The sequence below is a fragment of the Amblyomma maculatum genome, chromosome 4 (genome assembly GCF_055883805.1).
Source record: "Amblyomma maculatum isolate TAMU_Amacu chromosome 4, ASM5588380v1, whole genome shotgun sequence".
NCBI lineage: Eukaryota > Metazoa > Arthropoda > Arachnida > Ixodida > Ixodidae > Amblyomma > Amblyomma maculatum.
In genome coordinates this window covers 35,002,203-35,073,228 of record NC_139347.1, presented here as the reverse complement: position 1 = coordinate 35,073,228, position 71,026 = coordinate 35,002,203, and the positions used below count along the sequence as shown (strand labels likewise).

Sequence of the window (71,026 nt, the reverse complement as noted above, 5' to 3'; positions counted from 1 at the left end):
TGCAGTGCACATAATATGTCACCTAAATCCCAGACAATATCACGAATATCAAAACAAAAGCCCCACAAACAATAGCAAACAATGACCACAGCGTGCTAGCGCACATTATTCGCATTAGATTTGACTATGCAAATCGATTTCAACTTTTTGGTGCTAATCTAGCAATTTATCCGGTGATAGTAAAGGCGCAATTCTCTGCTTAATTCTCCTAGTCTGCACTCGGAAGATGCCCACACTTTCAATGACTAATGAAGCCACTAAACGCGAAGACTTCTCAGCCACTCCGGATACAAGATTATTTCTCTCCTTTCGCTTAGTCTCGAAAATGCAAATACAAGAATGATACTCATTGCTTTTTGTATGAAGGGTTCACCTCAGGGATGCGGGCAGACCTAACTGGCGTGTTGAATCATTGCGTCTCCAGTCGCAGTAAGGACTTGTTTATAGTGCAGGACCTTACTCCAACCCTTCTTTAGTAGTGAGCACCGCGCACTCAGCTAAACCTCGTAACGGAGGGCCATGTGGTGGCCATTTAAATGAGGCACATGGTTTCACTGCAGGACCTACGTCCCCATTTAGCTCGTAAGCAGATACGCTATAACATGAAAAGTGCCGTTCTCCGGAACATTAGGCGTCGGTGTGGGTGTTGGGGTCAGCCTTGCGAGCGAAAACTCGCGGGAGTGTCTCTTACAGGTGGTAATTGGCAGGTGGCATTAGAGGCAGCTCGTTGATGGGAAAGGCTGTGTGACGTCACGCCACCACATGACATTCTCTTTTGAGATGGAAATTGAACGTGCACTGTAACCCTTGGACTCATAGTGAGACACGGTACTCTTAATCCAAGAAAGCACAATAGTATACGGTTACGCTTATGTGATCGCTAATGAATGAATATGCGATATCAGAGGCCCGAATTACAGGATTACTCAATGAGCGTACAACAAAGTGCATGTGCTCGAAAAATAATCGACCGGCAAGCAGAGTCACAAAAGAGAGCCACGAACGCGGTCGCGACATGGTTTTAAAGGCGGAGCCTAAATAGCCCCAAATATTTTTTAGACAGACTTTCGAAAAACAAGTCTCATTTCAAGCAGACTTCAAGTACTGTTACGGTAATAGCTAACTACTCAGGCCCCGCTTCGATCCTCTCTGTTCCAGGTGGAGCAAGATGGAAGACCATGTGGGCCTCGCACTGGTGGTGCATTGGCCCTCGACTATACTGTGCTGGGGTGAAAAGCAAGGAGCCCATGTGCTGTGCGATTTCAGTGCACGTTCAAGAACCCCAGATGGTCGAAATTTCTGGAGCCCTCCACTACGGCGTCTCTCATAGCCTTAGTCGCTATGGGACGTTAAACCTCACAAATCATACCAAACCAATACTATCTGCCTCTGAACAGGTGCTGGTAAGTTCGCATGCTTGCATAGCTAATGGTGACTGGACATAAAACGCAATTGTGTAGATTCTGCGTTAGAGGCCGCGACATATTCTGCACAAGTTGCAAGCTATGTCTCGCACGCTTCTCGGCTTCCCACTCTAAGTCTGCCTACCAGACAAACGACCTCACACAACGCTGTGGTAAGAGGTAAAATTTCGAAACAAACAGATACGTGGATATCAGGTCAAGTTTCAGAGTGATATTCATCCTGAAAACGAAAGAAGAAAATGGACCAGGAATGGAAATTCTGTGCGGAAGATAATGGCTGTTCTAACAGTGCTACAGAATCGATTCGACTATTATGAGGGACAGTCAAGCTCTGCCTTCAAAAGTACGACGTGACAGCTTCGGTCTGTGCTTCCCTTGCGATTCTTCGCTCGCGTACATATAGTTAGTGTCTGCTCAGATGATTGTGAGTCCCTTAGTACCCAGAAATGCGACGCAACGTACACAAACACGTGAATAGAAACACAACACAGGTGCACACAACTGTATTATGAAAGTGAACACGCACTTCCTTTTCAACACTCAGCCACAACTTCTTCTTCTGCACTGTTACATCTCATTCGCACACCTCTTCTTTGCCAAGCATAATGTCAACAATAAATGTTAGATCTGTTACATCTCATTCGCACACCTCTTTTTTGCCAAGCATAATGTCTAGTCAACGATAAATGTTAGCAGCACAATAATCCCAATTCATCACCTACATTGCTCCTGCGTTGTGTTTATATTCACGTGTTTGCGTACGTGGCACCGCATTTCTGGGCACTATGCAGCACCAACTGGACCCTCAAGCTATTATTGTGGGTTCCTTAATTTGTGCCTCTAATATATTTCACATTCTTATTAGCATATGTACCACGTTATCTAGCTACAGGTCGTGAGCGCCAACCGGTCATTTATGCAAAGTCCCGTTTACACCAAGCCTTGCGAATGTGCCGACATGATCTAGAAGTAGCCTGCCTGACTCGGCATCCATCAGCACTGGACGAGTGATCCCATTTCACCCTCCAATCTGAAACGAGAAACCTGAGTTGGTAGCCCCTCCAACATTTGTGACAGCATAGAGTATGGTTACGTCACGCAACCCATCGATGAATCAGCAGTACTCGGTCACGGAAACTGCCAGCTATCGCCTGCCAGACATGCTAGTGATTTGCCGTTCATGACGCCGACGCCGCAGTTTCTGCAGAAAGGGGCCTGTAATGCTACCGCATAAAAAGGAAGAAAACAGTAGCCGGGAACAACTAAAAATCATATTCTCTCTCCATGCTCTCATTCATAAGGAAAGTTCAGGTTTGCGCGTTTTCTCGCATAGTTTGACAGCAAAGAGGCCTTTTTGCCTCGACTAATCCTATTGATTAGTCATAGGGACAAGAAGTAGAAGCCGTCACGGATCTTCTCTTCTTGGGCTCCAAAATTACCTCGGAAGGTGACTGCTGTCATGAAATTTGGAGACGCCTGCTTCTGGGAAAGAGAGCCATGGCTTTCCTCGACCACCTGGTAAAAACAGACATCACACTGCCAGCCAAGATCCGGATAGTCCGTGCTATAGTTTTTCCATGTTGTGATGTATGAATGCGAGAGTTGGACTGTGAAGAAGGCTGATCGTCGCAGACTTGACGCTTCTGAACTCTGGTGCTGGTGTAGACTGGAGAGTTTCTTGGATTTCTAGAATATCAAATCAGTCGTATACTGGTGACCATGAACCCTGACTGCTAATTGGAAAGTCAATTTTTAAAGTTACAGCTCAACTACTTTGGTCCCCTCATGTGAAGAGAGGAGTGACTGGAGAAAACCTTGATGCTGGGAAAGAATAAGGGACACAGGAGAAGGAGTAGGCAGCGAACGCGATGGTTAGATGACATCTTCGAGGCACGGCAGCTGAATCTCTGTCATATACAAAAGGTAGTGGGCGACCGTACAGCTCGGTGTGATATGGTGTTCAGGATCACGAAGAATCGGACACAATTAAACTACCTAAATCCTATTGATGGTGATGACGATGAAATAATGATTCTAACGAACGACAAGACAATCAAGGGCGAAACACGGGCTACAACTTACGTGCGTTTCAACATCATTTCACAGTCACACCTTGTCACAAATGAAGAAGCATGATGGGAAGCATGACGTTAACGACTATGTTTTCCAGCACCACTGCACCGCCCTGCGCATTCCTCAGCTGCCCGCACTCAGCCGCCAGTGAAAGGACATCCCCGCTGCATCTTAAACGCAGCAAATTTAGGTCTAGCTACAAAGCTGCTATATGTGATTCATTTGTTATATTTTAAACAATGCAGTCATTAGCAAATAAACATATCTCTCAGGAGATTAGTAAAAAAAACTTCATTAAATATCAGAAAGAAATTCAGCCCAGGACATACACTTGAGAGATACCTCAGTCCACTGGCACTTAGGAGTAGTTAGATTCATTAGCAAACCCAAATTGAACGAGGAACATAATGTTGGGTCTATATTTGTAAAGTCGGGACTATATTTTTCATGCTTCGTTTTATTAAAAACAGTTAATGACACACATTATCAAATACCTTAGCGAAACCAAGCAGATAAATGATAGGGGAAATTAGGGGCTCATTATGATACAATTATAAAAATAGCACAATAAATAAATGCACAGTCAGAGAACCTTAGTGCGGCTCAAGCTGGGATACGCACCCACTATTTGGGATGCAGGTCAACTCACCTTGATTAATTTATTAGAATCCGCTCACAATCGTGCAGCACGTTTAATTTTATTTAACTATTCCCGTCACGCCTGTGAAAAAATTTCTTGTCGCACAGAACTTTCTTGTCACCGCACGTGTTTTTCTTCGTGTCTTCTCCATGAAATTCACCACTATAAAGCTGCACTAAAAGACTTTGTTTCTCGCCAATCATATGTTTCATCCCGTTGCGATCATAATTTTTAAGTTGGCGTGCCATTCCCAGGAACTAAAATGTACAACGAATCTTTTATCCCTAAGAGAAGCACCTACTGGTGCAACCTTCCTCCCACGATCACTGCCATTATAGACCCTGAAAATTTCTATCAAACTTACCTACTGCCGCATTTTGAGTGTGTTACTTACTTGTGCACTGTTTTTCGTCAACTCGCCATTCGTTTCTGTAATGCCTCGCGGCCTGGAAAGTATCTGAAATAAATAGGTAAATAATTCAATTGAACTTCGCGTACCTCTCCTGCCGCGCACATACTCAAGAAAGGAAAGACCAAAAACTCGAAACGTGTCACAAGTATCCAAATTTAGACGCAGTCTTAAATTCGGCGCCACCCTCTTTTAAAGGGCAAATAAATCAAGAAGTACCACTGTTTCCCGAAATATGGGCCACGATAAGATACGTTAGTTTACCCATCGTAAACATGGTTCTCCGTTTTTCCTTCCCAAGGGATAACTCGCACCCATCGCGCTTAAGCGCGTTCGCTGATAAAAGAACAAAACCTAAAAGCACATCGCTGCATTCGTATTTACCGCGAAGCGTATAAGCGGGCAGGAGTTAGAGATTCGTGGTGCGCTTCCCACTAGTCACATTTATTTTTTTCCCCTCCTCTTTCTTTCGCTTAACCCCGTTCTGTAAACGCAGTGCCAGGACGTGACACGCGTAAAGAGTGGGCTCGCCCATGTGCCAGTCACTGTGTGATTCCTCAGCTCATCCATCACAAGAGGTCGCGCGCCTCGGTGGCTCCGGCCATCTTCCTCTCCTCTTCCGTGCGCCCTGGCCCGGACCCGCCTCTATAATTCTCAGATTCGCGCGTGCAAATAGAACACGCGCCAGCTCAGAATGTTCAAAAACGCCAGGCAATGCAGCTCTTCCAACTTCCCCTGAAGTTGTATAATTTTCAGCCGTGAGCGCTTAGTGCACAGTACGTTGCTGTAGGGGGCTGTTGCTGCGCACATGCAGCCATCGTATAAAACGTGCAGGATGCTTGCTGGCAAAGCTGGAGTGCGTTCTGTGCCATCTCATGCCAATGCGAGAGAGAAAAAGGGAGAAAGCGGAAGACGGGGCCTTGTGCTTGCTTTACGCCGCGAACGCGGAAAATGATTGTTCCGGCTTGCAGAACTGTCGGCGCGGACAAAGTGGGCACAATGGCTTGACATTTCCGCCACTCCGAAAAGTCATCAACCACTGGAGGATACAAAGAAGCAGGTGGAGAAAAATTGTGGACTTAAGTACCAGAGAAGACAAGCATGGTGAGCGGTTTTATTCGAGAAACTCAGCATGGTTACGTTTTTTTTTTTTTTTTTGTTGTTGTTGTTGTTGTTGTTGCTTCTTAGTATAACTCAGATGCATCTTCATTTTGTTTTTATTTTTTCGCATAGTTGTAAACTGCTCCCGATAATATTCAATTCCCAGTTTTTCTTAAAAGTTTATTGTTTCATTTCGAAGATTGTGGCTTTATACATGTTGCTGTTCTAGAGATGTTCTGTTTGCTTTCCGTTTTTGCTTATTCTGACAGCTATGGCAGTAGAGCTCTCTTTCTATATTTCTATATGGTAATTACGCTTTTTTACTAGATTCATATCTGATTGTTTGGTTCCTGGTGACTCGGTAGTCAACAGATGACTCGGCAGTCAACACTACCAATACTTTCCCATATGGCGCATCTACACCCCGAGTCTATAAAGTTTTTATGACTTCTGAAGTTTCGACTGAGTCAAATGCTTCGTCGTAATCTGCGACAACTATACACAGAGGGTGTTTATATTCTGAGCATTTTGGGTTCATTTGATTGATAGTGTGAATACGATAAATTTTTGAGTAGCCTTTGCGAAATCCTGCCAGGTTCCTTGTTTGATCGAATTCCAAGTCTTTCCTTATTCTATTAGCGATTACTTCAGTGAATACGTAGTACGTAAGGGATATAAAGCTGGTCATTCTGTATTTGTTCGGGTCTTCGACGCCCCTTCCTTATGGATCAAATAATTTTAGCGTTCTTCCAAGATTCTGGTACTCACGAGGTCGTAAGGCATTTCGTATACAGGCTGATCAGTATTTCTAGCATGATCTTTCCACCGTCCTTCCAAAAACCTGCATTTGCATGATCCTCGCCAGCTCCTTTTCACGCTTTAGTTGCTTCTAAAGTCTTCTTAACTTCGTCCTTCGTTGCCGGATAAATATCTGATCACTCTGCCCTACTTTCACTGTCATTATCGCCCTGACTACGTCGGTTGCCGTATAGAGTGTAAAATTACTTAGCTACATTAACTATCTCATCCACATTGGTAATGACGCTGCCTGTCTCTTGACGCATACATCTTGGTTCTTGCTTGTACTTATAGTTCCCTCTTGACCACGTTTTGAGCAACACCGTTCTTTAAAACCTGCTCAGTTTTCTAGTGTAATGCTTACTCCATTCTGTTACGGGGGGATAGCATATCCACCCTACCAACTGATATGTAAACCTTTCGAAAAAAAGCTAATGAAAGGTGCACCACAACACGTGCTAGCGTATTATGTAACCAATAAAATCAATGTTGAGCTCGGGACTGCCGAAGTAACATTTAGCTTTCTATGGTTGTGTTTGCTTCAAAAGAAGCTTGCATGGCTAAATGTTTGCTTCAAAAATTGAGATGCTCAAAAATTCTAAATACACAGACAAAGCAAGGTTTCTAGGCTGAAACCGTAGATGTGTATAGTTTATGGTTTTTTTACGCCAGCAGAGTTAGTCGTTGGGGTAGTTGGTATTCTTTATTTAAACCCACCGAGAATACCAACGTTTTGAGACGCTAAACCGTCTGTACCGTTTAACGCAAGACGACTCGGGTTGTGAGTGACGTTGTGGTAGAAAGCGTAGAGAACTGATCATGAAAGAACGTTGGTCTTTACAGAGACAACGTGTTAGCACAATTAGGCAAGTCACGAAGACGTTTTAGGCTTCTGAACCTTCGTCTAGATACCTCTGAAGTTTGAAAAGGCTATTGATTTACAAGCTGTAAGTGACGCTTATAAGCCATTAAGTATTTTCTCGATCTTTCTGTAGGCGAAAAAGGCTCTCAAGTGCCAGAGAACAGTTTCTTATGCGTAACTTCGTTTACTGCCGTTTTTTAAACACAAGAAGTGCATTTTCAATTTCCTGAACAAACCTGGTTGCCATCAACGTATTAGCACTAGACACTGTCAAAAGAAAACTGCAATCTAAAAGGCTTTAAGCAGTGAAAATGCAATGCGTTAATTAGAAAATTGATTTCTAAAAGGCTTTAAGCAGTGAAAATGCAACGCATTAATTAGACAATAGGTTAAATAAATGAGCGGCCTTTGTAAGCGCTCGTAGAACACAAAGAAGCAGCTATTATATCGGAGGTGAAGCCTAAACGTAATAGTAGGTCGTCAAAATACCACAGTGCCGTTGATCAATTTCAGACGAGCACATGTCATAAAAAAATTCACGCGGCCGTGAAATCTCTCGCTGAAATAAACACAAACCTTACCGGTAAAGTGTTCATTTTTACAAATATCTCTGGGAAGCTCTCGTGTGTTTTCAGTGTCTACCCTCTGCGACACAGCTTCGGCGCGGCTTCGCAGTAATGCGACTGGCCGAGGAGCCCACCGAGGAACAAGGCATCCTGGCCAGCATCTAAGGCGGTGCTCCCCACTGGCATCTTCGGCAGCAGGCCGAGGAAGTTGAAACGCGCACCTTTTCTCTTGGACAATAAGCGTTTGCTCTCTCCCTCTATTTCTCGAAAACGACTTACTAGACCACGGTCTTCATTGTTTCGACCATTCAAATCATCTATCATCAATGCTTCCCTTTCGCTGCCTTCAACAGTTGAAACGAGAAACATATTTTTCATTTTTCACACTCTCGCAAGGGGAGGCCGCTGCGTGTGTGTATATAGCGGAGCTAATATAGAGAGCGATCTCAAATGACTTGGTGGCAATATATGAGAGGTGCATTAGCCTATCTGCAATCAATTCTGCGGCAACTCTCCCGTCGCGAAGCCCCGCTGACGAAAAAGAGTCGCTTATTTGTCGCCTTTTGCTGCGCTGTCATTCGCGCGATATTGTCGCAACCTCACCCCTGTCCGATGTCCGGTCTACTCATACCGGTCCTTAGTGCGAGGGAAGCCCTAAAAAATAAAAACAAGCACCGCTTCTGCCTGTGCTATTCCGCCGTGGCGAGGTGGCCGTCGCTCTGTGCTGGGTCAATTCGAGGCTGCCGGTTCGAAGGACGAAGGGAGGCGGAGGAAAGAAAGAAAGAGAGCGAGGAGAAAAGAAAAAGAAAGCCTCGTAAAGCACTGAGCAATTTTCATCGCACGGGCCATTGGGCCTTTTGTGCCGGGGCGTTATTCGAAGGAAATGCGCTCGGCGAAGTTTTATCACGCCCTTCTCCGGCTTTCCCATACTGGAAGGAATCGAGAGTTACACCGAAAGCGGTGCCGCATGCGGGTGTTTTCTATCACTTTTTTTTTTCTGCGTGATTTCGTGCGTTCGGTCACTCTTGGCCGACCGCGCAGCGGCCTGTCCGGTTTGCGGGCGGCATATCGCCGCCCCGCTGTGCATTACAGGGCCTGTTGCTTTTCTGCGGCCATGCCAAAGCACTCGCTACGAACAAGGGAATGTCGAAGTGGCCGAGCGGTGTGGATGAATTCCCGCTAGCCTTGCTCACATCTCCCGTTCTGTCGTTGTGGTTGTGCGGGGCTAGCAAATAAGCAAGAATAAATGTATGTAGCAGCGAGGGACGATAATGAGAGAAACAAGAAGTGCGGGGAAATGTATATGTGGAGCTATTCCATTGGGTGGCAATTCGCTCTGTGCCGAGGCAGGTGTCCAATGGTCAATTGGTATGCCTCCACCCCTGCTGCCCTTGCCTTGCCTTAGGCTGCCTCATGTCCTGTTCTATTTGCCAAAGATCGAAGCTCGTTATCTTGCGACAGCGGTTGCATGCTTGTCACTGGGAATGAGAGACGAATGTATAGGCCAATTTGCCCTCCGGAGGGGCACCTCATGGCTTTTGAACAATTTTAGCGTTATCTTCCAATGCCTGTTTACCGGGTGCTGTGGGTTCCAGGAGGAAAAGAAAAAAAAAATGGCTATGGTCGGATCAGATTACTATGAGACGCCTCCTGTGTACGGCGAGTTAGCCAGGGGCATCTTGGATCTAGATGTGCCAATTAATGTTTATTGCGCGAGGTAGTGCGTTATGCATGTCTTTGGTAGGACTAAACAGAGTTAGCGATCCTGATAAACGCATTGGAGCGCCCCCAGTCGCCGAGGAAACCACCGCAAGTTTTTTCTGGTTACGATGAACTAAAAAGAAAAATACAGATAACTGGTCCTATCATTTCGCAACCACATGTGAATGTAGCAAGCTCCTACTGCCCCTAGGTTGCACCTTGGCAACTGTAGAATAACCAACGTACTGCGGAAGTTTGAAAAGTAAGTACGGTCGATAGACGTTACAGATAAGTGTAGTTAGGCTAGCAGTTACTATGGGACCAATTTTGATTACAAAAAAGGACTAAATGTTCACCGAAAAAATGTGTGAACTTGTGAAGCGAGGCAGACATCAGCGTGAAATGAGTCGTTTACACATTTCGAGAGTAATTATCCGGTTCTGTTCAACGCCTTATTCATCAAGACCCCGAGGTGCGCTAAGCAGACTCGGATGCATTACTGCGCACCTAACTGGAAATGATAGGTTAATTAATTAAAGAATTTGACAGCACGGCAGAACTTACTCTAGAGAAATGCAAAATTGTTACGTTGTTGTTGCTGTTGGGACACTTTACACGCAATTTTATATTTTTTCGTCTTTTAAATTTCTATTTGTTTCATTTCTTGTAATTTTTCTTTCACTCTTAATGATGTTCTTTTAAGTTTCTATTTGTTTATTTCGCTCATCGTCGTTCAGCGCCTGTACCCTACACAAGGAAAATTATAGACAAGCTTGCAAGAAGCCGGAATAGGACGCAAATGGCTTAAAGTGAATGCAAAGCACACCTTTTTTTAATTCCTTTTTTTTTTTTTCTTGCAGAGGAGGAGCCGGGTCTAAAAGCTGTGGTATCAGCTTGACTTGAATGCATTCCCGACTCCTTGAGGTAGTGGCAGTAGAGAAGGAAGGCGAAGTTTCACATCATTAGCCATGATTTAAAATGCAATCAATCGAGCACACAATGACAAACATACATTAAGCGCGATGTAGTGATAACTCCTCGGATACAATGGAACATAATATTTGAACGACTATTTAGGGGAATCCCCCAAGGTGAAGTAGGTTTGTATTAAGAGAGTAATTACTCATTGACATCCACCCAAGCGCAGCCATGCGGCTACAAAGGAAAGCAATACACCTTTCTCAGAAACTTCGTAGTTAAAGAAAAATTCGTCCTGGTTCAGGGAAGAGCTTCCGTTTGGACGGGTAGAGCTTTCCTGTGTAGCCATACGGCTGCGCTTGGGTGGATGACAATGAGTAATTACTCCCTTATTATAAAATTAAAAAAAAAATAAAGCAGAATTGATTGTACATCATGAAAACCATCACAAAAGTCATCATAATGACAACGAAGAGCACAAAACTAAAACTCATAACAAGACTCACATGGTGGAAAACGAATGGCATAGAGCATCTGTTTAAAATAAATGGTGTAAATATCACGAAATAATGAACACGGAATTTTATGTCTCGTGTAAAAGATTCCTTTTTTTTTTTTTTTTTAAGACAGAAATGGTCCCGGTAGTAAGCACGGATTCTGTGTTTTGAATTATGAGTTAAATCAAAATTGTCGCGTCTTCATTTGTCTAGCAAGGTGGGAAGGTTGTAGCTTAAGGTTTGATTCATAGAACAAGCTCTTGGTGTTGCGGTGATATAAGACGCCTGGCGTTTTGTCCAAGTACTATGAAAGGGGTATCACAGAATTGCGAATGGTACGTATTTATAACCTGATAACAACCTTCAAAGATAGAGTGCGAAGACTAGAAGAATATCATACTTTACAAAGATATTTCTTGCAGGGAATAGGAAAGTCACATGTGATATGGATCGGATATCTATTTTCTGTAGCCAATGCAATTTTCGAAGATTTATTATTCCCGTTGTGCCCCGAACTATGCCGCAGTATTTCATATGAGAGCAACACATTTATCCAAGGGCTGAAGAGAATTTAAACCTAACGTGTGCTATGTATGCATTCCAAGTTAAATTGTCTTAAAAGATGACTCGGTGTCTTTACACACGTCACAAGCTCCGTTAGTCAGCTATTACACTACTTTGATAGGTATAATTCTTGTTTTTATTGGATTTATACGCAGACAATTTGCTTCTTCCCATGAGGGCAGTTGACTTAGTGTATCGCTTGTTCCTCTTGCAACGTCAGCTTTCGAAGTACCTATGACAAAGAAGGCTGTGCTGTCCGCAAATGACACCACCTGAGCGTTACTCGTAGAGTAGATCATATCCTGTTGTGTTCGGTTTTATGGAATATGTGCCACCAAGGCAATAACGCGGTAATACACATTACACTTATTACTGCCTCATCATATTTGCGACTAAGGTTATCAAGTGTGCTAACTCCTGATACTCACCGCTCCCTTAAAGGATACTGATAATGGACAATGACTGCAAATACCTGTGACGTAGTACAGCCAGTGACGTAATACAGGGACGTAGTACAGCGAATGTAGCCCAGTCACTGTAACGTGGCAGCGAATATTTCTCAAATAATAAAGCTGTGAACGTGTTTGCGCAATAAACAAACACGGTCCTGCCAAAGTACCATGCTCATCTTTTCTTCCTAGCTGACAGATCAAAATTGTCCGGGAAAACGACTGCCAAGTTGGTTCGCAACCTTATCTGTTTTTTTCTTATTTCTCCCGTCAGGTTTGACGCCCATTGATCGCTGATGTGATTAGGATAGGCCTAGATTGCTGAAAAGGAACCTTGGTCAGAAATGTGAAGGGCTGCTGCCAAACAAAATGTCGTGCTCGCGTGATCAGCCGTATATTCATATTTTTAAGCTCGAGCGGGTAAATGCCATCGTTACAGCGTGCCGACATTAATAGCATGTCGTGGTCGCTGACAGTGTAGAGAAATACATATAAATCACGCCTATACCTGCTTCTTAATGCCGAGTTTGCCTTGAGAATGTTTCCATTAACTTTACAAGAACCGTCACTTCGAAAAAAAATATAGCGAAATCTGGCCAAGCTTTCTGAGAAAAAGGAAAAAGTACAGTTCCGTACTCAAACCTTGGGACAGTTTTATTCTTTAGCATTTCAAGTATAATTACAAACAGCTGGCCACGCCCTATTCACGAAAGAGCAGTGACAATGAAGTAAACGGCGAAAGAGCATTGCGACGTCACGCGTACGAGCCCACATGACAGCAGGGCACTGGTGCGCGCGTTTGTTGAGGGAATGCATGAGCCCTCGATTTAAAAAATGCAAACGACCTCCGGACCCTCCTCGAGCCTACGCAGCAAAGCGTGGACGCTTCGCATACACGAGAGCATATACATGCCCGAACACCAGCGGCGACCGTCGCGTCCGTGCGGCTTGTGCGCGACGCCCAGCCCGGCCCGCTCGTCCGTCAAGTGTCCGCTCTTGATTCACTTCAAACAACGCAGATGCTCTTTGCGCAACTGACATGAGGTGTGATAGCAAACAAGACTTCCCCGGTATGTTTTGTTTTCCATATTGCGTTAGAGTGCGGACCCAGCTAGCTCCCAGGAACCGATTCATACCTTCGCGGCACGAATTGTCCTTGAGCGAGACTTCCCAGCCGAGCTGGGTCATCCCCGTACGCAGACACGTGTCTTCTCGCCATAGTGTCGACACCTCGCTTCTTAGCCAGTGAACAGGGCTCGGGTCATTTGTACCACAGCTTACTGGAGCGCACGCTTTCCGTGTTCTCGACTTCAGGCAAGCACATCTGACGCTACCGCTCGGAGCGCGTTGTTGAAATGTGGGAAGCTTAGACGTGGCCTTCAAAGCGATAAGGTAGGCTAATCTACGGGATTCGCGGAGCTTGCAGATCGGCATTGTGACAACGTAACGAAGCATTAAAAACAAAATTAATCTGGCGTAACGCAGGCTACGAGGAAGCTACAGTCTTGCGGTCTCTAGAGCTCAGTAATGTACTAGAAGTGTAAAAACTATGCGGTGTTCAGGAAGTTGGCAGAACCCATTTTTACGAGTAGAAGGGTGACCGCCAGGAATAATGTTTCGTTACTGACTATGTCGACGCAGCCGCGTAGACAGCGGCACAGAAGTGTCATGAGGTTGAGTTGCAACGGTGCAACGGTAGCACAAATATGCACGCTAGGAAGAAGTTCAGTCATCAAATTAAAAAGATGCAAAGGGCTAGACCGGAGGAAGGGAATTTTATTGAAAATGCGAAGAATAAAAGCACCCATCGGGCGCGGTTCGATGAAGATGGGACACTGGTCTATTTACAAGGGACATGATGAATTGCAGCTGCGGGCAAGGAGGCTACGCCCGTTCACCGCGAATTCGTCGGGCGAGCTGGATGTCCTTGGGCATGATCGTGACGCGCTTGGCGTGGATGGCGCACAGATTGGAGTCTTCGAAAAGACCCACAAGATAAGCCTCGGAAGCTTCCTGGATAGCCTGCACGGCCGAGCTCTGAAACCGTAGGTCAGCTTTGAAGTCCTGGGCAATCTCGCGAACGAGACGCTGGAAGGGCAACTTCCGAATCAGCATCTCCGTAGACTTCTGGTAGCGCCGGATTTCCCTGAGAGCAACAGTACCTGCAGGAGAAAGGAAGCCGGAGAGCATTAAGAACAGAGGAGGGAACACGAGAACAGATCGTAGGTTAGATAGCGTCAGTGCTCTGACCAAAATTGAAGAGGAACACACGCGACGGCACAGTTAGCACCTAGCCACTGAACGCCGCAGAGACTGTCACTGCGCGACAGGAGAAGAATGCGGAGTTCGTTGTTGTAAATAATGAGGGTGCGCCTAGTACTAAGTACTAGTCGAGGCCAGAAGTTCGCCCACTATAATTAGGCCCCGAGAACGACACTGAGCTAAATTACGCATAGTAAACCGAGCGGCATTAACCACTTTGCAAGAAGAAGCCCCTTGCCCAACAGCAGAAAGAAAACCTGCGCCACCATTAGGCGGCTTGCAATTACAATAAATCAAAAGGACGTCGTAACGTACCTGCAGCAGTGTCTGCTCGTAATGAAACGATCCATGCGGCTCAAAAACAAGAAGAAAACAACTTACCAGGCCTGTATCGATGAGGTTTCTTGACTCCGCCGGTTGCCGGTGCACTCTTCCGCGCCGCCTTGGTAGCGAGTTGCTTACGCGGGGCCTTTCCACCGGTCGACTTGCGGGCGGTCTGCTTAGTGCGGGCCATGGTACTTTGAGGTGTCGTGCCGGAACGGAACCTGAAGATGAACTGACGAGGCGGTGATTCTTCCTGTCAGTTTTATAGCATCTGCATGGGCCATGCGCATGCGCTGGCAGGCGATCTGGATGCTGATCACAGCGAGCACGCGACATTTTGGTTATCCGCAGCACAGCACAGCGGCCTTCGGGGATACGGTAGTAAGTTGCGATAACAATGATATCTAGGATATAACGGTAATCAGCCAGGGACTAAGACTAACGAAAGCAGGAGCAAGGGTAGAAAGAGCATGAGGTGTTCAATTTTGCTTTCCGTCTGTGCGAGTATTTAACGAATTTCGTTCCTTGCCGTAAGGAGCTACCTTAACAAAATATCGTAAAAATATCGTATCTCGGCGCTTGTTTCGGTGGTATGACGTTTGTGAAGTTGCATAGTGCAAACGTCGGTCGTGCCTGAATCAAATCCTCCTTCGTGGAGCCTTTTGTAGAGCGATTAGACCACTTGGATAATTTTTTTTTTTTAGCTGTTTATAAATTTGTGTTTCAAAAACTACGAGAGACATGTCTCTGCGGTCTGAAGGTGAGCTTTTTAGCAAGTTGGACTTCATGCACCGGTGCGGACCAAAGCCAACGGACCACGCTATTTTCTTCTAAAATTTTTCATGCGTGGCATAATTGAAACTGTTTGTGCATGTGTGTGTTTTTTTTTCGCTAAGAATGCCGTCTGAAGCTGAGAACCATCTAGCCCGTCTAAAAGTTCTTTTAAACCAAATGAAACTCCAACCGGTATTAGACGCCAGTGCCCTTTCACTAGGACAAATATTGTTTTCTTATGCCCAGAACAGAAGGAGCGATTTTAATTTGAACGGAAAAGTGTGCTCCGTTTACTTATGTCTGCGCATGTACGTGATAGATATTGATTATTATACGACTGACTAAATAAAATTAACTAATTAAAATTTTATTCCGATTTTACGGGGTAATATTATTGCCAAACTATGGATATCGAAGGTGAGCGCCATTTTTAAATTTTCTTAGTCGGTGGGCGATTGCAAAACAGGCATCTGAAGGCTTCTTCTGTTGTACTTCTGGCATTGCACATTCAGAAAATGGCGTATATCGTATTATGCAATAGATATAGTCGCTGCTAGCGTGGTTGAAGACGTAAAGCAGTCAATATTGTTTCGGCGACATTAGCCCGCGTAACGACGATATTTTATAATAATTGGTGCGACAAAGGCAACTCAACGAGCTTTCAAATAAATATTTTTGGCATTGATCGTTTTCAAAACACACGGCCGATTACGAAAATTTAGAAATGGGACTCAGTTGAGATGTTGACGTCCTTGAGTTTTGCGATTTAATAAAACCTTTAAATGTAAATATACTGATTAGTTAATTTTATTTAATTAATTGTCTAATCATCTAACTCTCATATAAATCAAGCCCGCCTTGCTGCAAAATCAGCCAGCTCATTTTAGAAACGGGTAAATAATATCACTTTGCAGTTAGTATACTCGGTTAATCCATGTGCTGGGACTAGAAGCAAAATTAAGACCTCAGTAAGAACAAGAATAAGGCTGCGCAGAGCATAATCACAGAATTCAGAAACGCCGTTATTGCTCGTGCTCGGCATCTCTAACATCTTTACTGCCTCACGAAAGAACCCATCGTGCAGCAGGTGACACCTTATCATAGCGAGTGCTGGCTGGCATCTACATTAACCGGGGCTCGCCTTGTCCACTGCGCATTTTCATAAGCCGGAGAGTGTGTTTTGCTGCTGTCTTTCTGGGTATCGATATCACAGTTACCCGCTTCAGGTAGCCACAGCAAGGACACACTAACTGCGGCTCACGCCTTGGTGCCTGTCCACGTTCTTGTAAAGTGCTTTTCTCTGTTTCCTTTTTTCGGCGTCGGCCTCGCAACCAAAAGAGCGAAAGTTTCCTCAGCGAAGCTCCGCTGATATGGCACACGAAAAGAAGACTAAACACATTGAGCATTATTATATGGTCTCGGGCAGTTCTTTCCAAATAATGAGCGATCCAATCAGCAAGAGTGCTTCGGTCGTGCCTGCTGTGAAATGAGCCGTATTGATGGCCTAGGTGATGGAATGAATATTAACCATTCTCCTATGGCCTTTCAACTATCACGCTTATAGGTGATTCAAGTTTAACGTTGATCTGCCATGTTTATAGCTTTATCAGTCAATATCAATTTAAAGTTTTTAACAATGAACAATATTGAATCTGCCTATGCATCTAGAATTTTTCGACTCTCTGGTATGACCATTTATTGTGGTCCATTATTACTTGTTTCTGGTGCATTTGAGGTGACTAAGCTTCGTGCATATGAAGTGGCACCTTTTTGTATTAGCATTACTCAGTCGTCTTTCAGTCGGTCTCCAGTTACTTCATCTTCATTTGGGAGCCGTTTTTCTTTCTCTATATTACTTTTAAGACGGTCATTCATTACCGCTTTCGTGACCAACACAGTTTCCATTCCGGTGGCCCAAACTACACGGCACAAAACACTGTCAAACTTACTCTACTGTTCAACTCATTAAAAAAAAAAAAACATTTAGTGCTAACCTAGGAACCTTTTTCAAGGATACAGAAAGCGTTCAGCAAGTGCTGTTTATAGGCCACATCGCCCGCTCATAAAACACAAGTAAAAAAGAGAGAGAGAGAGAGAGAGAGAGAGAGAGAGAGAGAGAGAGAGAGAGAGAGAGAGAGAGAGAGAGAGAGAGAGAGAGAGAGAGAGAGAGAGAGGGGGGGGGATGGACAAACAGCACCTCCAAGCGCAGGTGCGGCTTGCACTAAAAGAAAAACAAGGCATTCAACGGATACTTTTTCTTTCTTTATCCTAAGCGCACAGGAAAGAACGAATAGTACAGCGGGCAGGCAAGAAAGCAACGTTAATAGGGGAATCCGATGTTCAATTGCTGCTCTCGCTTTCGCATATGGTCGGAGATTTGTATGGCACGCACCACCAATGCCCCACTTTTTTTATTTTTTATTTTGTTTGTTTGGTTGGTTTTAGTTTGTACCTACTGCAGTCTAGGCAAGGCTATCTTCACGAGTAAGGTGCAATACAAAGAAATGAAGAAAGCAGCGTACAGTGTAACAAGCTTGTAAGAATTTTGCTAATGGTAATAACAAAAGTTACCTGCTTAAGTAATTAAAGACTTCAATGGCTTGAGAGAAAATGCTGTACCTAGTTAAGTAAGTGCGGACATAAAAAATAGAAATGCTTAGGATGTGGTGCCTTCTTGTAGATGAAGGTTTGGAAGAAAAACAAGCTTAAAGGACTAACGACTGCATAAATTTGAAGCATTCAAGACTACAACGGGCGGAAAGAGCAGTGAGGATTTGTTGGTGAAGAAAAGTAGATAGCGAAAAATACATTTCGCATCTCCCGCAAACAAGACGTGGGACCTTATTATGCCCAGATTCCAGTTTACTGCTTGTATACGTATTCCAAACAACGCAACCGTATTCGAGGATGCTGCGAATGTGTGATTTCTATGCTAGTATCCTAGCCTTTAAAGGCGTTATCACGGAATGAAAGACGTGTCGATACACCTTTGGATTGAATCCTGTTGCGTCTTGAAATATAGATAACAGCAGTTCGATTTCAAAACTTTTTTTTTCTGTTCGAGCCACTTATAAATCAGCGTTCTTTTTTTTTTCTTTTTTTTTTTCACTGGCGTGCGATGGATATGCGGTTCGTAACGCTGGCATGCTTGTTCTTCGCAATCACTGGAAATATTCGGGAGAGGATTAACAAATGTGATATGCCCTGGTGAAAAATCATGGCCAGCCTTTCTAAAGTAGTGTCGCAAGATGTTTGGCGTTCGCATTAGATATCCTGGCTGCCAATGGTTGATTTCGCAAGAAATACAACTCACACAGTACCCCTCAGACAATTGATGTGGTAACTGCTAAGAACATTTGCCTAAATTTTGCTTTCTTGATCTCCTGGTTAAGGGCGGATACAAGGGGAAGAAATACGTTCGAATAAAACAAACTATTTCCACAATTTTGGTTAGCGGGGTTAATAAACGAATGTGTCATGCATCTTCCAAACTTGGTCATTATACGCACAGTAGTCTATACATATATGAACAAAGTTCTCTTCCGTGAATCTAGCGGTCGAGGTGCAGTGGACTGTGGCCGAAATAAATATTGGAAACGTTGTTCCAAACGGACAGAACAATGGCATGCAAGTGTATCTCAGTTTGTTGTGTTCTTTTGATCTGTCAGGCGTTTTCGTTTCATTTCGTTCGTTCCTTTGTGGAGTTTAATGTCCCAAAGCGACTCAGGCTATGAGAGACGCCGTAGTGGAGGACTCCGGAAATTTCGACCACCTTGGGTTCTTTAACGTGCACTGACACACCCTTTTTTAAACCTCGGTCGGTAGCATCACCGCCTTGACAGCGCCCGGTATTCTTACCTAGGCACAGTCTTCCGAAACATGCTCCTCGGGCGCATTGTAATCATAAAAGTAATTCACGTGTGCGATCCATGACCCTTGCCCGAAGAAGAAAAAAAGCGGGATAAAAGTAACGAAACCGGGGATCGACATAATTATAATTTTAAGACAAGGAGTTTCACATGTTCACGTTTTGCTTAACATGCACATTCAAGTTTAATTTGATCGATGACACGAAATGTCATCGATCAAATCTATTCTATCGACCTAATAGAGCGATAGGAATTCGCTCTATCTTGACTTTGAATTGGCTTTGAATTTTCTTTTTCATCTTCTTCTCAATTTCCTGCCATTCCATCGGTTGGGTTGTGCGCGTGCTTTTCGGAAGGAGTCTTCGTTGTTTTCTTCTGTTCAATAAACATTCAGTTGCTAGTCCAGCCTTGTCCTGTCCTCTTCTTCACTGTATCTCGTCCTTTGGCTGGTTAAATATGAATGAGGCATTTCGCTTCTGGTAAATTATCTCCGTTCATCCCTTCGACAGATCACAAGCGGACTGCACTTCAGTTTAGGATTTTTTTTTTCTTTTTCGCCAACCGCGAGGGGGGAGCATTTTTGCGCATGTCGGCACGAAACTATCGCAGCCCCTGGCCCAGCTTAGCAAAAATGGTGTCTTAGCGATTCCTAAAGTAGCAAGCATATACGCACTTATTTTGTAGGTTCAGCCTACAGCTTAGCGCAAAAAGATGAGTTTTCATTCGTGTTATCTTATCGCGGACAAAGGTGATTGCTTTGCCCTATCCGGACTATCGACAGGTGCCTGTCTGTAACTTCCGTTTCTGCTGTTTCTGAGTTGATCCACTGCTTTTCGGGCGACATTGAAGGCAGCGGGCATGTTCTGAACGATTACTGGCCACAAGCACTAAAGCAGCCAGTTTTCTGCAAGATACTCTGAGGACGATCTTGGCACTGCACTGCGGAGTATACTCGTATAGGTCAGAATGCTGTAAGGGGACAATTCTTTTTTTTTTTTTTTCATGCCTGGCTAGCACGAAGAGGTCTCTGTCATATATTACCCATTTTTAACATTCTAACGCATAAAACGAATATTCTGTTTTTTTTTTTTTCAATTCCCTCATTTTATAAATGGATATATTTAGTATTCTTGTAAACATTTGTAAACACTGCGTCTCTAATTCTCGCAAATATATTTCCCTTCGTATATCATTAAACAGACAATTTTATTATCCACGCTGGGATGTCGTACAGTAAAGAATTTATGATTGCACTAAAATTCTGCGCATTCCTTTCTGAAATTTTTGTGTCCCCTCGGTATAAGGAAAGAATTAAATTCCATTTTTTCTCGATATGGCTATTGTGTTTCAATTGTTTTTCGTTAGATTTTCCTCAATCCCTTTAAATATTACAACAAAAACATGTATACCTTCCTCAGTCATCTATAATGCCCGATTTATAACATGAATTCTCTTTTATGGGTATACACTCCACTAAGCTCGCATCAAAATCTCATGATTAGATATGCAGTGAATTTCGGCTTATAAATATCTTTCATCGTGTTTATATATTTTGTTTCCTTGTGCTATTAATACGAGTGGGTCTTGTTCATATTTGCGCCTAAAGACGTAGTCTATTACATTTTCCATTTTGTTTAATTCCCTATCATTTCATTGCATACCTAAGATTTCAATTATAGCGGTCTCACTCCAACGTGCTTGTCTTTTGCAGATGGACATTTAAATTATGCTACGATGTTGCAAATAAATAGCCTGCCGATTGCACCTTTTTATGTTTCTTGTTGTTCCCAATCTTGCATTGTACACACTAACCCTATCCATTTTGTGATATTCTCGCATTTAGGGGTAATAAACTAAATTCCCTTCTCCGGCTACGCGCATTTTTAGGGAATACAGGGGCAAAAAAAAAAAAGTTCAAATCGCGCTCTTCGCTGATTAGACAAGTTGCTGGTACCATGTTACAACGCCGGCAGTGGCGTTTCTTGCTCAGGTAAACAGAGTTCCACGTCATTTATGAAAAACCCCGAATAGTAAGCTTCTGCCCTACCGATAACAAGACGGCGCAGGAAAAACTGTCATTTCGTATACGCCTTAAGAGGAGGCGATAGTGCCTGTTTAATAGCCACTGGTCATTGATACAGATGTAATACTTTTCTGTTTTAGAGACAGTGCGAAGCTAAACATGAGTTGGCAGCTGCTGAAGGAGCAATCCGAGAGCCGACCTGTGCTTCTGTGAGTGTCTAGAACCTCATTTCCTCGCGCTCGCGCTCATTTGCTGAGCGGAAAGCAGATAATGAATGCAGTTGCAAAAGAGCCCCGCTGCGGACACAGTATTCTGACAAAAGATCGATGCTGGCAACAGCAGCCGCATTTCCCTCATACGCGTTTAACGCCGAAATCTCTATGACGCTTAGGCGAGTGGCCTGAATGACGAGCGCGATTCGGATCGGCGTCTGCCTCGGCCGATACACGGCGGCAGTAGCACCGTCTCCGAGGCGTCTTAGCGGTGCATATCAAATGCAGCGGCTCTTTCAGAATCTATACTCCTCTTGCTTTGCGGGCTTCAGTAACCTGCCTGCGCTACCGCTTGCAGCAGGGCCGGAAAGATAGGCATGCACGAGTAAATTCGCGCGGGCCTGACGCCGGTAAACAAACGGGCGCACACCCAGAACGGTGGCTTTGTTCGCACTCTTTTACTTTTGCGGTACTTAGTGATTGCAGATCACGGCAGGCCTTAGCTGTATACAGATTGTATTTACCCCCCCCCCCCCCCCCCCGGCAATAATAACTCTGCAAGAAATAAATTATGAGAGCACGCGGGCTCCTGCGTGCTTTCTAAGCCACGCTGGTGCCACCGTTGGCTTCATCGAGAAACGGAGCCATATACTGTCCCTGTGATGGGCGAAAGTAAGTAAAGAGATCGAAACCACGTGCTTTTAGTAGACTCAAGGTTTTGCTGACAGGTACAATTAGTGGGTTGTCACACTTGCCACGACGGACTCTATCGGTGACATTCCTTGCAGTCTCCGTCAGTATAACGCTCTGATCGACAGGCGAAGGCCGCTCAGGGCTGATAACTGGTGCTCTGCTTCGAGCACAAACTCCCTGGCGTAGTTTACGTCTCTGCCGCCGCTGTCTGTGCTTTCTTGCCAGAAATTTCAAGTCTAAGATGTTGCGTGGCCCGAAGAGTACAGGTTCTATGCAAAACTTGAATAAAAAAGGTCATATGGTCTGGCCTGTTGTTTGTTCGATTTATCATTAAACTATACCCTATTTTTTGGGGAGGCTATAATTCGGTAAATGCCGAGATAAGAGGCGAGGAATCGATTCTCATCAAACTTCCTTGGAAGGCACTTGTAACGCGTATACAATTATTGGTAGTGTACAGTCAACACGTCGTGTTACGAATTGTAAAAAGAAAAGAAGTGGGACATAAAAAAAAAAAGAAAAAAGCAGGACATACGTGGAGGAGAGTTGGCCTTTCTGGTTTGCTACGCTGTACTTGGGGCGTTCTCAAGTTGTTCATGTTCAAAGCTGCAGCTATGCAGGTGCATGCACAAATGTTCAGTTGAGTTTGGGGTCGTGTTTGTTGATGTTTCTTTGTGCATTATCACAATTATCACAGTCATAACTTTATTTTCATTTCAAAGTAAGTAAGAAGGTAAGTAAGCCTCGTCGGGTGTTTTAACCTGCCCCACTCAGCCCGCAGGAATTCGACTCTATTGCTTGCAGCAAATAGCGCTAATCTTGATTTCAATTTCAACAGCTTGAACGACGCGCCTTACTCTCTTGCTCGACAGTGGGGCAGATTACTGTTGTTTCCAAGAAAAAAATGAAAAAAGACACCTATGTAGTGCGCGACGTCAGTAACCGTCATTGAGCATCGGAGGTGATAGTGACGGCGCCTCCTTTGATCTCACTTTTACCACTACCTCCTTTCGCCCTTCATTCAAGGCGCGACTCAGGCACTAATTAAAGTAAGCCAGTTACTGTGTCTTTGTTTGTCCTATTAATAATATTCCAAATATTTTATTCTCCTTATACGTAGGAAATATATTTCAGGAACATAAATAAAAGCCACAATAAAATTAACGATTCTTAATGCGCACGCAGAATGAAATTTCCGGGAGATTGATTTCGATTTCAACATAAAAATAAACGTATCACTTAGAAATGCTAAATTATGGTACGTTAAATGACTTCTCTCCATATGAAAATAAAAGCCATATATTCCTGACATTCATATCCAGATACACATCCCCAAGGTTCTTCCTGTCGAAAATACTTCTTGAAAACTTTAGGCTATCTTTCTTGAAAACATAAATCTCGTAAAAAACGCAAAAGCCTCTAAGAGCCAGCTCAAGCAATTTAAGAGGGGTCTAGCTGACTGTCTATTCTTTTTTACTCAGCTGGCTAACCAGGCGGGAAAATCGTTGTAAAGAAAGAATCAATATGTGAGTGCTTACAGGGAGTCTTCATGTATTTAGTAAACTTCCCAGTAGTCATCGAACATATGTTTCCATCTTTCTTTTCGTTGCGACAAAAATTAAACTCCGCACTGTCCGCGCAAGGCACGGTTACAAGTAAAGCGGTAGAATTGACGAGTTTTCATAGTCTTATGATTATGAATCATTTCCCAGCAGGGCTAGAGGCTAACTAAAAGGGTTTACTTAAGTTGAGGACAACACAGGGCTATGGAACGAAAAATGGTAGCGGTAACATTAAGAGATTGGAAGCGTGCATAGTGGGTCAGAGAAATAACTCCCGTTACTGACATTCTAGTGTAAATCAAGAAGTGGGTATGGGCAGGACATGCTGTGCGAAGAGAGGATAACCGGTGGTCGCTTAGGGTAACAAACTGGATTCCAAGGGAAGGAAAGCGTAGCAGGGGGTGGCAGAAAGTTAGGTGGGCGGATGAGGTTAAAAAGTTCGCGGGGGTCAAGTGGATGCAGCTAGCACAGGACCGGGTTAATTGGAGGAATATAGGAGAGGCCTTCACCCTGCAGTGGGTATAGTCAGAATGATGATGATTATCCCACGGAAACCAACTAGGAGCTGTTAAAAGTCGCCTATCCTATCGTATAGTCGCGTATGGGTACATAATGTGTTTTCGTTCGTGAGAGTTGATTACCACAGAATAATTAGCTAAATTTTAATTACTGGCTTCAGGAACCAAGTGCCAATGAAAAAAGATATACACCGTCTCGAAAAACGGCTAGCTAAGCTGGTTCCATCAGGCTTTGTTTAACGTAGCATTACTTACTGGCCTTAGAAAAAAGCTGTCACGTGACCAGCTGCTAGCCTAAATCACTCACGCGAATCGCTCACAAAGCTACATCGGAGAGAGCGCTCTTGGGAAACGCAAATTTCATTATCTTGAGACTCGTTTCGGGATGTTTAAATCGTGCCGCTGTCACTCGGAAGCTTTTTTTTATTGCCATTTATAGCCGGCAAAAGAAAACGTTTATGCATACGTTGCTTGATGGAAACAACGCAGTTAGCTGTTCTTCGACACGAGTTACAGCATTTGCGCGTCTACTTCGCTGCTCAAGGCTATATTTAAACACTACCGATTAGTCTTGACTGATTAATCAACTTTGGCGAGCGAAAAAGTACTTCAGACTAAGATAGGCGACTCTCAACGATTTTCATTCGGTTTCAATGCATGGTTAGGGCATACCGCATTTTTTTGAAACCTTGGTTACATTTGGCATGGGGCGCCCGGTGTACGTATGTGCGTGTCTTGAAAGGCGGAGTTGCGTCAGACGCGACAGCGCTGCCCTCTTTCCTTTCGTGAAACAGAGCGTCAAATAATATAAATACAAGCGTCAAATAAATATAAATACACAACAGGACCTTACCGACAACACCTCCTGAAGGGTAGCCTACATGGAGCAATTTTAAATTTTTTTCCTTCTAGGTGTATTTCAAAGCCTACTGAAAATGATGACAGCCTGCGACGCGCTGTGCCCCTGCGTGAAATAATGCGCCGGAGGACGGCGTCACCTGCAGCCCGTGCAAACAGCAGGACGTCGGCCACGTCTCCGCAGCCTCTAAAGGACGGTGGAGGGCGCAGCCTGGTTCCTTCGCCCGCCGTGCATGGCATTTTCGATTTCGCACCTAGAAGAACGAGCGCAGCGCACTGTGTGTGTGCTTGCGTGTTCGTTTTCACAATGTCTGCATTTAACACGGCACTCCTTGTCGCTTTGCTCTTCCTCCGCGACACCGAGTGCGCAGGAACGACTCAGGGAATGAAGTGGTGTGGCAAAAGGCTGAGTGAGTAACTAGATGGCTCGCGTAGGACTTTTTTTTTTTTTTTTCTGTTTCTGTTAAAAATGTTCGGTCACTTCACGAGTTACATGCGGTCGTAACTATCTCATTCTATTGGCGTGTTCTGGTAGAAATGTTCGGTATACGGACACATAAAGGCTGTGAGGAAACTTCGGTACAACCTGAAAAATGCAAGAGAGTGCTAGTTCAATGAAAACACGGCGCTACAAAGACTCACAAGGGGTTGCATAGTTATGCAGACTAGCTAGGTGTTCTCGAATGTCTACGCCCTAATCCTCCACCGTTTACGTGTTTCCATTGTTTGCGAAGATCAAACACTAAACCTTGCTGCAATGCAGGTCACTCAGTGACAAAGGGCTGAGACCGATGTCTTGAAGTACTAATGGCATAGTCATTGACCGAAACAGGCGCAGAACCTCCCACTGATCGTCACATGACTACGTCTGTTTAATACAAGACGGAGGCTATCGGCGAAGTCAGTAGACTGATCATGAGAACTTTCCATTGAGAAGTCACGCTTATCTCTATTAATGATTTAACTGAAAGCGACAGGGCCAGGAAGGAAAGCTGTAGTTCATAAACAGCAAACCTCAGCATTCAAATTCGCGTAACGAAAAATGTCGCATCGGCTCAGTAACTCGCAGCAAATGAATGTATATGCAGCTGTAATAGCATTCAAAACTGCAGTTAGCACCGTCGCTACTTCAGTAGACGCGCAATTCCCTTACGCAAGCATAATGCAGGGAAGATCAATAATTCTTCGAGCTATTTCCTTTCCGAAATATTCTGCGGTGCCTTGTTTGCATACCTGTCAAAAAATAGAGGGATTGTAGGAAAATTGATGCACTGCTTTTTGTTTTTTGTTTTTTCCTTTCCGAGATCCAATTCAACTAGGGAAATCGGCCAGATTTGCGGCGGAGCTGTTTGCGTCGTGCAAGGAACATCTCAAGTTTCTCGGAATTGACCCAACTATCGTAAAGGTGACTAAATAACCACACTATGATACGCATTGTTTCGCACGAACCGTTTAATGTGACAACTAAATGCATTTCAATACTTTCGGAAACGAGGGTGACTCCAGTACCCACGGAAAAGCGTTAAGAAAAGTAAGAGCTGCATCTCACCTGTTGAGCTTGATGTGAGCTATGTTCTCGCCTCTCTTTCATTAAAAAAGTTCAACAAAAGATGTCTCATTCTTCTATATGCTTTTCAGGCCTTGATTTAAACAGCCGTCTCGCTCAAAGAAAATATTAGTAGGTACTCAGTCACGAAATGCATTCCAGCAATAATCTATCCTCTCATCAATTCATCGGGATATAATGGGTTTCACGACTGCATGCACCATCTCCAAAGGGAGTGGTACAAAGATACCCGTTATTTATTGGTGCTACGGATCTGTTCAGCCATTGTGATAATAATGCGATAATAATGATGATAATGTCGTGTCCAGAGCATATTTTAAGAGCAGCAACAAAGGAGACGTTGATTTGGTTTGGTTTGATTTGTGCGGTTTAACGACTGCTTCCTCGTCTGGGGTACTTCTACTACTAATATTTATCATATCTTTCGTCTCCAGCGGAGGGCGATCCGGGCTGCCTGCAATGCACCTTTTGATTCCTCGACCGATCCGCTGTTTAGTGATCTACAATTAATTCAATCTCCGAACCACTTTTATTTTAGATTAGCATTAAGTATGCCAAAGAATGCAAAAATAACCTAAAATACATAGGTACAATACGCCAACCTGAAAAGAAATCTCATTTATTAAAGCACAAGGTTTCCTGATTATCCATTCGTGCCACACCCGAGTACCAACTATGGAATGCAAATGTGTTGTTACACACTGCCTAAACTATTAAATGGTATAATCCTTCAAACTGTTAATAGCAGTTCCAGTTCTAAACATAGTTTATTACAGTATTTCGGGTCTTTCTAAACAGAGCATTTGTTCCATCATTTTTTGTAATTTAGGCATTGTATAAGATGTTTTATTTTTATTTCAATTGTGTTCTTTGTTTCAGAACATGCCGATAACGTATTTTTTTTCTTCCCTCTTCTGACATAACGTTATGCCTTTTGTGATAACATATATTTGTATTGCTGCATCTGCCACAAGACAGGTTGAGGACTTGTCAAGTTGCCGCGTGCAACTTTCTCCCTTAAATCCACCATAAAATTGTATTTTATGGAATAAATGTTCTTCTTCAAAGCGACTCAGGCAATGAGAGACGCCCTAGTGCAGGGCTACGGAATTTCGACCACCTAAGGTTCTTAAACTTGCACTGACAGCGTAGAGCACACGGCCGCCTTGGTTTTCGCTTCTGTCGATAAAAGGCGGCCGCCGCCGGGATTCTATGACGCGTTCATCAGTGGAGCGCCCAAATCACTGAGTCATCGCAGTGGGATGCAACACAGGAAACGATTTACTTAAATAGGGTTAAAAAAGTAACGGCAGATTAGATTGTTCTTTCGACGGAAATGACAAATTGACAGCTATTAGAATCGTCGTAGTAGTCTGGAAAATAAGAAAGCATTTGTCGTGAGGACAGCAACCTATGTTGCAGTAGCTGCGTTTTCAGATGCATTACACGATGGTTGTAGTAGTGGTGTTGAAGGCAGCCTTTATTTGTTAACATGTCGGTATTTGATATTTCTGCTGTGTGACATAGTCTAAACGGAGCATACGACTTGCCACAGCCGTCTGTCGTATTTCCTGCGTGGCGTGAAATAAGCTGCCCATAATCACAACAAGGAGTTTGTCTCTGCCACAAAGAATAATATAGAGTCACCTGAGTTTTAACTGTCAGCTGCTCAAACGCCTGGTAATAAATGGGTAAATATCCCCTGAAGCGAGTTTGTGTAGTAATGTACGTCATACTCGAATTCCCTCATGAAGATATTCGTACAATTAATGGATACAATTACAATAAATTCGCATGAATAAACATCCTTTGGAAGATATGCCATACCAGATATGACACTTTCTTTCCACAGCTTCAGTGTTACGCCTCAACACAGAGGCTCCATAGCGCAGGTCCAAGTAACAAACTTGGGACCTGAACGACGAACAGTACCAAACTAGCCTTCATTATTGTACATATGCAGTCCAGGCACGTAGCCGGGATTTTTGCTGGGTCACAACAAATTAATGTGTCTGAAGGGCGCGCGCAGCGAGCAGTGGTCAGTGTTGGAAAGAGGAGGTCAGGCCACACTTGCGCCGCTGCCTAAGGTTGGCGGGCGCGGCTGCGCTGTTTTGGTTTGAAGCAGGCGCGCCCATAATTATATGTTCTGCAATGAGAGCGATGTGACGTATTATAAGAACTAATATATAGCACTTACTAACGCCAAGCAGAGAGAGCCCAAAGTTCAACTAAGCACGAAATTACACAAGTAAAAAAGTTAATTATTCGAATTTATCTTCCCATTTTACCAGTTAACATGATTCATCTGTTTCACAGTAATTACTACTCTAAAGGAGCCGAATGCTTGCTGAAAAATGATTATTTTTACAGTATTACGGACGAGCTCCGTGGAAACAACCTACATACGATTGGCGAAAAAAACACCACACAAAACAAATCTCTGCCATTCCTATATGCACAGAACGAGAGTGTCAAAAGTGTCTTTATTATAACGGCTTTCCGACTCATCTGAACGCACTGCTGAAATAAATGTGGCCCCAAACCTCATTTCAGTTCGCTTACTTCACTGTTTATTGAAGTTATTTCTACAAACGAAGTGGGTAATCGCGGGAATGCATACGATAGTGCGATGAAGGTTAACTAATTTGGGTAACGTTATTTCGGTTAACTGTCTAGCCGCGTCATTGCGCCATCCAAATTAGATGCGTGCATTAATCCACCGGTTAAAAGTCAAGGATGACAATACTAATAATAAGTGCGAGATTGACCTCTACTGTTTTTTTTTTTTTGTTGTTGTTGTTGCTGTTTTTGTTGTTGTTGTTTTAAATGCCTGTTCTACAGCTAAGGAGTGCACGTTAAATGTGTGCATGTATCTGGTGCTTTTCATCGGGGCATAAGCAACAGCTAGCCCAGCATTATATTCTTGTGTTCATCACCGCCTGCCGAAGCGTAATACTATGCCTACTAATACGTTGTTCCAGGAGTCAAGAAGGCTTTGCTCTGTCATCCGCATATGCTACGCCTACGTGGAAGACCTCAAGGTAAGAAAGAGCTGACGGCAGCACATCTTGCCGACTGCAAGCAATTTCAACTAACCCTAACTTCATGTAGGAAACGGTGCCATTTTACTCCGTGTTCCCTAACTGCGCGAAGAAAGTCCTGGAAGGCATGGAAATCACGTCAACGGTAAGTGTTGACACATTACGTCTGACCGGTGCGTCATTAGGTATAAGGTTGCGCCACTGCACATCTAGTTGCTGTTGAGGAAATGTGTTCACATCTTTTTTTATTTAATATCTCACACACACTAGCCAGAACTTCCATATTTTGGTTTCGATGTATGCTTTCTAACTTTTACACTGCGTTTTTATTAATAGCACGTAACCACATTACTGATGCCTGTGAGGCGTGATTAATTAGTCGTTAACACCCTGTGCATGTCCTTTATTCTGACATTTTCTTCTTTAGAAGCCACTTGCCTACACAAATATGCAGAGGCGCCTTCATTAAAATTTGAAGTCCTGATATTATTTTCGGCAGTTTCTGGTAAAAAGAAAGAAACGCATGCTGGCATGGCGTCAATTTTGCATACAATAGTTGCTACGTGGACGTTGTTTTCTTTCACTTACTTTTCTATCCAGTTAGAATAAAAAGATGTCATTTATTTTAATGTATTCCTTAACTCTCTTTGTAGATCGTGGGTTGGCTTCAAAATAGTATGGAAAGAACTAGGGTCCAAAACATGTAACTGCCTCCACTGTTTGTGTCAACATGGCCGCTGACAAAGATACAGTACTACATCCGAAGCATTCGTTGTCGCGACTCGGAGCCAGTAATTTTCAGTGTTACGCGGGTGCCGCGTATCGCAACGCCCGTATCTGTTAAGGAAATGCTAGTGAAAATACGGCTTGTTCTTTAATAGTGTAAACGAGTCGTCATCACTACAGTACTCGCAGTTTGATAAACTTCGTAAAGGAGAAAATGCAATACAAGATGTTTTGTGAGTACTGAGGCAGTAACCAGCGCTTTCGTTCTGATTCATACCCCACAGACTATGGGAAAAAATTACCCCGTGAAAATCAGCGCGATGATTGACCATGTGCAGGTAAGCACGAGGTTATTTGCTTCGGCAGACGAATCGTACTCCACAAAGACGAGGCATGTGTCGGCGTGCGTTTTCTCAGATCTGCAGTGCTCAACTTGTCGCACTGAGCGTATAAAATGTTTGTGCCATTAACTGGCTTTTACGCTTCTCGTCAGCAAACATGCCCTACGAGACCTCTCGGTCGGTTTCCCTTACGTTGCAGTCATTACCTAATTGGCAAGTATTATCGAGTATTGCCAAGAATAACACATGAAACAAAAAATTACATGTGTAAACTCCATAATCAAATGCAACCAATCTGTAGAGGTTGGATTGACAAGCAACTGAGTCAAACGTAAAAACTCTGCGTGTACCCTATAATATTAAAAAAAAAAAAAGCCAACATTGCACGCCGCAACTGATTAAGACGGCATCTCACCGCGTAGTATTGGGCCCGCTAATGTGCAGGAAAGGGGGGGGGGGGGGGGGGAGGAATCGGGCAAGAGAAGGCTCGCTCAGAAGGATTCCAGATATTTTCGGTGCTACTGATGCGATAGGCTGACACAGCATTAAAAATCAGGAGTTGGTAACTATATATGCTTGTAATACTACGCTGACCAATCCGAACAGCAAACGAACCTTTTTTTCCTCCTCCTCCACTCTCTCTCTCTCTCTTTCTTTTTTTAGTGTATGACTGTATCAAGCAAGCAAGGGGCATCATAGTTCCTGAGCTTATAATTACGTCTGACGGTTTTTTTTTTTTTTTATTTAGTCAACAAGCAAAGGTTTAACGACAGACTTCTCTTTGTAACGGTGAGATTCTGCGTGGCGGGAGTTATTATATTCAGTACAGCTTAAAAGTTTTGCTTTGAGGTTCTGTGATGTGTGATAAAACAGCAATCTTTGGCGCGATTTTTCTAACTCAAGTAATATCATTTCATGGTCTCTTTGATGCACTTAAGTGCGCTGCTCTTGAATTAGTTGTCAGCACGAAGCTGTGGGCATTACTACTCGTAATGCACGTTTATCAAAGACGCAGTTTTTCTAGGTTGATGTACTGCGCTCACCGCGATAAGGTGGCCTTATTTATGGCTAAAATTACGCCAAGCAGTATGCCCGCACAAATTGACCGTACGATCGTATGCGTGTGTTTGTACAAATTTGTCTTTTTTTCCTGCACTCTCGCAGCAATGCCAGCCGAAAAACATGCCACAAGATGAAGTGCACCTCCTCGGAATGCTGGCATGGTTTTCAGACTTCGTTGTATCGTAAACGCCATATCCAGTCCTCAAGCAAAACGAAACTATCAAAACAAAGTGGGCATTACTGTGGACGAAATGTTATGGCCAGCAACAGAATTATCTTTGCTTGGAGGTACTTGGCGAATGTCATTCACAAGGCACCATTGCACGGAATATTGTTTTTTTTTTTTTTTTTTTTTTTTTTACAAAATATCTTCATGCTTTTTCGTGCCTTAAATAAAGGCACGAGTTATGTAAGGTGTTACGTTATGAAAAAGTAAAATCAGCGATACCTGCTTGCTGTAAAAATAAATCTGAACGGCGCCACGAACGCGTACATAAGCAGTATATTTTATTTCTATTAAGAGTTGTTTGCCACCAAGCTACAAATGACGTTGGGGGCCCTATAGTAAAAACGACTGTTAGCTCGACAATGCCACGGGACCCCACTTTAGAGACAACACTGAAGGATGACATTTGGACATTCATGAGGTAGCCAACATGTGTGCATACCTCAGCACAGGCAAATGCAGTGAGAAGAAAGCTTTTTCTTAGTTTGCGGCTATCAGCACGTAAACGAAAACAATTAACACAAAAGGAAATGACCTTACAATTGACGGCCAAAGAAATACAAGCAGAGAGGACAAGTAACAAAAAAAAAACGTTTATATACACGCAAAAGATACTGGAACAAGTCCCGGCGTGCAGAATTTTGAACAATACCCGTTTGTGCGAGGTAGTCAAGCAGTCGGGGTAACCTATTTGAACGACCCCCATATGACGTCTTGCAACTCTTCACGCTCCACCGTTCAATATTTCTCGTGTGTTACATCAAATCTCGTTTTTCTAGCCCAACTAATTTTTACATGAAGGAAGTAACGATGGGGAAATACTCTTGTACAAGCAGCGGTCGTAACAATTGGTAATGGGCAGTATATTACTGTATTTTACCGAAATCTGTTCTGATGTGATGGGTTCGAAACTTTTTCGTATATTTGACAACAAATGTAGCCATCAGGTTATAGGCAAGACGAATTATCCTAGATAAAAAGAAAAAGATTGACTGGTAACATTTTGTGCTTCGATGTGCACGCACAAACGTACTTTAATTTGTTAACAAGCGTTTACCTGCTGCTACTGACCACGAGACGCGGGTAAAATAGACAGCTGAATGCACGTACACTTTGACAGCCTAGGCCTCTGCAGTTTGCAGTTTCTAGAATGTCTCTGTATGTGGTTAAGTCTCGCTTTTCGGGCAGGGAGTAGTCTGCCCGCGCTGTTGTCCGGTGTGTGAGTACTCGGGCGACCTCGTCGGTGATCTCGTTCATTTTTAACCAGCCAAAGGACGAGACACAGGGAAGAAGAGGACAGGACAAGGCTGGAATAGCAACCGATATACCGCACGCATTAATAAAAGCCAATTCATCATTATCCACAGTGATGCAGTCTTGCACACACCTTAGAAATCCGTCCTGTGACAAGACTGCATCACTGTGGATAATGATGAATTGGCTTTTATCAATGCGTGCGGTATATCGGTTGCTAGTCCAGCCTTGTCCTGTCCTCCTCCTCCCAGTGTCTCGTCCTTTGGCTGGTTAAAAATGAACCCTTACCAACTTGCCCAGTCGTCAACCTTGGTGATCTCGTTCTCTGTGAATCTACTATGGGCGGGTGCCCATGTTATTTTAATTGCGTCATTGAGTACGTTCTCCTTGCCTACTTGCAGAATTTTTCCGGCCTCTGTACCCCTTACCATTGTCATAGGCTTTGATTGCAGTTTTAGAATCGGTTATGATTACTCTGATGGATTTGTGATTGCCAGGGCAATCGCCGTCACCTCTGCCTCATCTGGTGAAGAGTGTCTTACGCTACAGCTCGAAATTAGCTCCCCTTTGTCGCTCACTACTACTGCAGCGTAGTGCCCTTCTGGGTACCTTGCCGCATCAGTGTACACTACCCCTTGTTTTTGGAGGAGGGAGATTCGGTTAGGTAAATCGCCGTGGCTGGTGCAAGAAGTGTCTCTGCAGGCAATTCGAAAAGATCATTGCTCCACAGCGGGATTAATTGGGCTAGTCTCCAAAGTGACGGTGATAGTAATCACTTGAATTACATGAATACAAAATGTTAAACGCTGAATGGGACGCATCGCTTTCGTTCGCGTGATAGTTCCGATGACTGCCGCTATTGCTTGTAGCAAAGCCGCCTTCGTGGTTTTATCGTCATGAAAAATAGCTCCTGTTCAGCCTGCAACATGCCATTGAACACAGTTGCTGTGAGGTACAGAGTGTCAAAAGTAAAGATCCCAAGAGGTTTACTTCAAAGAAGTGGTCTAGGCCTCTTGTAGGATCCACGCGAGTCTTAAATTTTGGAGGAGGCAGGAGGAGCGTACCTCATATGTGTCACAGATCAGGAATGCTGCAGGTCAAGAACCAGCCATACAGCTTTGCCTAATAGCAAATCTCTTGGGTAATAGCATTCAACAAAGCGTGTAGATGAGAACTGGCCCCATTTTTCTTATATATGTCTACTGTTTTTATACCGCACTATAAAAGGCATTGTATATTTGTAAGCATGCTCACGCAAACACAGTGCTGCAAAACAATTTATTAAACCAACACTCTTTAATTGCAACGTACAAATAACGATTTTCACGACATCAGGGCACAAAATATCACTCGTAGAAACTCGCACATTTCTCCATGCAAGAACACACTCGTGGCAATCAAATTCTCAATCTCACTGCATTTGCATCATGTGCGTACGAAGATAATCACAGCCTTTCAAACCTTGGTCCAGCACTCGCAGACTGTCATTATAAACACTCTGCATTTGCTAACTTTCACTCTTTTTCGTAGCTCATTCCTCTGCAGCTACACAATTTGTGCACGATATACTACACTAGAAGCAGCTCACCTTTATGATCAGAGGAAGTACCATGGACATAGCACTACACCCCTCAATTTCTTGAATAGAGGAACCAAGCTTGAACAATAACGTTAAAAAAAAATACAGAAAACCCCGAGAATGGAGCAAAGCACCACGCCGCCCTGTTTACATAAAATAAAATCAACCTATTTCTCCTATAACAAGAGTCAGACCAAGGAAGCTATGAGAAAAAAAAGAGGTGCATTGAATTACTGATATAGAAGACGTAAACATAACCCAAAGAACTCTCAATACTTAACATCGTCTTTTACAAAGCTATGCTATATGAAGAATTCCTATTCCCCAACCCTCTTCAACAATGTTCACTGACTGGCACGTGAACAATGTGAGAGTTATTTGTTACAGGGCATGAGAGCACTGCTTTCCTCAGAAAAGCTCCTTTCAAAAGCTGCCACTGTGAAGCACTTTCAATATAAACCCTGACCGTAAACTCGTAATATTTACTGCGCCAATCTATACGTATCAGCAAACAAATGTAGGGAAAGTGAGAGGCTCGTTTTAAAATACACAGGACGCCGATAGCAACTGACAAAATGGCATGTGGTTGTGTTTTATTCCATTTTATAACTAATTTCATCATGATTATATTATTATTATTCTGCATTGATCAGCATCAAAAAAATGGCCTCTTCTATCCTCCACATCAGTGGTCGTTGGCTCCTTCTGTATGTACCCTATACGTATAAATTTTACGCGAAGTGCTTCATCCATGAAGCCGAATATTAGCCGCTGTCTACAATAGGCAAGACATCAGTTTTATGAGTATTTTCAGCTGCATCTTAATGGACGAAAAAGAAAATGGATTGTTTAGCTACGAGCCGTTTGAATGGATCCTGATGAACAAACACATCCCATGCAAGAGAACTATGTACGTTAGTTGCCTCTTCTGATATATTTCAGCATCACATTTGGGGAATGTGGTGCCACTATGAGCATGAAAATTGTGGCCGAGATTTCACAGTTGCTTCAACGCCATCTAGTAACACAGGGTTATGAAAAAAAAAAAAAAAGATACACATTCAAAAGGGTTGCGGTGCTGGTGCTACAGTTAAGCAACTGCAATACATATTTAGTGCATATTAGTAAATAGTGCTTCAGAACATATATATTTCATACGAAGAATCGGGAGAAGGTAAGTTTTCCCCAGTACAATATGTAAGTGCTATGGAAATAAACATCAGACATTGTATATTTCAACATAAAAGCAGATTGGCTCATAGAAATGAAACCGTGCATGAAAGACAGTCACCTGGTGCAGCATTCCAACAGAAGCTGTTCCAAAATAACCCTGAGTAATGCCTCATGGGGTTTTAAACAAAGCCCTAAGGATATATCTGAGATGTGCGTGTGCAAATAAAATAATGATCCTCACACCCGTGCTGGTCATCCTCATTAGAGGCAGTATAGCGAGTCCATACACTAGACACGCTATACAGTGAGCAATAAAACATTGTCGGTATATATGGTAGCAGTGATTGAAAACAAATGCCCATAATCACGTGAGTCAAAAAAAAAAAAAGAAAGCATAAAAAAGCATTTATTGCATTCCAGGATATCAATGTATATATTTGGATACGATAACGAGGAAATTTGTATATGAAATTCCTGTAGAATTTATGGAAAGCCGATTTTGTTAACAAACCCAAACTTCTTTGTGCGTCTGCCTGAGAGCTGCTCAAGAAAAACGCAAGAAACACACCTGCTGCTTGCCAAGGTGACAGTGGTTTTGCAGCATTTTTTCCACTGATATGCGGAAAATCTCCAGACTGCCGTCTCTTTTGTAAGTATTTAAACATCGGAGACCTAACGCGTCACCCAAAAAAAGATGTAGCCTAGCATGTAAAGTACTACTGCAGATTCTGTAGATACCATATGCACCACAGCTTCCATTCTTATAAATTTGCAAGATAAATATGCTACGTTCGTTTTTCAACAGGTGTGGCAAAAAACCAAAGCTGTCTAAAAATGGTTCATTGCTCGAGTGTATTAAACAAACAATCACCGACTTAGAAGTGTATCTCGTACATGAAATGAACTACTAAGAATTAAGTAACAGTTCATTCGTTCCTGCTAAAGTTCCTAACAGCTTCACCCGCAATCTTTCTGCACTTTATTATGCATGCTCTCTCGATTGAAACGTAGCATATAATATAGGCAGAAACATGTGAGGAAGATATTTAATTTTCACTCAATTTCCGACACTTCATTATAAGCAGACAAGAACTACTAATTTCCAGTGTGCGACTTGAAACTGCAGGACGTGCGCAAGGCAAACACCTATGATATTACCCTGAAACATCACAATGTCACATGATCCTGACAAAAGCGGCTTAAGAAGCTGATGAGGGATGACTTTGACAGCCATCACCATTCCAATTGCACAGTTATTTTTTTTTTTTTTAAATCAAAGACCCTTAAACTTTCTGATGCACACATTGTGATGACCGAGCAAAGGCAGATTGGCAAAGCAATAAAAGAGATTTTTAAGACACAGCGAGTCGTCTAGACTGGTCAAAGGAATCTTCGCGTGCGCCCGGAGATTCCTCGCAGAGCAAGCATACCCGGTGCGAAGAACCTCAATTCAACAACTAGCTCCCATCGGTGTCAAAGTGTGCCTTTCTACACTGAAAGGAATGTTTGTGCGTCGTTTCAGCCCGTTACTTCGACGTTATCCCAGCCAAAAACTCGTTAATTAGCGGCGCCACTCTCTCCGGGTGATTAAGGTGGACGTAGTGGTTTCCTTCGACCTCGACGTGCTTGAAGCGCGGGCAGCAGCGCTTGTACAGGGCGAAGAAGCGGTCCATGCTTTGGCGCATGATCCGCTCGTCGATCTCGGACGCCGTTATCATGAGCAAGTCGCACCGGAGCTTCTCCATGAGCGTATACTGAGAGTCCGCATCCAGCAGGACCGTGCTGATCACCTTGGTCCTCTGGTCCGTGCGCAATTTCAGCTTACCACTGTCCGAATCGTCCGGGACGACATCCCTGGTCATAAGGATCCGCATCGTGTCATCGTTCAGCGTGTGCCGCGTGGCTTCGTCCAGCCTCTTGAGCAGCTCTTCCTCGGTGTAGGACGGCGGTTGGCCCAGCTTCGCTTCCAGGTGAATGAAGCTGCTCATCAGCTTGCCGGTGTCCTGGCTCAGACGCTCGCGTGGCACGTGCAGCGGAGCGTACAGGTCGAGCGCCACTACGCACTGCACGCGGTCCGGAAAGAAGCTGGCATACATCATGCCGACGGTGCACCCGAAGCTGTGACCCATGATGCAGAAGCGGTCCCACTTGAGCTGTTGTACGACGCGACACACGTCCATGACGTACTCGTGGTAACTGTAGCTGCAGCCGACTGGCTTGTGCGACGATAGCCCATGGCCACTCAGGTCCAGCGCGACGACGTACATATCTGCCAAGAGAGGGGAATAAAATGAGGAGTCAAGAAGACGCGGAAATATTCTAGAGCGAGGCACCTGTGTGTGTTGCATATTTGTGCCGGCCTCTGCTACATATCTGTAACAGTTCGCGAGGAAAAGTATACCAGAGGTCCGGTAAACTGGTGAAATGGGAATGATCTTGCGTATTCTTGGTGCAATTGCAACGCATCGAGAGTCCGGGCACAGCAGCATTCCTACCGCTCGTGCCTACACAACCAATCTTGTTTATCGTTTTAAGCGGTCAACGTTCAATGTTCCTATGCTAACTGCTACGTCATAAACTCCCGCATATACTACATACGACATGTCCACAGCTCGACGTGCGAATTTACCCCGTAAAATTACAGCTTAGATTAATTATTTCATTTGCTCATGTACCCACAAGAGCATATACATGTAGTAGGACTGCGATATCAGCAGGCAAGGCGGCAGAAGCGAAGGCTGTCTTTGGATAAGAGGTATACGTAACGCGTCTCTACGGCTGCCGACGACAAACCAGCTTCATGTCTACACAGTGTCCTAAACGATGCGCTTTTGTTTGCCGATTCCGCAATGGCTGCATGAACGTTCGTGGCACGGTCGCAAATTGTGCCGAATCCTTGACACTGCAGCTTTCAAAGTCCTCTGAAAAATAACTCACATTAAGGTCACCATGTCTCTGCCTAGCTTCAAACTCTGTCAAGATAGTATAAAAAAACGTGACAGATAACTTTTTTTTTTTTTCAGTAAATAGTTCCTGTACAGGCTTCTCTGCCGAAAAATATCCCTGGTTATTTTCCATGGGGCCTGATAGTTTCAAACTATCAGTCTGAAGAAGTGTTTATTTCAGAAAGGAAATGAATAGCTTCCAGCTCTCTATTCTGCAACTCTCGGTTGCACAGTGAAATTGGTTGTAGCTTCCCCCACGTCACAGAAACCCCCCGCAAACCTTTTCTTTTTTTTTTTTTTTTCATACTATAATCAGATCGTTTGACCGGCTGCTACCATTTCATTTCATTATTAAGGTCAAGTGCTAAAAAGAATGCACTTGTCTTAGCGCCTAAATCACGATAAAATTTACATGCTTCACTTCCCCTTGTATTATCGGCAGGAAAAATCAAGAGATCGTAAAACTACAACGTTTTGTTTCAGGCCAACTTAACACTGAAGTCGGGAAATGAGGAGCAGCCCGCCACGGTGGCTCAGTGACTTTATGGTTGAACCGCTGGTGGTCGATCGCTGCCGTGATGACCGTACTTCGATCGAGGTCAAATACAAAATAATTAGCTGATGATTTAACTTTGGTTAACCTTGGAGGCAAGTGAAAGCTTCATATACATGGCTCCGCTCATTTCCAAGCTTGGATTAAACACATTGTGTGTTTCTGCAAACGTGAAGCCTGTTATTCGGTCTCTTCGGCACGCCGCCTTTTCAGAGCCTCATTTCGACGTGCCTTCTTCGCGTTCCGACGCGCTACGGGATGCGAATCCCCACAATTAACAATTTCACACATTTCGAAAATGACAGCGCGACAAGAGCCGTTCGCCATGCGTAACATCTACCGACAAAGTAAGACGTTGTCGCCTATGACACATTTCAAGTAAAAAAATGTTTAATTCGCTTCCGCGACCCTTTTAATTTTCCTACCAATAATACACAGCGGAAATACAAAGGAATGCGAACAGGGCGCCGCATCTGCACTCCGCCGTTCGCCTTTCTTTTATCGCGGTCGCATGTGAATAGTAAATTAAATAAAATAAAAAAAAAAAGCTGCAGTCGTCCACGCACTTTGCGGCGACTTCTTATGCAAAGGCGCCGTTCGCAGTTAATTTAATTGCGCAAGTACGTGCCGGCTTCCAGTATTAAGCAACTCTCAATACTTGTATGTCGAAACTAAATTCTACTGTTTTCGTCGGCAAATGAGGAGGTATTCTAGATAAGATTGGTATAGTATATTAACACTACAAATTGTATATATACTACAAACAGCTTTAGTTGAACTACGCCGGAAGCCGGACGAACCATAATGTCTATTTCAGATGTCAAATATGAAAAAAAGGTTAGGCAAAATTTTAACCCTGGTAGATCTAAGCAACCAAAGCGAAAGCGGGTGTACGTTTCGCTCGACCCGCCTCTGTGCGGCAGTCTCTCGACGAGCTACGTCCATCGGATGATCGGATTCGGCCCGTCGTCGTCTTCGCCTTCTGAGATGCAGGCAGTTTAAGATGTGTTTCGCCTGCATCATCCATGACGACTGCTGCCGTTAAACTGTCGAGAGCTGTTGCGATCCGTTGGCATCGGTTTTACATGGCGCGGCGAAGGCGCATAATACGAGTGCTAATGGATCTTATTACTAACCAGCAAGAATGACAGTAAGATAGAGAACCCTAAGTTAACCCCCGTTTGAGCTCTAGCTCATGAATTTTAATTCACGAAAGTACCTCAGAGCGCACAGTTGGAGCACTGCGGGTGTGCGTGCGCCGTTACGCATCTAGGAAAGCGCCGCGCTCGCTGCGCTCGAATTATGCCACGTCACGGAACCCGTCTCAATTCAGTGCACCGATATGATGGCGGTGTTACAGCTCCTAAGTAACGCGGCGGTCTGAGACATCCACACATGATTACGCTTGGTTGTTGATTGACGAATTGGTACTTGCATTCAGCACCCAAATCAACGCTGAGGATTGCGAGGCGCGCGGTTCGGAGCACTTCAGCATATCCGCTGTAGCTTAAAGCCCAGTCTTTTACTAAGTGGGCACTTTTGCGTTTGGTCTCGATCGATGTGCGGCCATGACAGCCGGGACAGATCGCGTGCTGGACAACTGAACGCGATAACCACTGTGCACCGCGGAGGATGATAGCCCTGTGTCGCACTTGCACCACGCCCCAAAACTTGCTCAATGTAGCTTCGAAGACCTGAGGCTGAGGCGACGGTTTCCAGACATATATGTTAGTGGCTTGCGAACATGCGGCAGCACCACTTTTGGAGAAACCGCCGCTTCGTGCTTGTATCTCCCTTCCTATAGGTACCAACATAGGTAGGTATAACCTTTGAGCCTTTTTATTTTTATGGTACTGTACATATATTTTTTAAATTCCTGTTGTTTCCTCTAAGCTCTAAGTTGTTTTTTTTTTTTTGTGTGTGTGTGTGGGGGGGGGGGGGGGGGAGCTTGGCTTCTTTTATCTTAAATCGGCAAAGTTTTACTGGTCCGCGCTCCCTCTCTCGTTCTTGTACTTTTTTCTTTTCATTGTTTTATCGTGTTCTGAGAGGATCACTAAAAGGTAAAAAAGGTATGAAAGTGAAAGTGGGGCTTTAACTTTGTGTCTATTTTTCTAATTCGGACCCTCATACGTATCGTGCAAGCTCGCAAAGACATAACACCAGTAACGTGAGCAGAACCGAGAATAAAAAAAAGAGACGAAAACCTGGTGCGAGTAGCGGAATGAGGGTGTCGAAGGTGCCAGCATTGTTTCGCCATCCGTGCAGTGCCAGGATGCGAGTGGTGGCGCGTGCCGCGTCGCCCCACAACTTGGCGGCCAGGCTGCCGTATGGGACAGTGAACTTGAATTCCGTGCACTCGGTAGGCATGCCTGTGCGGGCACAAATCCACGGGTCAGTGAAGCAAACGTGAGACCCGTGTCCGCCTTCATGATACACTGAAAGCTACGACGCTGTGATCACACAATGTAGCGAACTGCGTGGAACGCTGTAAGCAGCTGTGTCGCCACATGCTCGTCATTTCTCAGTTATACCGCCACGCCAGCGCTCTGATTAAATTTCTGCCATAAACGTTGCGTAAATCTGCTCCCAAATATGGCCATCTCTTGCGGCAGGTGCTTGTAGCGCCATCTATGAGCTCTGTTTTATCAGCGGCATTTAACAGCTCTGGTATTACCGAAGTGGTACAGCTGGCCGCAACTGCGGGGATTAAAGAACTCTTTGCTGGAACAGATTCAGCGAGACTGGCCAAGCGGATCGCGTGTGTCCATTGACATCACCAGAGCTACTGGCCAAGCGGATCGCGTGTGTCCATTGACATCACCAGAGCTTTCCAGCGAGTTAGGAAAGATACAGGAGTACGAAGTATGAGCACGGACAAATACAGGAGGTCGGGACAGCCTTCGCCCGTCGCCTGTCTTGGTCCGTTTTTATGTGTACTTCGCACTCCTATATATTCCCTGAACCCACCAACCAATCCGGTTAACATGTATCGAGTTATTTTCCGCGACGTAATACGCATTAATGTGGTCTCTTCCTTGTGCAATTGGCACTGCGTAATAGAGATATTTAGCATAATAGCGGAAGCGTACAGCGGATTACCGTATACTCCGGCTCCGCTCATGCAATGGTGACTGCTCGTGTGCAGGAGGCATACAATAATCCGATATACGCATCCGTTATTACGTATCTGCTATGCCAAATGTCTCGAAAGTAGTAACTGTATACAGTGCACTGTTTGCGTATGCCGATTTGCCTGACGATAAAAAATGGCCGAGGTTTAACTTTAGGCGCTTTAGGCGAGGCGAAAGTATCATTTTGCTTGGTTTTGCTTCGGTGAGGCTTGGGTTTAGACATCGCCAGATATGATTTCGCAGGTCAGGTGGTGGTACATCACAGGTGGTACCATGGCTAACCTATAAAGCCACACTCTGACATCTGGCTCGTTTAAGGTCAAGCGGCCTGCCAGGTTAAACGTGGCTGATACAAGTGAAGCTTTCACTTCGAAAGCCTCCGACGTTGGACGCCTTTCCACTCTTCACCTGCGACACCAACACCACAATTTAAACAAAAAAGGAGCTACGTTAGGAGGGAACTGCACGTGTTTCGCAATTCATGCAGTACATTTGCATCTGGATTCGTTTCCTGTGCAATAGGCCCCAGCCAATGCGCCGAAACAAAAACTAAGTACTGAACGCCGAAGGATACTACAAAAACTGCTACACAACAACAAAAAAGGAATCGATCGGAAAGTAATGTCGCTGTACCTGCAACTTGTCTGCGTTCACGTCAGCTTGCTTTTTGTTCCCTCTTTCCGGTTGGCGCTTGCACACGACCTAGTTGCTGACAACGCAAAAAAAAAAAAAAAAAGTGACGAAAGAGTAAAAGACATATGGAGCCAAAACTTAAAAGAAGGAAAAACAAATTTCGAGAATGGCAGCGAAAACATTGCACATCAATACTTGTTTCCAATCGAACAATATACTTCTTCAACTTACCTGAGTGTTCATCAAAATAAAAATATAATTATTGGGAAATCAAGTAATCGTAAATTTGTTCCACTCCTCGTAACATAATACGATCCCTTCATTCTGCTCTATTAAGCAGCTTGAACAATTTAGTCCAGGAATGAATTTAGCAGTCACGTTTTCACCCGTCTTTATAAATATTGTCGGTCCGATGTATGCCCACGCTCTTTCTTCTCTAGGACTAGCATACGTGCATAACGCTTTTGCTCGAAAGAGGTTAAATGCCTTGAACGATCGAAATCATTAGGCAAATTCAGTTCATGTAGCAGTATATAAGGCGACACAAGAAGCTTGTGCGACTCAGAAAAACCCCCTGCGGATAGTGAGCCTGTTGGCGGTATGTATGGCTTCACAACAGATTTCTTCACAGGAATTTTAAAAATAGATTGCCTCGGAAAAACAGCATATTTTGTCACGCATTTCTTGAAAGCACTCGGCAACATTTAACGACCGGAAGCTTCCGCTGGTAATCTGCAAAACGAGAGAAATATCACGGTAAAATTTCCTTGCATGTAATTCTATGAGTAGCGCTCTCGACACATACCTTCATGCATTTCGTGGTAATTTTATTTTTTTAAATCATGCCCCACCTTTTAAATCGCATTTCATACTTTTTAACTCTCTTCTCTGAAGTTAATGGTTGCTTTACACCAAAGGACGACATCGTATAAGTGCCCTGTAAAATCAGAAAATTTCTTTGAGAACATTCGCGTCCATGTATTCCTATGGCAGCCAAGCCTACTTCTGCTACAGCTTCTACGAGCGCCCCCTTTGTTTGCAAACGGCCAGGGTGATGAATGTGCTCAGCTGTATGGCTCTCAATGTGCGAGTCTGCGAAGTGGTAAGCAAAGGGTATGGCGGAGGTAATGTCTGGAGTGAAGTTACGTTTAGTCATCGCTCGGAAATCCAGAGAATTACCGGCGCTCTGATAATAGTTGCGGCTGTGTTGGTGTAAGCACATAATAAAGGACGGTGTATAAACTCTCGTTCAGTGCGAAAGCTGTAACTAGCTGATTGGCTCTGCGCTCATAGACAACACCGTCTCGGCGAATCACTTCATGGATCAGATGCATAATCTAATGGCAAGTGTTAATCGTGTTCTCTATCGCCATTGAGTATGTCCGGTCTTGAAGAGGAAAGCCTAGGACCCGGCAAGAGGAGGTGCGTGGAACAGACCTGCTGCCTAGGTGTAGAGAGAGAAGTGGGCTAACTGATCGCTGTCACTGGGGATGAGAGAGTAATAACCGCTCTGATTTCTCTGGAGATGCTCGTAGGCCAGAGTGGGAAATAAATTGTTATGTAAGATCAAGATCGGTTCGGAGGCTGAATTCTATCTCCCCCCCCCCCCCCCCCCCCCCCCCCCCCTGGTGACCACAATGATGCCTGCGCAGAGGAAACACTGAAGGCGTCACTGAAGGCGTGGAATCGCGGACATTGCTCGCGCGAGTGGACCGTGAAGAGGTGGAAAAGGGTTGGGAACAGAACAGCACCTGTTGCCACGAGAGAAACTGACAAGAGGCGAAAGGGTGCGGCCAAGTCTAAATTAGGCGTACCGAGAATGAAGAAAAGCAAAGATGCACGAGTACATGCGTTTGCCAGAACCAGTCTCGAAGAGGGAAGCGAGAATTGAATCTTGCAGCAGGGTACCAAAGGCTTTGTGGACGTCAACTGTGAGGAGCGCATGAACCTGACTGCTTGCTGGGCAGAACGTTTCTTGAAGGAGAAAGATATTGGGTGGGGAATGAAATGGGTTGTGTCAAGAAGCTCCGTTAGGCGCGTGAGCATTATGCGCTCCATGGTCTTCCCGACGCATGAGGTGAGGGAAATTGGTCTGATATTGGCGAGGGTAGTGGGTTGCCTGGTTTCGGAATGAGGGAAATGTAGAAGTCCTCTCAGCGGGGAGGACACCTGCTTCCCAGTGGGAATTTGAGAAAGGAGGAAGTCCGTCATCATCGGGAATGTGTAATAATAATAATAATTGGTTCACAGGAAGAGAAAGTATCTGTTACATTTGTTTCTGTGGACACCTGAACCGCGCTGTAAAGAAAGGGAGGAAGGTGGGAGTGAAAGTGGAAAGAGGAGCCGCAGTGGAGGGCTACAGTAATTTCGACCACCTGGAGATCTTTAACGTGCGCTGACATCGCACGGGGATATTTGATCAGAGAGTAATTAAGTAATCTGGTCAGTGCCAGGTGAGGTTTCAGTCTTATTCTGGACCAGAGCGCGCTGTGCTCGGGGAGGGTAAAGGGGCCATCGGGATCAGGGTTTAGGGGCCCTGGGTACTCGGGTACTCGGGGTAGATGGAGGGGAGCGGAGTGGGTATGTACAGGTTGGTAGCCTATTGAAGAAGCGAGTCGGAACCATGGAAAGATGGGTGTTTCTGAATAGTCGGAAGCGAGGTGTTGAAGTGAGGCGCTCCAGAATATTTAGACCACCTAGGGACATTAACGTGCACTAACGCCGCATGGCACGCGGTCGCCTTTTGCGCTCTGCCTCTTTAGAAACGCGGCCGCCGCAGGCGAGTTCGAACGCGAGCTATAGGGTTCCTAAAGCAACGCTAGCCCGCTGAGGCATCCTAGCGAGCTTCCTCCCTTCCCTTACGGTGCGGTTGAGGTGTCCACAGAAAACAAGTGAGAGTTACCGCGCCTTTCCTTTCCTATAAATCAATCAGTTTAGCGAGCTGGAGGTGCGCCGGCCGCGCCGAGGCCGATCAGTACGTGCTTGCTAGCGGCGCACGGCACGGCCGCTACACGCGCCGTGATTAAGTACTCTGTCGGGTTTGAGCGAAACATATCCTCCTTTTTTCACTGCTTACACAGCTCCATGTACAGCTCCAGCTATTGTTCGGGTTCCGTGACACAGTGACATGTGCTCTGCGACTATAGCAAGCAGACTTTCGGAACATGATGCGCTCTTTGCAAACATGCGTTCGTTGCCTACACTCCCGTTGGTCGTATAGCTGCTCCACATTTCACCCAGCCGTAGAGATGGCAGAGATGGCGACCATTTCACAAATCGGCACAGTAATTCCGCTCGGAAACGATGCTGGTATGACCTGACAAGGGTCAGCGCGCATGCGTTCCTGCAGCGGGATAATCTAGGTGTAGCACACATTGCGTTACTTAATTTACCCCGCTAAAGAAGCGGTCGGAAAAAAGTTTTAACTGTCGGGAAATGTTACCTTCCTGTTTTATCACACAGTTGTGACGCCTTTCGTGCAGCGTATCACAATCAACACAAAATTATACGCAGCTGTGACGTCTTTTATGCAGCGTATCATAACACAAAATTATACGCATAATAAGGATATGAGCTTGAAATGTTCTTCAGACCTTAATGGTAGTAAAAACTTTATTTAGTGAAGGAAATTATGTTGCCGCCGTTCAGTGGGTGGCCTTCCGGCTTATTTCAATATAAAATTTGGATCACACCCGAGGCGACCGTGTCTCGATGGAGGCGAAACTCAAAGCGCTCATGTATACTGTGCTGTCAGTGCACAATAGACAACTCCAGGTGGTTTGAATATTCCATAGCCCTCCAATACAGAGTGCATTATTGTAGGAGTCGCTTTGGGACTTAAAACCCTATGAACCAAGCCATATTTTAACTGACGTCAGTTTTATGCACTCAGAATACCAGTTTAGTAGCGACTACTTGCAGTGGGTGTAGGGGCGCTGAATACTAGAAAGGACTTTATCTAAAGCGACGCAGAGTGCAGGAAGCGGGAAAAAGTAATAAAAACACTCGCAAGTATGTAATCAAGAACAACCGTTTATTATGTATCACAGCGTTACAGACATGCACCCTGTTCTACATAACGCAGCACTGTCTGGGACGCTTTCCCGCTGGAAAGAGCACTTAGCTGCCGACCGAACGGGCGGGGTTTGTTCCAGTGTATCCCAACGTTTGCCACTCAAATCACGGCGGGTTGAGTATATTAATAATAATAAATTGCAGTATAATAACAAGTATAAAAAGGTGCAGTCATCGCCACACTTTGCAACTATAATACAGAGCAGGGCTGCATACTCCAATATTAGTAAAAGTCCGTACAGGCACTTAGTTTGACCTTATCTCTACGTAGTCGATGTAAAGTGCAAAAAAAAAAAAAAAAAGCGCGAAACATGTTGCCAAGATTCCGCATATCACAGAAACACCTTCAGCCGCCATACGTTACAAGAACATCAAAAGTAGGTGGGCTTGTCTGCCGGTAGATAAAACGTTACAGCAGCAAGCCTCACCGCAGTATGGTTAGACACGAGTGGCTAAGTCAAACATCGACATGTTGTTCTCGCGGCAGTAAGTACACTAGGGCAAACCCAAGGTTTGGGAGTAGATTTCGTCTATCCCATTCGAAGGCTATCGCAAGTTGATATAACTGTACGACACGCCTAAGCCGTGAATAAGTGGAATGTGAGGGACAAACATACGGACATGTTTTCTCGCGACGATGGTATATGAAAACCAAAAGGTAGCATCGCCGCGAGCCCTTTAGATATTTAAATATATTTTAAGGACTACGTTTGAGGGAATGACGCGATAGTGTTAATGCATGGCTCCCGTCTTCGGCTCCACACGCAGTTCCTAGTTCTCGTACGTCCAGTCTCTGCTCGCTTAATTACGAGTCCATTAACTTATACCTCTAATATCCCGTACAATCTCCTACCACGTCATCCAGCTATCGGTGGTAAGCGGCCACCCGACATAGATATAATGCCCTGCTTTAACCAAGCCTACGAACGTGAGTGCGTGGCGCAGGAGCAGCGCACCTGACTCGAAAACCAAGAGCACTGGTAGATTGATTCCTAGTCCACCTTCACCTCAAATGAGCAACTTTGTGATAGCATGTGGTCTCGTTACGTCACTCAACCCTTCACTGATTCAGTGCTCGACCATGTACCTGGAGCCACCACCTGTCGGAGCGGTGCCCGTTCCCTTTTTTTTTTTTTTTTTTCGCTCACAACGCTAGATTTTTTCTAGAGCGGGAACCTTAACGGTATCCAGTTAAACAGGCGTCATTTACCAATTACGCAGCGTCAACTAATTGAAAAAACAAACAGCTTCAATATGGCGCATAGGTGCATTAAGTGATGCATCTGGAACTACATCAAGTGACAAAGTATGCTCTTTCGGACCTGGTTCCTCAGTTTACATGTAGATAACTTGTCTGATCAAGCCTATAGTATTTGGACTGGCAACAACAGCATTTAAAATTGCCCTTAAAGGTGTTTATATACACGAAACTAAGTGCAGATCTAGTTATTCGCCTACAGAGAACACAAAACTAAGTGCAGACCTAGTTATTGACATTTAGACTGAAATAAAAAAAAAAACGTTTGGAATTATCCTGGCGGGGCATGCAAGACATTTCTTGCGGAAATATATCAAATAAAAAGAGAAACTTTCATGTTAAAAATCTGGAGCATGGCACGCTGAAAGCTATCTAAGCGAACGGGTAGAAGCCGCTAAAATGCTTATATAGAGAAGTTAACAGTCACTAGAAAACATAACTGTGGTCGTATCGTAATTATGTCACATAAAATTTCAGACCTACAACAGCTAAGTACAATGAGGAAAGCCACAACCTTAAACATGCTTAACAGCTTCGGCCAATGGGCGCTGTCGTATACAATGAAAATTTTCATTGTATTTTCAGGGCCATAACGGCCTAAAGGTGAGCCTTGCCGACAGCAGAAAGGCAAAGGAAGCGATTTATCGCCGGCGCTAGAAGCTCAGGTTGGTTCAGGTGAACGTAGTGGCCACCTTGCAATTCTACGTATTCAAATCTCCTGCAGTGCTTTTTGTACGAGTTCATAAAACCCGCCTCTAAATCCTTCAACTGCTGAACAGAAACGCCGTCGGTGGCACGGAAGATCAGCATATCTCCCTTGTACCGCGATACAATGGCCTTTTGTGTTTCCAACGGCACAATAAACGTTCTGTTCGTCTTAGCTCTTATGTCCCTCTTGAGCACAAATCCGCACTCCACGGGCCGAGTACCGCGACTCAGGAGCAATTTCTTCGACTTCTCGCTCAACAGTCTAGGATTGGCGCTTTCCAGTCGTTCCATAAGGTCATCCATACTGTACACGGGTGCAGGATTCCCAGTTAAGGCTTCGAGCTTTAAAAACTTGTTTATGCCGTGCGTCAGCACAGAGGTGAGGTAAGAGTCGACGATCACCGTAGGCACGACAACGTCCAGTGTGACCAACGACAGGACGCGATCTGGAAAGAGACCGGCGAACATCAGAGCCACCGTGCCACCCATGCTATGTCCCACGATGCAAAACTTATCCCAACAAAGGTGGTCCACAGCCCGGCGAACATCGACGACGTACTCAAATATGTTGTAATGGCAGCCCGGAGGCCTGTGCGATGAGTCACCGTGACCAGCAAAGTCTAGAGCAACAATCCTCAACGAGGAGTCTAGAAGAGGGCACAGTGTGTCGAAGGTGGCAGCGCTGTCGAGCCATCCGTGCAAAGCCAGGACAGGTTTTCCATCGGCAGGACCCCAAACCTTGGCGGCCAGCGAACCAAACGGAACTTGTATACGCATCTCGACTGGATCCATGATTGCAACTTCAACCTCTTTTTTCCTTGCTATATTTTCGTTCACTCTTATATCAGGTATTCACGATGACGTCAGCTCCAACACCGGGGATCTTGCGCAGACTACCTGCAATGCAAGCAACGCATTCTGTGGTCTTACTGATAAGTACCCCAATTTTCTATAACCCTACTGAAAAAAAAAAAAGAACTAATTTAAGAGGTAACTGTGGTGGCGAAGCATCGCAGACAACGTCATAGGATATTTGATGGCGTGCACTTAAGGATGCGTTGCTTCCATAAGATCCCCGGGTTGACGAAATGGAAACTCTATATATTCTCGCTATGAACTGTAAACAGGGGTCTGGAAGCAAAAGCGAGAACGGCGCGTCTCTCCACGTGTTTGTAATAATCGCACGCCAACATGGAATTCATCCTCGTATAAAAGAGATTGCGAACTCAAGTATGTACTCATAGCAAGGAATTGGTGGCAAAGGTACCATCTATATCAAGCATGCTCATATCAAAGGTACAGCGACAAGTTTTTGAGGCATCCCAGTAAAGTTACCGAGCACTGAAGAACTTTCGTCATAAATTAATCGACGGAATTTACGTTTTTCGGGAACGCTACAACACTTGATTATCTTCAGTTCGGCCCGCTTTAATGAAAATCCCAACTTCACATGCGTCGTCACACTGGTAGGAAGTGCAAAGTGAAGTACAAATGTCCATTTAAACTTTTAAACTCAACTAAAGCATTTGCCTTGCACACGCAAATCTTTTGCTTCGCCAAAGCAATCACAATTCTATCTCTTCAGAAACTACTCTCGCTGGACGCACGCTACCCCGGCCTCCCCCTAATTAATCTCAGTTCAGTTGAACCAGTACACGAAAAACCGCTTCTTCTGCAATTGCCTGCAAAATCCAACGAGATCAAATAAATGGTGTTGTCGCGAACCTGTCACATAACAAAACCCTTATCAACATAATATTAAAGAGCACTGCATAATCTGCATTGGAGTAATGCGAAAGCACGGATGCTACTTCGAGTTGCTTAATTCACTTTTTGTTTGCCCATTTTAGTCTTTGGTACTTTCAAATTGCGCGCCAATCCCTTCGTATGCCTTTTTTCGGCTGTACTTCCGGTTGCGTGACGTCACATCCTCTACCTCAAATTAATTCACTTCTTGTTTAACCATTTTAGTCTTTGGCACTTTCAAATTGCGCGCAAATCTCTTCCTATACCCTTTTTTCGGCTCTAATTCCGGTTGCGTGACGTCACATCCTTGACGTCATATCCACAACGGCATCCCTTTCGCTCTTTTCGCTTTCACTCTCATCTTCCCTTCCCTTACGGCGCGGTTCAGGTGTACCAGAACAAGTGTAGCAGATACCGCGCCTTTCCTTTCCTGTGAATCAGTTAATTCAATTAATTACCTAATTAACTTATTGGCCTAATAATTTTTTCGCACACATTACGCCACCTCTATCAATTAACACCACTCATTAACCTCTATCACTACTCAATTACTCACAACTGCTGCGGACACGATTTTACGGACACGGTCTGCGGACACAGTCTGCGGACAGAAATCTGTGAACATAGAGAAGTAATGCTTTCGCATTAATGATCTGTGTCCCGGATTTAGGGGATGAGGTTAACGGTTCTCTTGTTCTCCTAGACCAGGGGTCACAAGTTAATCTTCCCTCGCTGGCAGCACTGGCACCTGGTAATGTTTTGAGTTCTACGGAGAAGTAGGTAAGGGAATTAGTTTACATTTTTCTCCGAAAAAAAAAAAAAAAAAAGCCCCTCTACCCAGCGTTACAGAGGCCCTGAAGTGGCCGCACTACGAAGGAAACAGTCCGATTTCCGAAATAACTGACAAAAACATCATATAATATGACCGACTCTCGATTTCCAGAGATGCCCTGCAAAGTCTTAAGAAACCCAATGCAATTTCCATTCACAACATTTCTCTCTCCGTCGCTAGTTGCCTGTCTCTTCTCCAGCCCTCAGTACACCCCATGAATATGAAGCATTTCGGTTAAAGGAGCGGTAGAGGTGGCGAGAAGTTCTTTTTTTTTTTTTATGATTAACATGTCCTCTCAACTCGAGGCTTCTCTTAAATCGTGTGAGCATGACAACTTCCGTTAATTTTCCACCTCGAACGAAGCGACAACCAAAGGGTAGCTCACAGCCGGCGATATTGAGAAGGTCGGACGTGCTACCTATCAATGCCCCCAGCAAAATACTCAGCAGCAACTACTGGCTTACTCGAAAGCAAACATCGCTCACCAGGTATACCATTATGACCTACGTACGTTATTTTACAAGTAATTTAACACTGAATTTGCCTGCGCTTTCTGTAAACAAAGAGAAACAGGTACAGCCCGCAAGTACTGTTTTCGAACCCGCGGATGGAGGAGCTTCGGCTAAGAGCCATGTCTGTTAGTAAAATTGGTTTGGTTTGGTTTGGTTTGGTTTGTAGGGTTTAACCTCCCAAAGCGACTCATGCTATGAGAGACGCCGTAGCGGAGGACTCCGCTAGGTTTAGAAGAAAGGAAAGGTGCTTGTCACCTACTTCTGGGTGACAGGCACCACACCACGGCTTTAGGCTGCAGGTTTCTATGCATACATTGCACGCTGCACACTGTAGAGCTTCAGCTACGCACGGGTCGTCGGTCGGTGGCTGCGTGACGTGCATTGTAGTGGCTAGCATGTTCAACACTTGTTTTAAGCCCACTTGAGATGCTTATAAGCGTCTCTTTTGTCTCCGTCTAAGCTTGTTATTTGCCAATGTAGAGAGAATTACGGGTGCGTCGACAGCGTCGTTTGCCCGCAGCGTCTGCTAGCGTTCGCTTTCCGACGGGATTGCACCACGCTCCACCGGCGGTCGCCACGGTGGCGTGGCACGATGCCGCACATTCGTGTTGTGCCATGCTCGTCCCAGCCGAACGAATAGCACTGAACAAGCGGCGCCCAGCCGAACGTGTAGCAGCGCACGAGCGCGTAAAAAAAAATGCGGTGTCTTCGCTTTCCCCAAAATACGACCCTGCGCACGCTTATAAAGACGAATATTCTACACCAGCGCGCCCTATCAAATGCGCCTGCCCCGTCAGTAAACGAGTTACGCACGCTAATCCAATACAACCGCGCACGAACCGCAGCGAATGTTACTGGAATGCGTTTTCTGCATCAAACAACAGTACATTGCTGTGCCACTCTTCGCATACAAGTAATGACCCAGTACAATCAGCCATCAAAATTAGTATGAACACCAAAGCGCCGCCTACGAGCAATGCAGAGAAGGTTTCATATTGATTTTTCAAGTTAAAACGCTAGGTGGCAGGAGCTGCCCAGAGTGAAGTTTTGCAAGCGTTGTGGTAAGAGATACATCATTACATACTCCGAAATCACTCTTGCCAATCGGTACTCACTGTTCTTATTCCCTGGTCCTAAGGTGGTCTGTAAGAAGCTAAAGTTACCAGCCCATGCAGGCGCATGGGAGCGATCGGTGAAGCACGGCAAGTCAGCGTTCCATTATGGTCATATCTCCATTCATTGCACAGGCTGTATGAGCTCAAGTAGAACGTAGACGATAGCAAAATGTTACGATGTATGTACGCTATATTGTTGCTTACCGTGGTTATTCAGCCCTTCCTCGCTACGCCACAGAGTCGGCAAACACAGCCCACAAATTTCGCAGCTTCCTTCGGCCTTCGCAACGCACGCTCAGCACGCTCGCCGTCCTTCGCGTTTTCCGGCCCAGGGTGCGCAGACTGAATTCTGCTTCGACTGCAATGAGGCGGTGGCGGCATCTACTGACAAGTTAGCCAACTAATCTCCAGCGCGCGATAATTTGAAACTCAACAATAGAAAAGCTCCTTTTTCTTTCTTTTTTTCCAGCTAATTGCCTCATCTTGTCACGCAGGCTAGCTCATAATTAGATTTTTGCAAACACTATACAAGTAATATCTCTGAATGCACTTTTTATATTCTTATATTCCGCTCAGGGTGTCCTGTCTGAGCTCTCAATATATACTCAGGCAGATTCACCACAGGTTTGCCCGGCGCTTGATGGATCATTATCTCTTCTTAATATGTTTTCATTAACAATTCAGTATTGGCACGCACGCACACACACTCAGAAAGTAATAAAAGAACAGCCCAAGATTTCAGTGACATAAATGTAACATTAGAATACTAGAGCCAAGCTTATATGTGCCCATCACTAAGGGATGTGCCATGAGTGGCAGCGGCGTATGGTGAGTAAGCAAAGCATTCTAACAACTAGGTATGCTGTGCATGCACACAGCGGCGAGCACGATCTAAGTGATTTAGTTGCAAGGTATTTAAAAAACGGCTTTACTTTATGGAAAGGGGAAAATGCTCCAACACCCACCCAGTACTTGAAATATCGTCACGCAGTGGTGACGATGCCGTTGGCGACAAATGAGGAGGCTGGAGTTGCTCTCCAATGAATTCTTTATTGGACTGACTTGCGCCCGCAAAAGAACTAAGCGATTGGCGGCGGCGATAGCAGCAAGCGTGCTCGGCGCTCGTCAATCTAGGAATGTCCGGTGCACTCTCCAGGCCTATAAACTTGTCAAAGGAAAATCTAGATAGAGACGCGGAAGGTGTCTAGGACAACTTTCAATATTGTAGAAAGAGGCGAGCGTGGCTGCAACCTTTCGCGATACATCTCGGCGCAACTTGAGCAACAAATAAAATGATGACACCGCATCTCGTGACAACGAGCATGAACAGAGAGTGCAAAATCGTTCCGTGTGCTTATTGACTAACAAATAAGGTTTTAAATGGTTCACTGCAGAATACATCTAATGGTGTGATATTTTTATCATTCGAACATTATTAAGAGGTGCAGATGACCAAATTTATATAGCGTTTTTTCTTAACATTATATAATACATCACATAATATTTCACAGTATGTAATTTATCTTGTAAGTATATAATAAATAAATAATTTGTTCAAAGGAAGGGAAGGGCGCAGTAACTGTCGCACTTGCTTTGTGGACACCTGATATATTACCCCTAATTCTCAACACTATTGCAATATTGACAGGTCAGCTTAAAATGCCTACTTTGAATGTTGTGCCAACGCTCTTATGTCACACAAACAATAATGAAACCCATATAACGTTTCTATAATATTGTTCCAATGTTCAATGCCATCTAGGTAAGCGCACTGAAATATGGGGCGCTGTGTTTCCATATAAATTATCACGTACTTTAACAAGGAGTCCATTCAAAGGAAAACAGCATTACTTTGTCACACTTAAAACACACCGTAATGTAAGGATGGAAGGTGGGAGAGAGGGCAGAAAGAGAGAAAGGGGTGCCGTAGTGGAGAGCTCCGGAGTAATTTCGACTACCTGAAATCTCTTTGCTACTGTCGACACGTTTTTGGGAAATTGCGAAGATTTATTCTTTTAATTATTTTACTACTTTGAATGTTTTTTTTTTTGTTTTGTTTTTTGTTTTTTTTTTTTTGTTGTTGTTGTTGTTGTTGTTGTTGTTAAACCTTTGTCAGTGCTGCATTACCTCTTGAACGCCTTCATGTCGTTTATGCACGGGAGTTTCCAATTCAGTCTCTGACTACGGGGCCTCTTCCTGGATACTTACTGAGTGTATCATGTTAGTGAAGAAAATAAAGTTATGTTCATGTTCATGCAGTGACATCGCTCAGCACACGGACACCTCTCCGTTTCGCCTCCATCGAAAAGCAGCCGGCGGCGGTCGGGATCGGGGTCTGATGCACATGACACGCTTTGGTGACACGCTTTGTCCACAGTTCCTGTACACGCCGTATGGAAAGAATTCTAGACTTCTTTAACAGTTATCTCTTTGACTGCAGACAGACTTCTAGAGGAATTAATGCTTTTACAGTAATAAATAAAAATTAGAAGGGTTCAACGCTGCTGAACCGAATATGGAGCGAAAGCATTAGCTGCGGATGGCCGAGCGTTCTTCTTCTTCTTCTTCTTCTTCTTCTTCTTCTTTTCTTCTTCCTTTTCTTCTTCTTCTTCTTCTTCTTCTTCTTCTTTTCTTCTTCTTCTTCTTCTTCTTCTTCTTCTTCTTCTTCTTCTTCTTCTTCTTCTTCTTCTTCTTCTTCTTCTTCTTCTTCTTCTTCTTCTGTTAGGCGCCGCGCCGGCTCGGGGACCATGGACACGGCACACAGCGACGAGCGGTTAAACCTGGCGTAGTATTGCTTTCGCAATAAACGTCCAGGGGCCACTTTGGACCACTAAAGTGCGATGAGGTTTTTCCAGGGACCATAGATGAGGCGAGAGCTAATTACAGACAACGAGCATTCGCCAGGAGCCGCCACGATAGCCCAGCAAGCCAGTGCCACCATTCGAGCAGCAGTGAGAGTAGTGCAGGATCGCTCCGGCGCAGCCGCCGTGGAAGCTGGGTATAGCGTAGCGCGAAACCGAAGGCATCGCAAAAGAAAGCGGGCGGCGAAATTGCTATTCCGGCGTCGATTTAGGCCTTAGATATTTTAATTATGAGTTCTTTTATTTTGTTGAGGCAATTTAAATGTGAGGCGCACAGTTTTGAAGCGGGACGTGCATAAAACGAAAAGAAGGTGATGTTTGGCTTCGCTGGAAAGTAACACAAAAAACTGCTCGCCTCCGACGATCAGCGCGCAGCCGCACTTCCTCTTAAAACACCTGCATAGAATGGGCTTACAGTGCTGGCTACTTTTAGAGTGTTTTCGCATGGTTAATATGGCCAGCGCTGCACTAGCCATGCGATGACGTGGTGGTCATTGGACCCGCCGAATCTCGCGAAGACGGGTGACACTTCTCGCGGACGCACGCACGCACGGACGGACGGACACTCATGAGCCTATAAAGGATGTCGCCTCTAAACAGGAGATAAATTTTTGTTTATTTTTGTTTATTATTAGCGTAATTTTGTTTATTATTAGCGTATTTGTTTTACTGAGCCGGGAGTAGGTAAATGGCTGATAAACACCTCTGGGATAGAATCCATCTGGAACACTGCTGGCTGCATGCCAGCTCAGCGAGAGTTCTGCGCGAGAGCTGTGTGCGAGAACTGTGTGCGATGTTTGTCATATTCCGCGAGATTCCGCGAGACGTGTTCTTGTCTACAATTCCTACCGCCTGCAATCCCACACTTGAATGCGCGCCAAGGAACGCCACTTGACAGGAGCGATGGTGTACCGTCCAAACACGCCGGAGGAAGTATGACAGATGCTGCGCCTTTTCTTTCCTGTAAACCAACTATAATTGACAATATGACAATACGCATCACAGCAACGAACGCCGATAAGAGGCAAACGATGAGAGACCAATGATAAAAGAGGAAGGGAAAACTTTCGTCATTCTCCTCTTAAGAGACATCTAAGAGACCCTCTTTTTTTTTTTTTTTCACAATATATTTATCGCCACATTTTGTCATATGGCTCCTTGAGGGTCAATGGCTAGTCCAGGCTGACATTGTGTGTTGGCTTTGTAGGGAGCGAAAGGCTCAGTATCTGTGATATTTTTTTTTTTTCTTATCTCCCGTGCTCATGCAATATATCAGGATGAAGATAGAGTTAGCGTGAGGCTATCTTCGCACCGAAGGCTCACTGAGCTATTTTCATTAATTTTCCCTTGTTTTCATGGAAAGTGGCAATGATCCTCCATGATGGCTCGCTCCGTACCTTTGACGTTCGGCTGCTGACCCCAAGGTACCGGGTTCGAGCCCTGCATCGGCGGTCGTAAATTCGATGGCAGCGAGACACTGGAACCTCCGTGTGCATTTCTACGCCATTGCACCTTAAAGAACGCCATATGATCTAAAGTAATAAAGAGCCCTCCAGTACGGGGTACCTATACAGCCTGGGTGTCCCTTAGACAGGATATGTCCCTCTGTTTTCATAAAAGCGAAAAGCAGCCCAACCAACACCTATTCTGAAAAAGAGCTTGTTAAACATGCGTGGACGACGCCCGTACACCATCTTACTCGTACGAGCTGGTACCATCCTCCCATGGCACATTAATGTGAAATGAATATAATCTATAGCAAAAAAAAAAAAAAAAATTTGCATTCCTCTGGTCTATCCCTCCCGAACAGTTCCTCAGCAAGAAGGAAGAGAGCTAGATGGGCGGATCAGGATCGCGCATTAGCTACAACAGCAACGGCGATGCCGGGGCAGCCAGACGGGCTCTCTCTTTGCCTTGCTCACTCATTTTTCTCGCCACTTGAGGCGGAGAGCTCCAGCGCTACAACGCGCTCGCGCTAACGGTGAAGGAGAAGGCCCTTGCGGGACTGTTCGTCATGAACACTTGATGCCAGCTCGCTTCCTTCGCTGTATGTTCTGGCAAGAGTGCGTTAATGGCCGCTTTACTCTTCAGTTCAAGATTGCCTTTGGAAGTGAGTGCTTGCAGCCCTCTTCATAGCTTTACCTTGCTTCCGGTTCCTGTTCAATCCAACTGGGCCTCTCTTTGGCACTCTTCTTTTCCCCCGTCGACATCCTATACTTGTACGTTCCTATTTCGTGCGTTGTATCGAGAGACTAAAGCGCGTAGCCCCGAGCGCCAGAATAATTTAGCAGTCCGCTGACACCGCGCTAGTCTCTCCGTGTATGGATGATGGCTGTCGAGTTGGCGGTGGAACAGGAAGTGCGGATAGAGGAGAACGAAGGTGTAGGAAGATGAGAATGTGGGAGGCTGGTAGACACAGCTATTCTTCAAAACCAGAGTTGCACAAGCGCGAAAAGCAAAGCTGCGCACATTTCCAACTATCTATAATAAGAGTGCGAAAGCTGGATCGGCGAGAAACAAAAAGTCTAAAAGAGACAGCAAAGGTGGGTGTTTCTCGAAAAGAAATCACCATGTGTGAATCTTATGTTTGTTGCTCACACGTCTGCTAACACCCCTCGTAGCCTTAAATGCGCGAGAGAAAGATGCGAGGAAGTTAAAAAGAGACAAATAAGATGACGGGGTCTGAGAGTAGCTGCTATACACAGTCACGGGCGCTCGCACGTTATATATACGTATATTTAGGCAGCGCTGTCTGGATCCCTGTCAGAACAGCTCTCTCTGGAGTACAACGGCCGACGGGCTCGCCCCTGAGCTGCCACTCGGCAGTATCGTGTAACGAGGCACCTCTCGGGGAAGAAATGACCGCCATTAATTTTCGGGCTTAATTTAATTACGGACGGCGAGCACGCGATACGAATGAGGTTCCTCCTTCTGTGCTCGGGCTGTGCCTTCTTTGTTTTTGTCTTTGCGTGCCCAACCTTTCTTTTTGCTCTTTCTCGTGTTTCGTTCGGCTTGAACGTGTGCGCGCCTGGTTCGTTTGTTTCTTTGGGGGACAGCGCTTTCCGCGATTTCTGGTTCTTCCCCGAGCGCGAAGCTAAAGGCGATGAGAAATGAACCCACTAGAGTGTATACCTACTTTGAAAGAGAGTGGGGAAAAAATATGGTTGTTGGCCGAATTTTGCTGCCTTTGCTCCTCTTGCTTTTCCGGAGTCGCTTTCAAGTGCGATACTTGCTAAGAATCTGACAAGACATCAAGCTTTGTTCTAGAACAGCATCCATGTCTAATATACCCGAACGTCACAATGAAGGGCTGATGACGATTATGATTATGATGATTGCCGATATGCTTCTTAGTTGTCATGCGGTACACGTTGTCATTGCTGCAATTGAACTGGCACCCGTAGCACATGATAGAGATGTGAAACTTATTTTGTAACATCGGTAACTATGTAATGGCAAATAGGGCAGCCATTATTCTTTGTAAATTGACGTGTTCTATGCAGCATACTTGAGATAATGCGTTCCGGTCATTTCTAAAAAAAGTTGTTCATCCCCTGTTCACGGGGCGATAAAAAATAAGTGATGCTTGGAAACTTTGTAATCGTTCTTCAAGGTTGTTTGTATGCATCCTTCTTCGCCATTTCGGATTCTACGTAGGTATTTGATTGGCAGAATGATCTCTGTGACGAATACATAGTGCTTATGTACCGCGCGCTTGTAATACTCTTGCCGCCAATATGCGTTCGATATCCAAATGGAAGAGACGTTTGGATCTGTGAGCCATACTTCGACTGTTTTGGAAAACACGTCTTACATGCTACATGTGTGTACAGGTCACAAGCAGAATTGTGATTTAACATATTACCGTGAATAAGGCTCGTGGTTCTTATTGGCTGCATAAGGCTTTGACAAGCTATAAACACACATGTGTCGCAGCGTGCCAGATAGATAGCATTAATTTTCACAAAATTGACGGCAATGCCTCCAACCAGGTATAGGCGCAAGAGCTAGGGTTGGCGCTGTCTAAAGATCTTCTCAAGCAAAAACACCGAAACAGTCAGTTAAGAATACTAAAATATAGTTAAACATTCTGAGAATTCTCAATTGAACTGTTATCCTTACACAAACTGAAGTTGGAAGCCATCGTAATGCGAGGCTTCGTTCTTTTCAGGCCAGACTGCCGTTCGCAGGCGTGGGCTACTCCGAGCACCCTAAAGCGAGAATTTATTTTGACACGCAGCTAAACTGATTAGCTAACCCAAACAAGGCGCTCTTAATCAACCGCCGCCCTTGCTGCAAGAACACGCCAGTGCTAGCGGCGCGCTTATACACGCGAATCTGGACTTCTAAAGTTTTCCAGAGTAAACCTCCATAGCACAGCGTTATCGCAGCGGGGCCCTCTTTCGGCTGGGAGGAGAAGAAGAGGGGGCAGCCCACGATGGCGTGACGTCCGACTGTTGGTGAGGACCCGTTGCGCTATCCCTGCAGGAATAAATTGGTTCCTCCGAATCTGCTCTCGGGCCGTTAATTAGTGCGCTTCTCCTTGGACCCAGCGCCTTCGTTGATTGGAATGCAACCGAGCCAACCCCTATTGTGACATCGGCTTATCGGAACAATATTTGCGCGCACTTACCCTGCCTGCCGCCAGTCATCTTGCGCTAATGAAGTCCAGCTCTGGAACAGACCCAAAATTTGCTTCATGATGGGTATTTTTGTGTCTGTTTTTGACCAACGGTGCAAATTAAGTGGGTCTTCAAAGCGAGGTACTATTTCATCAGTTTCGTTTGAATATAGGTTATTCAAGCCATAGTCTGTCCTCATAAAAAAATGTGGCGGTTTTAGCACGGCTTGAATCTAATGATAGTGCGAAAGCTTGGTGTTGCAGCGATAGAAACTGTTACACCACCTTTTCAATCCACAGTTTTTTTCATAATATTTCTTAATAATAATAATAATAATAATAATAATAATAATAATAATAATAATAATAATAATAATAATTGGTTGACAGGGCAAGAAAGGCATAGTATCTGTCACATTCGTTCTGTGGACACCTGAACTGCACCGTAAGGGAAGAGAGGAAGGCGGGAGTAAAAGTGGAAAGTTGAAAGAGAGAAAGAAGAGCCGTAGTGGGGAGAGGGGGCTTCAGAGTAATTTCGACCACCTGGGGATCTTTAACGTGCACTCACATCGCACGGCACATGGACGCCTCTCCGTTCGCCTCCATCGAAACGCAGCCGCCGGTGGTCGGGATCGGACCCAGGTACTCCGGAACAGTAGTCGGACATCATAACCACTGCACCACCGCGGCGGGGCAGAAAACACAATTTTAATAATAATAATAATAATAATAATAATAATAATAATAATAATAATAATAATAATAATAATAATAATAATAATAATAATAATAATAATAATAATAATAATAATAATAATAATAATAATTGGTTCACAGGAATCGAAAGGCGCTGTATCTGTCACACTTGTTTCGGTGGACACCGGCACCACTCCGTAAGGGAAGGGAGGAAGGTAGGAGCGAAAGTGTAAAGAGAGAGAGTGGAGCCGTAGTGGAAGGCTTCAGAGTAATTTCGACCACCTAGGGATATTTAACCTGCACTGACATCGCACAGCACACGGACGCCGGGAACGGACGCGCTCGTCGAGGCGCCGCGCAAATATGCGGATATAAACCTTTATCGCGAGCTAAGATGCACGTATACGGACGCCTCTTCGTTTCGCCTCCATCGAAACGCGGCCGCCGAGGTCGGGTTAGTATCTGTCAGACTTCTGTCCTAAAATCAAACAATCAGGCAGGTGGCTCAGCTACAGAGCCACCTGCCTGATTGATTTATAGATCGAAACGCGGCCGCCGAGGTCGGGTTAGTATCTGTCATACTTCTGTCCTATAAATCAATCAATCAGGCAGGTGGCTCAGCTACAGAGACAGTAGCAGGCCAGTGCATTTTCTTTTCCTTCTTCCTACAGCCACAAGTATCTGTCAGACTTCTTCTTGTCTGGCCCTGGGAGCAGACAAATAATCGGACGCGGAAAACACTTCAAATGTTGGAACTCAGAAAACTCAGGTGAACTATCCTTAAAGACAGATCAGTCGTTGCCACTACCCCTTTTGTTTGCTTAATGGCAGAAAACTCCTTTGAGGCCTGCGTGAACATTGTTAATTTTGAAACTTTGCTTTGTTTGCCATTTTCCAGCGCTAAAGCTGGACCAATATCTGCAACGCTTCCTCAGCGACCATCCGAGCAATTCAGTGCACTAAGAAACAGAATCGCTCGGTTAGCTTTAATCTGCCGAATGTGCGGCGGCTATCGAATTCGTACGACCCCTTGTGAACGGAATGCTGTTAGTGTAGACATAGTATGGTATACATGATAGTGCTTGTCAAGCACTTCTGGACACCAATTTTGGGGCTTTAACGTCCCAAAGCCTGAGTTGCTTTGGGACGTTAAACCCCACAAACCAAACCAAACCAATTAAGGGAGAAAAAATAAGGGGGGCGTTGAAGTGTCACTTAAACGTAGACGTGAAAGCAACTTTAACACCACTTTTTCATTCCGTGTTTTAAGGCGAAAGCCGTTATAGGCCAACACCGATCTGTAACGTAAGCAAGAGGCCGGTGGCGCTGCTGTCGCCAGGCTGACAGTTGACAGTGGTGCGGATGCGTGCTCCATCGCTCCTCCGATTGCACGTGGCTACCGGAAACGGACGGACTGGAGACAGCAGGAGCTTCCGAAAGCGTTGAAATAGATGAGTTCGTTCTTTTATTAACTTTATTTCTTTTTTTCAGTTAGTTATGTTAGGTGCAGCCTAAAGAATAGATTTTAGCTCTTTGTCCTAGCGGCCTGGTTTTCGTGCCAGCAGCTAGGTTTTTTTCGGCCTTCATTCTTTTACTATATTTTGTTAGATAATTATTCTTTTTCTAGGCTATTGGCTTTCGCAGAATTTTTTTTAACGCATGTTTGCTAGTTGTTGTTGTTTTTTTTTTTTTTTTTTTTTTGTCTTTCCTTTGCATTCTGTATATTCTGAGAATTCGTAGTAGATATAGTTCAGTTGATATATGCTTGAGATGTGCAATCAAAAGAAGGTAAAGTGTGCCTGTACTCAGTTTGAGGCGCAGGTTAATCTCAAGGAAACGCGTTTCGACTCGGTAGAGGAAGCAGAAGGCAGTGACTTTTTTTGCCGGTGTTGCGTGCTGAGTGCGCGCCTAGATAGATTTGAACTAGATGTGGAAACCTTAGAAAATGAATTAGGTTTATTAAGGGCAGAAAATCAGAAACTGCAGGGAGAGCTTCCTCAAATGAAAAAAAAAAAAAAAATGACCGATCTTGTCCTTAGAAACGAGGACGGACATTTCAGTGCGGGCCACGTGGCTGGGACCAGCACTGGCATGGAAGGCATAAAGTAGGTCAAGCGCAGTCGAACCCACAGAGTTGTTTAGAAGTAGCTAAGAAGTCGGGAAAAAAGGAAGAAGGAAGAATAAAAATCCTAGCGAGAAGGACACAGATAACCGAAAACAGGAGCCAACAGTTGGGAGGGAGAGAGAGAATGCCAAGGTGCTTATCGCCGGGGGTTCCAACATGAGCAGGTGCAAACGAGATATCATGGAACGTGTAAAGAGTGACAAGCAAGTGTTAGTTGGAACCTTCCCGGGGATGACAATGAGCGCAGTGCTAAAAGAGAGTAAAAATGGGCTGTTGAAAAATTCCGCAGACCGCAATATGGTGATAGTAGCCGCGGGGCTGAACGATGTCCTAAATGGCGACGCTGCAGGAGCAGTGGAAAGTTTAGCGAAGGGAGTTGACGATATCAGGGTGATAACACAGCAAGCGCAGATAGTTGTATGCACAGTACCGGAGGTACTAGGAACGAACGGAAAGCTTGAAAAGGACGTGGTGACAGTTAATCAGGACATAAGAAATTTAAGATCTGTACCTCCGGGCAGCGGTAGAACAGCCTGAATTCAAAGGAATCAAAGATTGCGCTATCACATACAATGAGATCACTGAGGAAAGGAAGAAGCAGGGCACTCCCCTTATCAACAGCGGTCCGAGAAATGTCAAGTACATAGTATAGACCCTATTTACTATCAGGTTTAGCAGGTAGTAGTTGTGGCAACCCTGTATTGTGGAGACGCCATAACGTTGGCCGGTTCGAAACTAAAAGCACGCAAAAAATGTTTCCAACGCGTAGGCGCCGGTCCACTGGCGTCCTCCCTGCTGCGCCTGTTCATTTGTCGGCCACTTGAGACACCGTTTGCAATCCCGTTCAACCAGAGCTCGGATTTCACCGAAGCCGTGTCATGATTTGCGGTAGCCCCCCCCCCCCCCCCCTTCTCTCTCTCTCTTTCTCTCTCTTTCCCCCTCTCCGATGTAGCTTCGTGCATTCCATTGTTGTTGTTGTTGAAAACCTTTATTTCCACCGAGAAGAAGCTCCGTTTCGGACTCCCCGGCACGCAGGCCTGATGGAGCCTTACTCAGGAGCCTCGCGAACTAAGGTCTGGTGAATATGCATTGTTGCTTCACGGCCTCAGCCGCCAGGCGGATGGCTTGCTGCTGCTGAGCGGGGTCCTCGCTTCGCAGCAGGGTCTCCCAGGCGTCTCTATCTATATTTTCTTTAGCTCCTGGGCTGAAACAGGAATCTGAAACAGGAAGAAAAATACAAGAATGGATAGACATCCAACCGGGATACACTGCTCATAAGACAGTGGATATCCCGGAAGAGATAAGAGCCAGGATACGCGTCCCGCCTATGCCAAAAAATATGCACCCAGAATATAACAAAGAGAGGCGCGGGCATAGAGCCAGAGCCTATGAGAAAAGAATGGGAGAACAACCAGCAGAACAAGTGGCCTACGTAGATGCTGCATGTGGACGGCAAGGAGCAGCCGTATCCGCAGTAGTCGACGGAACAGGAGCACCTGTATCGGCTTCAAGCCGCACGAGAGACGCCAACGCGGCGGAGGAATTGGCAGTAGTGCTCGCTTGTGTCGGTACCAAGGCTAAATTCATACTATGCGATAGCAAAAATGCGGTCAGAAATTTTGGCAAGGGAAGAATATCAGAAGAAGCTAAACGAGTCCTAGAATCGAGGCCGCTTGAGCGCAACGTGGAAATTATATGGATACCAGCACATGAATCCATCGCAGGGAATGAGGCTGCTCACGAGTTTGCCCGAGCTCTCTATCACCGGGCGGCTGCCGAGCAGCCCTCTTGCATGGATATAAAAGATAGCCTAATCTCGTATAAAGAGGTTAAAGAGCACTATAAACTAAGCAGAAGGGTCTATCCGCCGCCAGACCGTTCCCTCGGAAACGGGGAGGCAATTGCATGGAGGAGACTACAAGGGGGCAATCATATTAGTCCCTTTTGGGTATATGCAACAATTTCAAAAGATGAAAAGGATCTACATTGCATAACATGTAGGAGATGGGGCACTCTAGATCATATTATTTGGGAATGTAACAACAGCCCAGGAGCTAAAGAAAATATAGATAGAGATGTCCATTGTTGTCAATAAAGCTGCAATGACGTCACGTGAATAAGCTCTATAAGTCGAAGAATAAAGAAGAAAATATTCAGGTTGTTTAGACGTTCTTACCGCTATCTGCTAATGGCGTCTTTGTAGCCAAGTGCCGCGTGCACAGATCGTGAACTTATAAAGCAAACATGCTGAAGGCAGCTACTTAACCATCAGAACATGTATTCTGACATATCGGCTGCTCACTGCTCACAAGCAAGCTTGGGCCTAAACGTTTTCTAAACATTCATAAACACCTTTTCATAGGTATTTCATGTTTATCGCCGCCGGATTTTGCCTGCAGCAAGTGGCATCCTGAAGTCTTCAGATTAAAATGCAAATTTTGCGATGAAGGAGATAGTACACATGGTGTAGACATGTCCAAGTACGACAGCTCGAGCACTCTAGAATCCCGGTAGGCTTTGTTCTGCAGCTCAGACCCTAACGTTCAGCAGGACACCATCGGTCAAGCCCTCGATGCTGCTGTGTCCCAAGGAATTCCGGCCGACGTCTAAGCGACGGGGGAGATGGACTTCTCTCCTGTCGTTCACTGACTGGTGTCTCAATGGTTTCAATAAAGTTGCTTCTGTCTGTCTCTCCACTTGATCTCATATTTAAATGGCAGCTTGTTCATTTTCACAATGTTCACATAAGTTCCTTTGAATAAGTAATGGTATTCCTGCTCCACCACTGAGCCCGGCCAGAGAAAAAAAAAAAGAATGAAAAAAAAAAAACAACATATGACTCGTTTAGGGTAGGAATTAGGGTTTCTTATGCGCAGAAATCAATCAGGCCACTGATATATCTTTCGAAGCAAGCAGTTTCTGCACGTTCGCGAAGCCACTGCCCGTATCAGATTAATTAATTCTTCTCCTGAATGAAAAGAAAAAGCTTGCGTGGGACATTTTAATTTCTTTATTGATTATGGGCGTTTTTGATTTCAACAAAAACAATTTAAGCCCCTGCCGTATAGGTGAGTAAAAGTCCGCGCGAAGCGTTATTACGTGCAAGCTTTCAAGACAACTCATGCATTTCGTGCGCTTTGTAGCATATTCGCCGGGATCAAAAAAATGAAGAATTGCAACGTTCGTCAAGCAAAGACAGAAGAACCGGGAGTGGGATGGGGAAGTGGCCATCTCCCATCCGCTTTGCAAGGCTGGTGCAATTTGGCGAGGAATAATAGCGGACCCTTATTAGGCACGTGTTTACATTAGAGGGCGCTGAGCGATGAGCGATTCTGGGAGTCGGCCGCCGAGATCACGGCCGTGCGATCCACGTCCTCTCACTGGCGCCCGAGTCAGAGGAGGAGGGAAGCTGCGTAGGGGCGGAGGGATGAAAACACCTGCGCCTGCTGCCGTCTCTTAGCGGACGCAGGGGGTTGCTAGAGCAGACGTAGCAAAGGCACGTGAGGTGTCGTGCGGAGGAGCCTCCTGCTTAATTGAAGGAACCTCCGGGTGCACCCCCTCCCCATTTCCTTCACCCTCCGTTCGCTTGGCGCTCTGATTAGAGCCGGTCGCCCGCGCCGCGGGGGACTCCATCAACACCGGGAGCACTGAGCGCCCCTCTCCAACGGAGCGGCAGCACTCTGCTCAGCTCTGCTCAAATATGTAAAGTTGCAAAGACAAGGCATGCATGGCCTGGCTTCCTCCAGCGGCTTCAGATTCCGTTCGCCTGGAGCTTCACGTCTTCGGAGTAATAAGTTGATTTCGCTGGACAGTCTACAACAACCCATATGCTTCGCCCGCAATGTGACAGCTAATGAACCTAAATGATGCTAGCAGTCAACTGGTATCATGGGGTCTAAGATACAAAGGCTTCGTTCTGGCGTTTTTGTGTTCAGTGAACAGCAAACATTTATAAAGTATTCAAGAAATCAGTGTTTGAATATCTGGCGTATTAAAGTCATCGTCATCACCAGCATCTTCGCCAGCCTGACTGCGCTCATTGCAAGACAAGGTCCGTTCCTATATTCATCCAATTAACCCTGCCTCGTGCCGAGTGCGGCCATCTAATCCCCGCAGAATTTCTCATTTCATCCACTTAACACACTTTTTGCCACCCCCTAGCTGGTCTCCTCTTCGATTCCAATTAGTTGTCCATAGCGACTATCGATTATCTTTCCTTGCCATTACGTGCCCTGCCCAAGCCCATTTCTTCATCTTGTTCTCGAATAGGGTGTTATTAACTCGCGTTTGTGCCTTGACCCACAATGCTGTCCTCGTCTCTCTCAAATTTACACCTGTCATTTTCCTTTACATACCTCACTGCCTTCGCCGAAACATAAGTGGCCGGATAGTTTTTGTTAGCCTCTACATATCTGGCCCATAGGCAGGCATACCGGCAGAAATATAACAATTGCTTACTTTCCTCTTGAGAGGCGCTAGCAAATATGCATTCATAACCTGAGAGTATCTGTTAAAAGCGTCCCAGTAAGGTACAGTATGAGGAATAGGTACGCCTAGAGTATTGTGGAACCCGATTCTGATGTCTGGAATTATCTCACGTATGTAGGTCTATAGGCGAACTCACGAGCAGCATGTGCTGCGGCATAATATACTTCCAAATATTCATTGGATAACACGTGATAAAAAGAAAAGTGTTATCGCCGAGGCGTGCACCCTTATATTATGGCTGGGACGGTATTTGTCAAGAAACACAGTGGATCGGAGCCAAAACTCTTTCGATCAGTTTACGTGCCTGATTTCTTCACAGCGCTCCTGGTTCAATAATGACACTTCGACCTTCAATTGTAAGTCTGTCCCGGAACATTTCTTCAGGATTCCCACCAAAATAAATTAGCAGCACTGCAGATGTGCGCCTTGAACCAGCTGCAAAAAACTGTCTGGTGCAAAAATATTAACAGAAAGAAATAAAAGCAGCTTACCATAACTGGCGAACACAATCAGCAAGGAATTCATTCTTTATACTGACTGGCCATCCTCTTTCATTTAAGCAACCGCCCTTACCGCTAGAAAGGCTGCACTAACGTTCCGCACCGCAGAATTCATTGTCCTTTGTACAGATCCTGGTGCATAGACAACACCCGTACTTTACTGTACTATACAACATGATAATTTATTAAGCTCCACTATGCCGCGCGCACTTCGGTATATCAATGTTGAACCGCTTGCGTGTTATTGCCTATACAATGTGTCAGCATGCTGTGTCCGAACTGTGATGCCGTTTGACTGTCCGCTGAATGTGCGTGAAAACAGCGCATAACCTCGTATGGTGTCATTCATTGTTGGACTTTGTCACCATATGTGCATGCATGCAACCGGTCTGAACCGGGTAATGAGAATCGACGTAAATCGTCGGCCAATTCGCTCTTTTGCTACATAGCGATATAAAAACGCAACCAGTGCTGATAGGAGAAAATGGTCAATTAACATTGACTGCGGCGTTCTTGCCCAGTGCGCTTGTGTCATTCTCATGCTACGTTTGGTTTTTTCCTTTCGGTTTCTCGTTTATCTTGCTGTAATGCTTTAATGATGCAAATAGCAAAGAAGAAACCGGTGACCCCTTGGCGCAGGAGCATACATGCTTGTTAGATAGAATCATAAGCTAACGCTTATATATTTATATAATGTTTCCTAGAGGCATTCAAGAATAATTTGCTTGAAATGGAGCAATATTCAAGCTACAAGCCAATGGGGTCACCAATTTACGTTTGGGGTCTTCTGTGCTGCCTCCCTTCGCACATGAGGTGTAGAAATGAACAGGACTTGACACAAGTGGAACGACGTGAGAGCCACGTTACTAAACACCACTGACAGCGATGGTTTCTGTAACATAAAGCGCGGAGTTGTTACTTGATTTTGAATTTCCTTCTATGAACTATGAGTTTCATATGTAAGCATTTTATACCTTTATGTGCTGTTTTATTTCAAGCTTATTCTTAATAATCTAGCATTAGAAGCTTCATCGTGAAGAAAGGCCGGCTTCCGGTGTAAGGTTGTGTACACGGAGAACGGTTGGTAGGTGACTAAGGGGGGAGAGGAGGGAGAGGCACAAATGTGGCCGCCACAAGAAGAACTGAATAAAAATGAGTAACGAAATGACCTTATAAGATTAATAGTCGCTAACAGTAACTAGGAAGACTGATCAAGAATGAAAATTATAAAGAATGATTAAGGAAAGAGCTATGTACAGGTCTCTGGGACACTATTTGCGATTTGGCCTGGTTTGGTTTTAAGAGTTTAACGCCCCAAAGTGATTAAGGCTATGAAAGACTCCTTGGGGGAAGGCTCTGGAAGTTTCCGTCGCCTGGGGTTCTTTAACGTGCACTGGCATTGCACAGCACGCGGGCGCCTTGCTTTTTACCTCTACTGAAAAGCGGCCGCCGCGGCCGAACTTCGATCCCGCACCCGTGGGCACAGCATGCAGTCGAGTGCCCTAATCACATGTTGACGAGAATTATCTAATCTCCTGATGAGCAGAAAATACCTCATATTAATGCTTTTCCAGTAATCGCGCCAAGTGGCTAGATATGTTAAAAAAAAAAAAAACAACAATCAACAGATTCGCTTCAGAAAATAATTTCGAGGCAGTTTAGTACTCCAAGGCACTTTTTTTTTTTTTTGCAATTAATATAAACTGTATAACCTTCCGAGGTGGAGCAAAGTTTTGCTTCTGAAGTTTCTCCTGCGCTCACAAAAAGTAATTAGGACTGTCGTAGAAAACCATTGGAATTAATTTTGAAAATAAATAATAGCAGGAAACTACAAGCCAGCCTAGCAAAAGATATGCATGCACACATATTGATTGTCATTGTGCAGTTTCACAATGTGTGGCAAAATTATTTTCATAGGCTTTTTTTGTTACACTATGTTAAAAATTTCTAGGCAAGCAAAGGAAGGTTGCTGAGCAGTTCGCAGAGTTAAGCTAGGCAAATGACGCTTAATGAGCTGGTAAAAAGTGGCAAGTATATAGAAAAACCCGACATGAAGTTAGGAAGCAAAAAAAAAAAAAGCTATTTTATAAGCAAGGAGAAGATCTTATGCTGACGTATTGTCGTCGTACAGTAATAATTAATCGCTGTCTTAATCGTTTTTC

General features: G+C 44.8%; 4 protein-coding genes across 6 annotated transcripts; 1 reads left to right on the top strand and 3 right to left on the bottom strand.

Annotated features, from left to right (window-relative positions):
• Nucleotides 1-13,758: 13,758 nt before the first annotated feature.
• LOC146190680 (histone H3-like) lies at nucleotides 13,759-14,836 on the bottom strand. Its single transcript, XM_084601062.1, has 2 exons — nucleotides 14,646-14,836; nucleotides 13,759-14,164 (listed from the first exon to the last, which is right to left on the bottom strand). The coding sequence occupies exons 1-2, from the start codon at nucleotides 14,776-14,778 to the stop codon at nucleotides 13,887-13,889; spliced, it is 411 nt and encodes a 136-aa protein (XP_084457188.1). The 5' UTR covers nucleotides 14,779-14,836; the 3' UTR covers nucleotides 13,759-13,886.
• A 111-nt stretch (nucleotides 14,837-14,947) lies between these two features.
• Nucleotides 14,948-32,088, top strand: LOC146190679 (uncharacterized). Of its 2 annotated transcripts, XM_084601063.1 has the most exons (6): nucleotides 14,948-15,348; nucleotides 26,402-26,502; nucleotides 29,646-29,705; nucleotides 29,776-29,850; nucleotides 30,716-30,769; nucleotides 31,937-32,088. In XM_084601063.1, exons 1-6 carry the CDS (start codon nucleotides 15,330-15,332, stop codon nucleotides 32,018-32,020), a joined length of 393 nt encoding a protein of 130 aa, XP_084457189.1. In that variant the 5' UTR covers nucleotides 14,948-15,329; the 3' UTR covers nucleotides 32,021-32,088. The 2 variants fall into 2 exon arrangements, with proteins under 2 accessions (XP_084457189.1, XP_084457190.1); XM_084601064.1 differs by lacking the exon at nucleotides 30,716-30,769.
• A 2,485-nt stretch (nucleotides 32,089-34,573) lies between these two features.
• LOC146190677 (serine hydrolase-like protein) lies at nucleotides 34,574-53,910 on the bottom strand. The gene is made up of 4 exons (XM_084601059.1): nucleotides 53,778-53,910; nucleotides 43,329-43,404; nucleotides 41,769-41,933; nucleotides 34,574-38,335 (listed from the first exon to the last, which is right to left on the bottom strand). The coding sequence occupies exons 3-4, from the start codon at nucleotides 41,929-41,931 to the stop codon at nucleotides 37,593-37,595; spliced, it is 906 nt and encodes a 301-aa protein (XP_084457185.1). The 5' UTR covers nucleotides 41,932-41,933; nucleotides 43,329-43,404; nucleotides 53,778-53,910; the 3' UTR covers nucleotides 34,574-37,592.
• On the bottom strand, nucleotides 47,350-53,900 carry LOC146190678 (serine hydrolase-like protein). 2 transcript variants are annotated; one of them, XM_084601060.1, is made up of 2 exons: nucleotides 53,778-53,900; nucleotides 47,350-50,265 (listed from the first exon to the last, which is right to left on the bottom strand). In XM_084601060.1, the coding sequence occupies exon 2, from the start codon at nucleotides 50,158-50,160 to the stop codon at nucleotides 49,258-49,260; it is 903 nt and encodes a 300-aa protein (XP_084457186.1). In that variant the 5' UTR covers nucleotides 50,161-50,265; nucleotides 53,778-53,900; the 3' UTR covers nucleotides 47,350-49,257. The 2 variants fall into 2 exon arrangements, with proteins under 2 accessions (XP_084457186.1, XP_084457187.1); XM_084601061.1 differs by having other exon boundaries at nucleotides 47,350-50,261; nucleotides 53,778-53,897.
• Nucleotides 53,911-71,026: the final 17,116 nt, after the last annotated feature.

What these genes read in the sequence shown, in the direction of transcription:
- LOC146190677 (XM_084601059.1), bottom strand. Translation starts at nt 41,931, where the DNA reads ATGCCTACCGAGTGCACGGAATTCAAGTTCACTGTCCCATACGGCAGC. An exon ending in CATTCCGCTACTCGCACCAG is followed by an intron (nt 38,336 to 41,768) that starts GTTTTCGTCTCT and finishes CTCTCTTGGCAG; the next exon opens with ATATGTACGTCGTCGCGCTG.
- LOC146190679 (XM_084601063.1), top strand. An exon ending in TTGACCCAACTATCGTAAAG is followed by an intron (nt 26,503 to 29,645) that starts GTGACTAAATAA and finishes ACGTTGTTCCAG; the next exon opens with GAGTCAAGAAGGCTTTGCTC. An exon ending in CCTACGTGGAAGACCTCAAG is followed by an intron (nt 29,706 to 29,775) that starts GTAAGAAAGAGC and finishes AACTTCATGTAG; the next exon opens with GAAACGGTGCCATTTTACTC.
- LOC146190680 (XM_084601062.1), bottom strand. Translation starts at nt 14,778, where the DNA reads ATGGCCCGCACTAAGCAGACCGCCCGCAAGTCGACCGGTGGAAAGGCC. An exon ending in ACCTCATCGATACAGGCCTG is followed by an intron (nt 14,165 to 14,645) that starts GTAAGTTGTTTT and finishes TTTCTCCTGCAG; the next exon opens with GTACTGTTGCTCTCAGGGAA.
- LOC146190678 (XM_084601060.1), bottom strand. Translation starts at nt 50,160, where the DNA reads ATGGATCCAGTCGAGATGCGTATACAAGTTCCGTTTGGTTCGCTGGCC.